The sequence below is a fragment of the Solanum dulcamara genome, chromosome 5, assembly GCF_947179165.1.
Source record: "Solanum dulcamara chromosome 5, daSolDulc1.2, whole genome shotgun sequence".
Classification (NCBI taxonomy): Eukaryota; Viridiplantae; Streptophyta; class Magnoliopsida; order Solanales; family Solanaceae; genus Solanum; species Solanum dulcamara.
The window spans coordinates 76,825,457-76,886,417 of record NC_077241.1 but is presented as its reverse complement, the minus strand read 5'-3'; the positions used below and the strand labels follow the sequence as shown (position 1 = coordinate 76,886,417).

Sequence of the window (60,961 nt, the reverse complement as noted above, 5' to 3'; positions counted from 1 at the left end):
GAAAAAAAGTTAGGAATCCTAACTTTTCATTTTTGACTCACTTTAAGAACTTTATGGCTTAAAGTCTGCATTAGGCAGACACATCCAAAAGCTAAAAAGAAGCTTTAAGTTAATTTTGACCAACTTAAAGTCAATCCAAACGGGCTCTATATATTAGATAGTATATAGTACTACTAATTCAGTTTCTAAAGACAATCACGGGACTCTTCTTCATGTCAACCAGATTCTAATTAATGTTTTAATAGGACAGTGGTGGCCCCAAATAGTAATTGTGCTAATTAATTATACCCATCTTTGCATATACTTAAATATTTCAAGTTGGAATAATACGTATCCCTTTATATTTAGCTTTTTGTTTTGAGAATTCGTATTATGGTTCGATTAAATTTAAATTCACGTATTACAGAACTTATTTTTAGGAATGACGCTTTCAATAAAAAAAAAATCATTCATAGAAATTTGAATCTGAAACCACTCATTAAGAATATAGAAATCTAAGTTATCTCATCACGACTCATATTGATTACTTCCTCCGTCCCATTTTAGTTGTCCTGATTTTCTTTTTGAGAGTCAAACTATATGAATTTTAACTAACATTTTAAGATATATTTTTTATATATTGATATGAAAAAATTATAATTTATAGTATTTTTCGTATAATTTTTGAATATCTAATTTTTACTTTATAATATTGAGTTAAAGTAATATAATTTAACTTTAAAAATTAGTCAAATTATTTTTTAAAAAGCGTAACATGACAACTAAAATGAGACGGAAGGAGTATGATGCCACAAGTTTAAATTATAAGGACTTCCATTATTAGTGTCATCCATACACAAAACCTTTTAATTTACTTTGTTGGAAGGTCGTAGTTACATAAATATAGAGACTATATAATAAACTAATTAATAACAAGACAAAGATATATTGTGTGGCTAATGTTTGTTCTTGCATCAAACCAATCTGGTTTTAGTCAATCATGTCGCCTATTATTTGAAAGAAAGAGATCTAGTTTCTCTCTCTAATATACTCATCTTTGGATAATCTAAATTAATTAAATGTAACGATCTAATCTGTCATTATTAAAAATATATGCGGTAAAGGTATGCGAATCTCTTTCGTCATAATATTAGGATCAATTTCTTGGTATGCGAGTGCATTAGTTGTGAATTAAGGTCGTAATATGCTCATATCTCAAAGTTAATTTGAAGCCGGTGTTTGTTCACACCGTTCGGACCTTTAGTACTGTACTCTACCCCCGAACCAGCAGCCTTCGCGCCAAGCAAGACCGCCCTTGTCCCTTTCCTTTCTCCATTCCGCCTCCTTCTTTGCTTTGTTCCAATAGAGTCTAAGGCAAAGTGTCTTTCCGATTTAGTTTTGGACTTGAGTTTTAACTAAAGTCAACTTCAAACAACTATATTTCTCAGCCTATAATGAATTAAGTGGTCCATTACCTAGTAAATTAAAGTTCTTTGAGTCTTCTTTCCAAAGCCACCGAATTTACTTCATTTGGAGTTCCAAGAAAAAAGTTATGTCCATTTTTACTGGATACTGTCCGGATCAGGCCGCCAGAGCAGGATTGAGGCAGCTGTAACGGGATCCGATGGGCCAGAACTTAAAAGTGACGTATTTTTATTATCTCCTTATTCTCCTAAGTGCCAAATTAGATGAGGGTTACCTTTGAAACCCCCAAAAAGCTATTCTAGGCTTAGAGAGAAGGGGAAAAGAAACTTCTAACACAAGGAAGGCTACAGCCCACAGATTCAGACCCGTCTCCATAGATTCTCCTTTCAAAAGTCAAGGATCGTGCTATAATCCTTCTACAATTACTTGGTGCACAGGTAGGCTAGGTTTCTCTAATTGATTGGTTGTAAATCTGTTCCCACGCTTTCTATATTGTAGTTGACAGAAGATTTTATGCCTAGGCCTTCGGGCACGGATTTTGGATGGTTGAATGTATTGATATTGTTGTATAGGATAAGAATGTACCATGTGGGTGTGATCATCCTGTAACTAGTGATGATAGTCTAGTTCTTGGTTGATAATTGTAATACTACTTGTTGATATGATTGATGGTTCTTGTAAAGATTAAGGTGAAGGAAATTGTCGGGTTAGAGTGAGATCTTAAGGCTTATGATAATCAAGGAGGGTCCAAAGCAATATAGGGGTTATATACATATATTTATATGCATGAGTTCATATTGATGGTTCTATGTGAATTATCTGAGTAATGTGAATCATGAAGTAGGTTATGGTTTGTTTATATAATAGAGAGATTCCTAATAGTGATTAAGTAAGGTTATGTCGTCTTCTATGTATTTAATTGTTATGGTTGAATGGTTGATATGTTGTTGTAATGGGTCTACAATCTCAGGATTATGAAATCCATAATCTTGAACTTGCTCTATAGAAAGTGATGCCTTAAATAAAGAAGGCTTGATAAAATATAATTAATGAAAGGAAAAATAGAATGTAACTAATGAAATGACTATTGTGAACAATTACATGAAATGAACCTGTTACTTGATTGTGCAAGTATGTGAACTATTCATTGTGGACTATGATTGTGGTTGTGATATTGGATCGGGTGTCACGTACCGATACATATATTGGATTGGGTGTCACGTTCTGACACATAAATATAGGATCAGGTGTCACGTTCAGACACGTATATAGGTTTGGGTGTCACATTCTCACACATATATAGGATCGAGTATCACGTTCCGACACATATATGATTTGGGTATGAGTTCTATGAGAGAACCAATTCGTGACTATCATCTGTGAATTGATCTTGATTATATGTGTAATGATAGAGAAACTAATCGAATTATAATTGAGCATGCCTATCCTGTGTAATAACTGATATGAAATGACCGAAGGTCCTAGTGTTATCATGTTGACTGTTGTAATTGAGATTTACCTTGTGAAACTGTACATTTCTCCTGAAATGGTAAATTGATAATGTGTTCATGTATATGCTTGATTAGATTATGTTATGGGTACTAGATGCATCCGCATAGTAGGTATGAGGTTGTGGATAAATCAGTGAAAAACAATCAGTGTATTGTTAAGGGAGATTAATGACTTAAAGTCAATTATTGTTGATGTCCTATGGGCACCTGGGTTAAAAAGAGGATTGAGAGGTTTTCGGAGATTCTGCCTCCGGACAGGCCGCCATGGCAGAACAGTAGCGGTTAGGAGGTGAGGTTTAGTCCCCCAAATGTTTTCGTCTTCCAAGTGAAATGTTAATTATCCTAAGGCCATGTGATGGTGTGAAACTAAATATAGTAGACGGGTTAGATAGAGTTAGTACTGGCCAGTAGTTTGAAAACTTCTCTATCTGATAGAAGGGCTAGGCCTTGATCTGTATTAGAGTTGACAGCGGACCAAGTAGAAAAAGTGAAATTTAGGCTTGAACGACTCTAATGAGGTTAATGGGAATGATATGAGTTTTGCATTAGGTTTGGTGGGGAATCTCTTAAGAGCATGTTTCCTTCTTGTCGATTCCTTGATATTATGCGGTGGGTATCAGATTGACCAATGATGCCTATCAGTACGTGTTATTTGTACTGATACTACTCTTGCTATGCCACTTGGCATAGTCTGATTGTAAGGTCAGTGATGTTTCATAGGTGAAGACGAAGATGAGTCTCCAACAACTTCTACTCTTCCTTCCTTATGGTGGGAGCTGTGTCTTGTTTTTATTTATACTTTGTATCTTTAGAAGCTCTTGTACCTGCTTAGACTAGTATCATTGGGGGTGTTAAAGTATTTTCTTGTAATCAAATTGGAGTTTTAAAAAATTCATTTGCGGTCTTTTCACTTCTATTTTCCCCTATTAATGGCTTTTTGTCAAACTTCCAAATGTATTTTTGTAAGGGTTTTCTTAATGTAGGTGTTAGAGTAGGTTCTCACGCGGCCCAATGGGTTGGATCGTGACATTAATTTAATCAGTTTCAAGATTATTTCGAACCAGCTGACGTGCACCTCAATTATTCTATCGGATATCGACTATCTAACTCTAGTCAACAAAGTACCGGACATATGAAAAAAAATCACTTGAAGTATTTTTAAATTATGCTAGAATTTGAATATGAAATTTCACAAGTTTCCTCTTATCTTATTAACTATTAGGTCACACCCTTGACTTAGCTTTTAATTTATACCTCTTCTGATTCAAATTAATTGTCACGTTTCACTTTTCAAAAGTCAATTTAACTAATTTTTTAAGTTGAATTAGATTAGATTGACTTGATAATTTACAATTAAAATTTAGACATTCAAAAACTATATAAAAAGTCTTACAAATTGTAATATTTTTCATGTCAATTTGATAAAAAATATATTTTTTAAATAATAATCAAAATTCACATAGTTTAACTTTTCAAAATCGAATCAATTAATATGGAAGGAAGTATATATTACACATTAATTAGTTGTACTACAAGAGAGATAGGTGTGTCTATGTACTCAATGCTTATGCAAAGCCATCTTTGTTTAAGGGTAGGTAGATATGTGAAAATAATTTTACCTATATAGACTATATGTTGAGTCTAATTGATTTTTTTATATATTTTGACTCACCTTAGTAAAAATATCGAAAACTCCGACAGTATTCATGTGTGCAATGACACTTCGTTATCAGTTAGTCTTCCGACACACCTTTTGTATATGTCTACAAGCTAAGTATCTCTTGCGTGAAATACTACATATAGAATGACTATGACTTGATTAATTGTATAAACGGGTAGAGATGAAGCTAAAATTTAAAGTTTATCATTTTTGAATTTTGGATTTTTAAAAAAATTATTATATTGAATTTTAAATTATTAATATCTATATATTTGATAAAAAATTTTACGATAAATAAAATTTTAGATCAAGATTATTGAATTCGGACGAATCGAGAAAAGTATATACTCTAATAAACTATAATGAACGCGTGTGGGGTACATACAAATTAATATCACCACATGAGTTTCTATACACTAATAACATGGGAAGAAAAATTACATTATCAGATCAGATAACTGCTTATAATTAAATAGTGTAAAAATTCTCAAAAAATAAGACAGACAATTTACTGTAACAGATTGAATTGTACTAATAATGTCAAAATTCTTATATTGATAGTGCGAATAAATTAATTCCATCACTACACACGTCTTATATACATATGTTTGTTGTCATAGTGTGTAATCATCTCATTTAAAAGTTTAAGCTATTAAAAAAATATGTTTTTATTTTTTAAACTATATTTTCAACACATCTCCCTCACGTGCGGTTTTAGTTCTTTTTTCATGTGGCAAGACTATTAAAATCTTTTCGATAATGAATGATGATGAAATTCGATTTTAAAACATTTTTCTACTCTGATATCATGTTAAAGAAATCTATATCAGATCTAATTCAACCACAAAAGCTAGATTAAGAGACAAGGTTTGCCCAAGCCATATAAGAGAGCATTCATCTCTATTTTTGAACACACACAAACACCTCACGTCTTGGGTGAGTGAGTAATTTAACAAGGAGCACTAACATCAAAAAATAAAAGTGTGTGATTATCTCATTTAAAAATTTAAGCTATTAAAAAAATACATACTTTTATTTTTTTAATTATATTTTCAACAGTCGTCTCTTTTATGAAAACAAGAAAGAATAAAGGTAAAGAATATATAGTAGGCTAACAAAAAAGAATTAAAAAGAAAAGTTAATTTTGAACATGAGTATTTTTAGGCCCACTACATAGAATTGGATGTTGACACGACATAAATTAACAACCCTAGTAAGTTCCCACTTCTGACATGAACATCTAACGATAGTAATTGGAGATCAAGAAGGACATTATTAGGTTAACTTCATAAATGTTTTTGTTATTATCATTATAAATATTTGTACGAAAATGTTTACATGAGGTCGATGGATGCCTTGTCCTCGTAAATAATTAAAATAAAAAGTCATCGACTCAGACTTTCTTGTTTATTAAAAAAGAAAAACAAATACATATATAGGATCTGAGTATAACATTCAAACTATCTATCTTAATTATAAATCTATATACGCAAAACACTCAATCTTCCTCTTTTTACCTCCATGAATATTTATTAAAGTTCAAGAATATATTGTAATAAGCATATTTTATAAATGCAACTAATTAAAGCAAACACGCTTATGAGTTAATAATATCCAATATATATCCCTATAAGATATCAAACTTGATACATTTAACTTCTAATAAATCTAACAATTACTGTGATTTAATTCAAGTGTATGCTCAAACGTGAAAAACACTTAAATGCATGTCATTTTGGTCTCCCTACTCTTTAAAAATCACATTTGATCGTTCATACATATCAACAATGTTAATTAAGGACCTTACAACAACAACAACAACCCAGTGAAATCCCACAACATGGGGTCTGGGGAGGGTAGAATGTACGCAGACCTTACTCCTACCAAGGTAGGACGGCTGTTTCCTGGACGGCTCTTTAAAAATCACATTTGATCGTTCATACATATCAACAATGTTAATTAAGGACCTTACAACAACAACAACAACCCAGTGAAATCCCACAACATGGGGTCTGGGGAGGGTAGAATGTACGCAGACCTTACTCCTACCAAGGTAGGACGGCTGTTTCCTGGAGACCCTCGGCTCAGTAAAAGCATAGATGCATAAAAAATGTTAGATAAGAATAGAAAATTAAAAGCTTTATGAGAAAAACAACAAACAAATAACAAATAGATGACAAATAAATACAAATAAATAAAGACTAATAACAAATAACGATTAAATAAATAATGAAAGCGTCACAGGTAAAATTGAGTAATCAAAGCATAGAAAGTAATAAATAATAACAGAAATAACAGAAATCAGAAGTCAAAGCGCAAGAGATCGTAATGCACTACTACACCTATGAATAGAGAAGAATAACGAGACTATGAACTAGCCTTCTACCCTAATGTGGGTCCTCCACACCCTCCTATCTAAGGTCATGTCCTCCGTAAGCTGTAACTGCGTCATGTCCTGTCTAATCACCTCTCCCCAATACTTCTTCGGCCTACCCCTACCTCTTCTGTAACCATCCATGGCCAGCCTCTCACACCTCCGCACTGGGGCATCTGTGTCTCTCCTCTTCACATGTCCATACCATCTTAGTCGTATTTCCCGCATCTTGTCTTCCACCGAGGCCACTCCTACCTTGTCCCGAATAGCCTCATTTCTAATCCTGTCGCTCCTGGTGTGCCCACACATCCATCTCAGCATTCTCATCTCAGCAACTTTCATCTTTTGAATGTGAGAAGTCTTAACTGGCAACACTCCGCCCCATACAGCATAGCCGGTCTAACCACCACTTTGTAGAACTTGCCCTTAAGTTTTGGTGGCACATTCTTGTCACATAGCACTCCGGAAGCGAGCCTCCATTTCATCCACCCTACCCCAATACGATGTGTGACATCATCGTCAATCTTCCCGCTGCCTTGCATGATAGACCCCAGATACTTGCAACTACTTCTCTTTTGGATGACCTCAGCACCAAGCCTAACTTCAACATCAACCTCCTGAGGTGTCTCACTGAACTTGCACTCTAAGTACTCTGTCTTTGTCCTACTCAACTTAAACCCTTTAGACTCCAAGGTATGTCTCCAATCCTCCAGCTTAGCGTTAACTCCGTGGCGAGTCTCATCGATCAGGACTATGTCATCCGCGAAAAGCATACACCATGGCACCGCACCTTGAATTTGTCGCGTCAATCCATCTATCACCAAGGCAAATAAAAAAAGACTAAGAGCTGATCCTTGATGCAACCCCATCACCACTGGGAAGTGCTCTGAGTCCCCTCCTACTGTCCTTACCCTGGTTTTGGCTCCCTCGTACATGTCCTTGATCACCCTAATGTATGCCATAGGTACACCTTTAGCCTTCAAACATGTCCATAGTATTTCTCTTGGGACTTTATCATAAGCCTTTTCTAGGTCGATGAATACCATATGCAAGTCCCTCTTCCTCTCCCTATGCTGCTCCACCAGTCTCCTCATAAGATGGATGGCTTCTGTAGTTGAGCGTCCCGGCATAAATCCAAACTGGTTCTCTGAAATAGACACGTCTCTCCTCACCCTCATCTCTACCACTCTTTCCCACAGTTTCATAGTATGGCTTAGTAGCTTAATACCTCTATAGTTGTTGCAACTCTGGATATCCCCTTTATTTTTGTATAGAGGGATCATTATGCTCGACCTCCATTCTTCGGGCATCGTTGCCGTTATAAAGATGACATTAAATAACCTAGTCAACCACTCCAAACCTACCGAACTCGTGCTCTTCCAAAATTCCCCAGGAATCTCGTCAGGTCCGGTTGCTCTTCCCCAGCGCATCCTACGAACGACATTCTTAACCTCCTCGACCTTAATACTCCTACAATACCCAAAATCGCAACGCCTCTCTGTATGTTCTAAATGTCCCAACACAAAGTCTCTGTCCCCTTCCTCATTCAAGAGTTTATGGAAATAGGACTGCCATCTCTGTTTAATGAGGGTCTTGTCTACCAATACTTTTCCATGCTCGTCCTTAATGCACTTCACTAGGTCCACATCGCGTGCCCTTCTCTCCCGCGCCCTGGCTAGCCTGAACAATTTTCTATCCCCACCTTTCTCTTCTAGTTCAGCATAAAGGCGTTCAAAAGCTGTTGTTTTTGCCGTTGAAACCGCCGACTTCGCCTCCTTTCTCGCTATTTTATAAAGTTCCCTATTCGTCCACTTCTCCACCTCATCTGTGCTTTCTATCAACTTTGCGTACGCCATCTTCTTTGCTTCCACCTTTTCTTGCACTTCTCCATTCCACCACCAGTCTCCTCGATGCCGACTACGACTACCAGTCGAGACTCCCAACACTTCCCTTGCCACAGTCTTAATACAACTAGCCGTCCTATCCCACATACTGGTCGCATCCCCATTACTATCCCAGGCCCCCATGGCCTTCAACTTCTCTCCCATCTCCAGGGCATTTGCAGTGGTCAAACTCCTCCATCTAATCCTAGATCGATCATCCCCAACCCTCTTATTCCTCATCATCTTGATCCCTAAATCCATCACCAAAAGCTTATGTCGGGTTGTAAGGTTGTCTATCGGAATGACCTTACAGTCTTTGCACAGACCTCTATCGACCTTCCTCAGGAGTAAAAAGTCTATCTGAGTCTTAGCCACCGAACTATGGAATGTTACCAAGTGGTCTTCCTTCTTTGGGAAACTCGAATTGGCTATGACCAACCCAAAAGCTCTTGCGAATTCCAAAAGTGAAAGGCCTCCTACATTTCTGACCCCGTAGCCAAAGCCTCCATGCACATCATCATACCCTCCTGAAATAGACCCGATGTGCCCATTGAAATCCCCTCCCACGAAAAGCTTCTCAGTAGGTGGTATACCTCCCACTAACTCATCCAAATCCTCCCAAAAGCGCCTCTTATCCTCCTCCCTTAAGCCCGCTTGTGGCGCATAAGCACTAATAATGTTGAATGTGCTCCCTTCAACGACCATCTTAATCGACATCATCCTATCGTTGACTCTCCTAACCTCCACTACCTGATCCCTTAGATCATTGTCTACTAAAATGCCTACCCCATTCCTATATTTTGATCTACCTGAAAACCAAAGCTTATACCCGTCTACCTCCCTAGCTTTAGAACCTACCCATTTGGTCTCTTGGACACAAGCTATATTAATCTTTCTCTTCTTTAGAATTTTAACTAGCTCTATGGATTTGCCCGTTAACGTTCCAATATTTCAAGAACCAACTCTCAGTCTAGACGCTCCTTTAACCCACTTACCCCTCTTTACCCTCGTCCCCGACCCCGTCCCTGAATGAGAACATGACCTTAATCTACCATCACTATCTAAAGCCACGAAAATATGTAGGAATTAATAAATTATTCAAAAATCTAAAGTTAGCAAAATGCAACGATAAGTGTATGAACAAAAATATAGATAAACCGGAGGTACCAACTCCAATTGAAAAGAACCTGATTCACACCGGAAACACTGTTCACACCGGAAACACTGTTCACACCGGAAACACTGTTCACGCCGGAAATGCTGTTCACGCCGGAAATACTGTTCACGCCGGAAAATGGAAAACCGCGAGACGACGCCGGAAATCAATAGATCTAGGCCAAATCTAAACAGATCTGGAGGAATTCGTTGAAAAACAAGCAAAAGGAAAGAAAAGAAGAAGAAGAAGTTGTGCCAAATACTATGCAGCAAAAAAGCACTAGCACTATCACAAATTTATATCTTGCTACTGTCAATTATGATATCAAACAACAGGAGCTCGGATCAGTAGAAGTAAAAAGGAATCTCCCTCTAGCAGATAGAGAAATCAGCTATTATCTGCGGGCTGCTGCGACGACGGAGGGGAGCTGCGACAGTCTGATGGATAGAATTTCTTCATTCTTAATTAGAGATTTTAGAATTCGAATTAATTCGAGTCTAAAAAATAGAAAACTTTTTAGGACACATTTTCTTCTTTAACAAACCTTACGTATACGCGATAGAATGAAAATAGAAATATGAATTTGTCGAGAATTCAATATGAATATCAGACATCAAATTAAAAACCAAAGAGAAAATAGTCAAACACTCCATCAACCTATTAGCCAATTCTCAACTACACACCTATACTATACTATACGGTAATCCTATTATGACCTCCCTAAAAAGCTATAACTAGTTCTCTATCAAAGCTGTGCACAACACGCGCTGGACAACTCTATATTCAATTATTTTTTCTTTTTCTTTTTTCTTGTAAATTTTAATTCTAACCTAAAATAATAATTACATATTCCACTATAAAATTACGTAAAGGTTTCATTTTTAGCAAACCTACAAACTAAAATTTACAAAAGGTATTTGTTTTCCCAAGATCCTAATGATTTCTTTAGAGAATAATAAGAGAAAATAAGGAAAAAATCTCTACACCAAAATTAAAGAAGAATAACAACTCCATAGCCATACTACATAAAGTTCCAATTTGTATCAAATCTAGAAACTAAAATCCACAAACAAATGTTGAAATTGAAAGGTGAAATTTCGGATTCACTATTGTTGGGTTATTGTAGTTTGATTTTATTTATTTTTTGCTTAAATTGGGAGGAGTTCAAGGAGTAACTTGTACTCCATTTTGGAGCTTCATATATGATTTTTCTTTGTGACTTAGCAATTATTGTTACTAAAAACAATTGGTGTATGATTAACTAAACATAAATCAGTAGCTACAAATTGATTTGGAGCCCCTAGAAACGAAATTTAGAAGACCACCACTGAAGGGCTTTGAGAAAAGCTTGAAGAAATTATGAGATGAATATGGCGATTTTGTCATATAAAAAAAAATGAATTAATTATATAATCTCCGATTGGAGATCGACACAAACTATTTTAGCCATTTTATGTGTTTTGTCCAACCTTTAGACCCCTACCAGAGGTGTATTCACCTTCTTGGACATATCAGTGTTTAAGAGTTACAAAATATCAAAAATAAATAATTCAATAAGATAATAAGATTTCATTAAAATATAGGTGTGTAATTGAATATTGACTAATAAATTGACGGCATTTAGTTATTTTCTCAAAACCAAAAGATAACAACACATAGCACTTTCCTTCTCCTTTACTTTTCTTCACTTTTTTTTTTCTTAAGAGGAATTGATTGATCAATGAAAGAAAACATCATATATTATATGTATCCATCACAAATTTTGAAAAAAGTAGACCTTTTTTTCTTCCTTTTTTTTTTGTTATTCAAAGTTTGATGTGGGGTGGGGGGGTGGAGTAGGTACAAGGTCGACCAGGTGACAAACTAAATTTGTCTAATTTCGACAACCTTTTTAGAATAGATTTGAAAAGAAATAAGTATAAGAAAAAGTAGTCTAATTGTCTCTATGATGTAACTATAAACAATCTACCTTAGAACCTCATAGCCGAAATTCTATTAGTCTTTGAACCAATCATAACTCTTTTGACTTTCTTTTATTAATCCATGGCCGACATCTCCACTCCACTCTAAAAAAATAAAATCGAAATTAGCTACGAATAGCTAACTTATTAGAATTATTTTTTTTTGATAATTAATATTTAATTAATAATTAAGGATTAATTTTGTTATTTAGCTATAATGATTATTCATCGCTAAATTATATTTCTTTTTAATATTCCTTCCATTTCAATTTGATTATTTTGTTTTGATTAGGAACAAAGTTTAATATAATTTAGAAGATTTTTGAATCTTGGGATATTAAATTAAAGATATGTCAAATGTATCAAAATATTATTAAATTTTGTGGTCTTAAATATGTCATGTGAAAAATAAGTCAAAATTAAAGAGTTTCCATTAAAAAAGACATTATTTTTAAATAAATTAGAGAAGAAAATATGACAAATAAATTAAAATTAAGGAAATAATATTTATCGACAGTTAATATTTATATCAAATTACGTCAATACTAGCTTCTTCTTTTTTATCGAACTTTGAAAGGCTAAAGTGTATTGTTTTTTTTAAAAAAAAAAATGCACTTTAGAGAATGAACATGTTTAGCTAAACATATATATAGTGAAATAAGTATTTTGTATAGTAGCATGAGCTATTTAATTAAAAAGTAGTTAATCTTTTAAAAAAACAGTTTTTTAGATTTTTTTAATTTTTTGGGACAAGATTGCGTTGTGAAAAATTCATATTTCCTAAATTAAATTTAGTTATATATTTTTTTTCATATTTAACACTTACCATTACTTTTTGAATATATTGATCGAACACAAACGACAAATAAAAGCATTTTCCAATTATTATTTTTTTAAAAACACTTTTGACAAAAAGAATTTTTCAAAATAAACTAGTTCTGACATCTCGGTCAAACAACCTATAAATTATTATAATTAGTTATAAAGTAAGATAAAAATAATATGCACTAACTATTATTAACCAATAAAATAAAAATATATAATTTCTGACTTTATGGTTTCCTTATTGTCCCCCTCTATATCCCTCTCTCTTCGTTTCCTCTTCTTACTTTTCTAAGAAGCGACGTCACTTTGTATTTTTCTACGTGAATTTAGAATTAACTAAAAATTTAATATGAATACCGAATATTAAATGAAAAATAATTTTTTTAAAAAAACTGCTGTCGTTGTGTTGATAGCTAGTCATGATAATATCCAGTACCAATCAATTATTAGATACTCACACATATTGCAAGTGTATTAATTAGAAGAAAAGAGAAGTATGAACAGATATCTTTTACTTAATTAGTATATTAATTTATTTTTTTCCTAAATTCATAGAGTGGAATAATATGTTGGAAAGTATATGCCATATAAGTTTTCCCGACTAGTTTTCTTGATAACAATTTATGCCAGAGGAAATGAGATCTCTTATTTATTTATTTTTATTTTACAATTTGAATAAAAAAAAATCTTTCAGATGCAATGTATAATCATGTGATGTATAAAAAGATTAAATTGGTGTCACGATTCAATCCACCGGCATGGGCATCTACTCTAACATCTAGGTAGGAGAATTCTTAATTTCCAATGGTTATAACATGTGGAAAATAAATGAATAGTAAGGTAACGACCTAAAAGAGTTCTTAAATTATCATATATTGATTAAATAGGTACAAGAACTTCTAAGATTGAAATTTAGACAATAAATAAAGACACAACTTCCATCGGCCACCATAAGGAAAGAAGGAGTAGAAATTATCGGAGATCGTTATCATCACCTAAGATTACTATTGATCCTACAACCAGACTATGCCGAGTGGCATAGCAAGAGTAATATCAGTAAAAACAACACGTATGGGTAGACATCGATCGATCTAAAATCCACCACATCATATAAAGTAAATATTTAGAAGAAAACATGCAATAAGAAAATGCATCACCCCAACTACATTAATCACCAACGACACACTTGAATCCAACCCTTGTTTTGTTCCGCTATGGACTTGATATTTATCATGATATCCCCTCAACCCTCTAATGCTTTTCAAGCCTAGTACTTATCAGATCATAGCCTAGTGTCACGGACATAGACTAAGTGACGGGTCATGACACTAGCAGATTAAGTGGCAGATCATGACACTAGCCCTTCTATCAGAGAAGTTTTCGAAAATAGGACCCCACTAATTCTGTCTAACCATCACTATCACATGCAAACATAGGACCATCACATAATAAACCTCTAAGTCACCAACCCCAACCTAACAACACGCCCACTATGCTTTCGTTGCATTCACACCCCACCCCCTACCTGAATATATGAATTTCAAACAAACAGCCACAACATAGTATAACAGAAGATACGTTATCTCGTCATAGATATAGACCCCTTTCAATCCTCACATTTATTTCATTATACACATATGAACACGATCATTCACAATAGAGCAGTGTCAACTAATGGTCCTCTCATGGAACCCACACACAAACTGTTAGTCTACCGACGTGGTAACTGATCCCAATTATAGTTAGTGTACCAGCGTGGTACTCGATTCAATTATGTGCCGGCGTGGCAACTCATTCCAATTGTATCAGTGAGGAACTCGATCCAAATGTGTCGGTATGACACCCGATCTATAGGAAATCACCCATCATAATCACATTTCACAATGCAACAACCACACTTGAGACCACAAGTAAATCAGACACATGCATTGCATGAGATTAACAATATGAAGTTATACACATTCAACAATTATTCTCTAAGTACACGTTACACAAGCAATTCACATGGACAGTCACAGAAACATACACGTGTATATATATATATATATATATATATGTGTGTGTGTGTGTGTGTGTAGTAGACCCCCTTATAGAAACGCTATTGTTTTCAGAAATTACCAGCCATCACATGTTGTGTGTGGGGGGGGTTATTCTGATTATCAATCAAGAACTAATCACCAACTCCTAGCCACCGAGAAGTCATACCAACGTAACTCTCTCATGTTACAGGCAATAAAAATGATACATTTAGTCATCCAGATTCCGTGCCCGAAGGCCTAGACATAAAGTCTCTAGTCAATCTACAATATATTATGCAATTAGAATAGGTCTATAACTACTTAGTCAAGAAAATCTAGCCTATCAGGACGTCAAACAGCTGGTGAAGGATTCAAGTACAATTTCTGACTTTCGAGAGGCGAAACGATGGAGGTAGGCCTGAAATACATGTGTTGTAGCCTTCCTTGCGCTAAGAACCCTCCTCCTCCTTCGTCTCAAGCCTAGAGCAGCTTTTTAAGAGTTTTTAGGGTGACCCCATCTATTTTACCACTTAAAAGGAGAAGTAGAATAAAAGAATTTGCATTAAAGAGATTTTGTCCCAATGATTCCGCTCCCATCCCGCTATGGCGGCGCCGATGTGCCGAGAATAATCCCACTGGGATGACACTAGTTCAGATCAAGCTTAATTCACAAAATTTATGTCCCTTCACAAATACTTTTGCATAAAGTCCCTTTTTAAATAACGAAATTTCGAATCGTTACAATTGATTAGTGATTTTTTAACCTTTTAAAGGAACTGCAAAAAAAAAAAATTGTTTGCATATTTATCAATAGGCCCTTAGAAAATTATTTGAGCAGAATTGCAAGCAATCAAAGAATCTATTCCTACTGCTTAATAAAAGGTTTCATAACATTTTTTTAAGATCAATGTGGATAGACGTTATTGTTGGAAGAACTTGAGACAACTGGTTCTTTTTAAAATTTAATGAAAACTTATAATTTACTAACTACCCAAATCTTCTTTTTCCTCTATTTTTGACGATTCAAAGTCCATGATGAGAAGAATATGAAGAATTATTATAACAAATTATTCCTTTTATGGGAAGTTGAGGACACCAACTACCCTTTAAATAAACAATATTTTCCTATTAAAAAAGTACATATATACTAATCCTTTGTTATAAAAATTCAATAAACGAATAATGTTCCACATTTGCACAAGTTCAATGCATCTTCTTTTTCTTCCTTTTTTAAATTTTTTTTTATTTCTTATTTTTCATTCTCTTATATAGTAACTAACAAACAAAAAATGACACTAGGGAAATAGGAGGAACAAATTACTCCCTTTCTCGTCCTATTTATGTGTCATCTTTTAAATTTTAAGATTTAAATAAGTTTTTTTTACCGTATTTTTTATATTTTTATAATATTTTAAATTATTAATTATTGTGACTTATAATATTTTATACGTACTTTTTAAATACGTAATTTTATTTCAAAAAAACTTTTTCATACCAAAATTCACATTCAAAAATAAATTATTTAACTCTAAAAATCAGAACGATTACATATAGGAGTACGATATAACATCCATAGTGGATGACATAATTATATTTTCTTTTAATAAGTTATTATTATAGTTTTTATTTGAGTAATATATAATTTTAATATGTGTCAAAATAGGAGAAGATGAGGTCCCACTAGAGAAGGCCCCCCATCCCCCCGAACTTAGACCATACCCCCCAAACTAAAATATAAAAGATGTTTTAATGATTCAATAGCTATAATTGTGATACCTTTACCTTTTCCTTTTTTAGATACTAATAATCATCCAAAATCATTCTCCAATAGATTTTTACAGAAATTGTCGGATTAAAAATTGGGTTTCTTTATCTTTTAATTGATCATGAGTGTTCCCTTGATTGTTACTATGAAAAACTTTTATCCTTTTTTTTTGTCAAAATGAAGAAGAAGAAAAAAAAGTAGTGTAAATTTTTGGGTTTGAACTTAAAAACGATTGTCAAAAAATGTGATTTGTTATTTCGAAAAAATACGGTTTAAAATTAATTTTAATTTTATAGAGAAAAAATCAATTTTAGAAAAGAAGAATCGCCACTTAATTTTTTAAACAAATTAAGAAAACTTAATTTAAAATACCCTAACAGATTTAAGTCTTAAAAATTAAGATAAAAAGGTATGAGGTTCTTATTTTCACTTTGAAAAGGTGTTAAGCATTCAAAGTAGCCGCTAACGCGCGGTTATCCGATGAATTGAAAAATTATTTGATTAACTTTTGAAAATATTAATTTAAAAGGAAACGAAGACTTCAGAATTATTTTTTGGAAAAAAATTATCAAACTTAAGCATTGAAAATAATATACATGTATATAATAAAAAAGTAAAAGTTTAACAAATAACTAAGTAAAGGTAGAAAATTATTTAAAAAGTAAATTAACATTAATTGGTTTATTTTTGGAGAAATCTAATTAAGTAAAAATAAATTAAAATTAATATCTAAGCAAACATAAACAACATAAGTAAATAAATTATTACAACCCGAATCAATATAAATAAAAAATAAATTACACATGAAAATATGGCCTGACACTTAGTTTTTGTATGTCTGGACTAAGCTGTTGGGTCATCTGCGTTTTGGGCCTTAAACATAATTTTACTGTATATCGCAGTTGTATATACACTATATATTGGACTATATATACACTGTGTACAGAGTATACAATATTATTTCTGTATATCGAACTGTATACACACTGTAAGCACCTGTTTGTTTCCTGTATCTGTTGTATATCACCATATATCAGACTATATATATACTGTATATCAGTGTATACAACATTATTTTCTTGCATATCAGACTGTATAGATACTTTATATCAGTGTATACGGCATTGTTTTCCAGTTCTATTCTGTGTATACAGCCCAATATCAATATTCAAACCATAAGTATTAGCTTTCTTTCCATGTATCAACTTTTCAGCAATTTGAGCAGGATGATGAGAAACTCAAAACTCAACGATATGCAAGATGGAGTCCAAAGATAGAATCAAATTGATATCACATGCACCAAAATAAAATTATATAAGCATCTACTCATTTTAAACTAAACCAAGGAATATATCATGATATGTTAAGGTATCAAATTGATGGACATTCTAGAGGTGACTAACAACATTAATTATATACAGACAAAGAAAAGGAAAGAAGAATTATATTCAAGTAACTAAAGGACACGGAATTAATATATACTCTATACTAACTCAAATTTTAAAGAAATAATTAAATCAATTAGGTCATGAAAGTTCTAACTAAATAATAACTTAATCATATTTTTATAATCTAAATCATATTAAAAGAAGAAATTGAAAACACGAAAATCTATATTGTCAAAGAAAACTACTTGAAAACTAATGAACAAACTAAGTGTTTTCATGAAATAATCCTAACATATGCTAGCTAATTAATCATAACACATGCTAACTATAAAAAAATTCTATCATTAATCTAACTATTCTTAATACATGCTAAAAAAACTACGAATCAAATAAATATAAAATATGAAATAATTAAATAAAATAAAGCTGATAAAAGATTTTTCCCTCTTTTCGGGCAGCGAGACTGAAGACGAAGAGCGGAAGACGACTTCACCACCCAAGAACTTGACAGAACTCTAGTCCACAAAAAAAAAAAATTTAGACTCGAACGTTCGTGGGGGACGTTATAAGAACTTCTTATCCTAAATTTCGACTTCCATCTCCTATTTTTCTCGAAGAAAAATATAGATTGAAAGCTATAAATTTTTACAACTTTTTGGCTTGGGACAGGAGTCCAAAATTCTAGCCAAGTTAAGAAAATTTCTAACTTTAGGGTGGCTAAAAAACCTCCATTCTTCCTCTTCTTAATTAAAATATGAGCTTTTATATAGGCTCTAAAAATCCCAAATTCTTCATGAATTTTCGATGTGGGAGAATGTTTTTTTTTTTGAAAAAACTAAAAATTTCAAAAATACAAACTATAATTAAACTAACCTAACTAACATTGTATTTAGTAAAATATAAATCTTTTGAAATGATTTTCGAATAATCACATAAATAGTAATCAAAGATATAGTTATATAGAAATATGTATATTATACTAAAATTTATAAAAAGATTTAAAAAATAGTTAAGAATAACATGAAAATATCTTTGTTTTTATAAAAGCTAATTATTTTAAAAATGTTCAAAATTTAAAGAAACTCGATAGCTTATTTACGTTGTGGAGGATCAAAATTGAGTGTCAACAATGATGAATAATTAAGATTATTTTATTTTAATTTAAAAAATTGAGTCATAAGATTAAAGAATCTTTCAGTAGGAAGTGTTTCGTCCTACCTAAACCACTTGTGGTTTATACTAAGTGGCCACTTTTTTGGCTTGTATTTAAGAGTTGGTCACTTTTTTCCAAAATTAGACATGTGGTTCGAATTTTTATTTTGAATTTTATTACATTTAAACTTTAGATTATTAATGTGAACTTGATATTTTATCATTTTTTTAAAACAAGGCATCAAAAGTGACTAATACATGTGTTTCCTATGTTATAGTTTCTTATCATACAAAATTATTGTATTAATTAAACCCTTAAATACAAAAGGCAATAATAGCAATTATTAGCAGCTGCAACAAGGCCACATAATGTTGTGATTGTTTAATTGACAAGTGGGATGAAATCTTTTGAAATTATGTGCAGAGATTTAGATTTTATGTTATATATATATATATATATAATCCATATAAACTATAGGCTAAGTACTAAATTCAAGAAGTAGTGGTCCATATAATTATCAAAGTTTGAACACAAGTAATCATTAAAATCTAATACATTGATTTAATTCCAACTTTAGTTAGGTCAAATAATTTAGTCATCCTATATAAGGTAAGCCACCTTCATTAGTGCAATGTGTATTAAGATATTCCAATGTGGGTTCAAGGCCAATATATATCATGTTATATGTCAAATTAGGTGGCATATCAAGTCAAAATAAAAGATCAATCAAAATTTTCAAGTAAGGTGCGATCAATTTTTCGAGGTGACAAATGAAATTTTCATTTACAAAAGAACTTGTAAAAGAAAATTCATAAAACATTATTACGTAAAGTAATTTTTTTAGCAAGAAAAAATAAAAATAAATGTATTTTCTGAGGCTCACAGGGTGGGGAGGGGTGGGGTAGCTAAAGATAAGAGCTTAATAAGTCATTCTTTATGTTTAGTTGACTAGTGTGGTAATTAGTGCTGAGTTTGGGCTCTTAATAATACAACATTTTATTGTTTTGGGCCACAGTTGAGATCCAAGTTTCAAGTCAAACCCAAAGGTAGCCCAAATAGGATGTCGCTATCGAGTCATTTAGGCCCGTTATTTTCGGTGATTCAGACATATTGGGCTGTAATACATATATGGTCAAACGCCCAATTAAGTAAATTGGGTATAGGTGAATGATCCACTTTAATCACTTTTATTTGTCAAAACTACCTAATTAGACATACATTCACATTATATCTACTATTTAATATATACTTTCAAATAATTACTTATATTTTATTTTTTATTAATTATGTAACACATTAAGGCGAGATACATCAGTTACTTAAAATAGCCAAAAATAGACTCCTCCCACTTAATTATCTTCCTAAAATTTACTCCTCCACTCCAAATCAACCATCTTTCTAATAATTCTTCCCCTCCACATTCATCACGAACACTTCTCGAAGGTTTTGTATGCTCTATGGAAAGGCAGAAGAAAATCATGGCGGCGGTCAGAGGAAGAGACCGGCTGAGTGATCTCCCGGAGCCTATTCTCCTCAACATCCTCTCTAAGTTAACAAACAGTAAATAAGTTTTTCGAACCAGCGCATTATCATCACGATGGAGATTTCTTTGGAAATACGTTCTCGAATTCAACTTTGTAGATGATGATAAAGTTCACAAAAGGAAAACTCTTCTCACTTACGTAGTTTCTGTTAATAGAGAGCTTCATAATTGGAGGTCTTACGAGAAAATTAAATCACTTTGGGTTTTTCTTTATAGATACTTAGAGTCTATTGATCTCGATTTATGGGTGCACTTTGCCACTAATATCGGTAAGGTTGAAGACTTTAAGTCGAAAATATACATATATATCTAATTAAGAGTTCACCTATCTGATAAAGTATGCATGTATCTAAGTTAAATTTATATGTAAAGATTTTTTATGCTTGAGAAAAATGAAAGATAAATGGCTTGATAGTTTCAGATACATCGTTGGTTTGGTGGAGTTTTCTCCGAAAATGGTGGTCTCTGCCAGAGAGAAAAGAGAGATGGTGGTCAAAATATGTAGTCTCGTAATCGGCAAACGCCATGGCCGACAATTACATGGCCGAGAGAATGTAATTGTTGGCAGATACATGACTAAAAAGTTTTAGATTAATTGTTGGTTATATTAGATGTATTTGTTTAGCATGTATTCGACATACGTATTTTTGAATATAACATATGAAATTGATACTTGATACATCAAATTAATACTAGATACATGAAATTAATATTAGATACATATAACAAATACATGATGTTACGTTAATACGAGATACATCAAATTAATGAGTTTATTATTTTAAGAGTAATAAAATGAAATTAATCAAATTACACATGCAAAATATACACGTTTATTATGTTGTTTTTGTTGAAAAACACTTTATCTCTCAATGTGAAACTTTTCGACACGAATTCAGATTTAGCCGACCTCCCATCATGGGCGGAGCCAGCATGAAGTCAAGGGATTTCGAATTTCCTTCAATAAAAAATTATACTATTTATACATGGTTAAAATTATTTTTATGTATATATAGTAGGGTTTTGAACCCCATTCAACTAGTTTGCGTATTTATTTTTTCAAATTTTAAATCCCTAATATGAAAATTTTGATTCCGTTACTGCATGTTCATATCAGATACCCAAGTGGAAAAAAAAAACGTGTGCATCACCTAAAGAAACTCGAAATCAAACATCATCATTACTTAAGATACACCACCTGATGATTTGAACTCCATCAATGCAAGTGTCAAGCAGAGAGAGATTGAGTGTAGCCCTCCAATATCATATTCTTCTGAACCTGATATTTTTTACGCAATATATAAAAAATTAATTAAAACTTCAAATATACTATGATGGATGTTTCTGAAATAACAGTTTCTTAGTTCGATAAATTCACAAGAAAAAGTTATATTATTTATTGGAGATTAGACTATGTCATATCATCATATGCATATTGAGAGTGTAGATTAAAAGGTCTTTACTGTTCTACCATCCTCCTACTAGGGACTTTCCAGTATCATTGATGATATCAATTTACTCCAATGTCGACAACTTTCACAAACTTATTGGTTGCCATGAAACTTCAAACCATTAGATATACACAGAAAGGTTATCTGTTAAAGTATATACAAATATAGCTAGACAGTTATGAAATTTATATATGAAGATGAAAGAAAAAAATTAATCTTATTTTTTTGTGGTGTTGATATAGGTAGCAAAATTCGAATTGTATCCTTATATTCTTATAGTAAAAAATGTGATCTAGTGATCAATGAATTGGGGCAAGAACCATAACGTCTCATTAGGTTCAAATTCCAGTATACTAAGTGAGTTTTTAAAATTCAAATATGCGAAAACTAATCCAGATATCACGATTATTAAAAATGTATATCCTTATTAGAAATTGAGACATTAAAGTCAATAATGTTTTAAGGCAAAGCTCAAGAAGATCAGTTGAATCTTTTAATTTAGATACAAAAGTCAACTAAAAGATGTTAATCCAACAAAAAGATTTCCTTCAAACATGTAGCTGTTGAACTAGCCAACTAATTTTGTCAATGGGAATGTCCATGACATTCAAAATCTAACATAAGTCGGGTCATTTAACAAAAAACATTCGGGTCAAACTTGAAAGATCTAAAGAACATTTCTCCTTTTGAATTCATCTTACAATTTGGAACACTATAAAAAAAATATTAAGTAATTATCAAGATCTTTAAGCTAACCAAGTCATACTTGCCTTCTTAACTAGTATACCCTTTAATGTTATAACCTAGTATCCAAATCTAAGTAGAGATAAAATAATTAGTAAATGATTTCTCCTTATTTGTTTAAATTTTGGTGAGCATAGTTATTTGTACATGTGCTGATTGAAGGTAATAAAATATATTTGATGGAATAATTCAAATGAGCGCAAATTGATCGTGACACAACTTCTATTATAATAATTCTATTACTATCATTATACTTATGTATCTAATTCACCTCTCATCCGTTAAAATCTTCATTTCATTTAAAATAATACATGTAGCTGATTTGTATCCACCAATCAACCTTTTATATATATATATATATATATATATATATATATATGATGATAGAAGATAATAAGTATCTGATTGAATAATTTATATACATAGAAATTGACCTAAAACTCAAACACCACCTACAAAGATCATACACGATGTGACCCACAAGAAGGAACTGAAAAAAAGTATAATATACGTCCATGTTCTCAAAACTCAACATTACAGTATTGCAAAACAATCCCAGCGATGACATTTAATGCCATGCAGAATAGTCGCTGCACGCGCATATGACAACCGAGTATCGGCGCGTGGTAGAAAGAATTCACACATTATTTTAATCTAACAAGGTCAACTAATAGTCAGTTCCAAGTCTTAACAAGCTGAGATTTGCAATCAAATCACCAGCTAATTATATTTAATTAAACTAAATTCAAACTCATTAATTTAATCAAACTTGAGATTCAAAAAATCGCTACAAGAAGCATCCGTGCTTCTTCTTCTACTTTTACTACTACCACTACTTCCATCTCCATCTCTTTCTTCTTATTATTACTAGCATTATTTTGCCAGTAATGTAATAGTGTTTTTCTTGAGATCTTCAAATTAGTAACTGAAGAAGCTGCCTATCTATTTCACCACACCAATTGCCCCCCTTCTTAAATTTTCATTCAATATTTTGCTCTGTTATCAATCAGTTAAAGCTGCAAAAAATAATAACAGCTTTTTTGTATGAGTTTTCTCTGTCTCTACTAAACTTAGCCTTTAATTAAATGCTCTTTCTGATTCTCATAATCAGATACGATTATTATTTCCTTTAGCACTTTTGTTTTGGAATTTGAAAATTTCAAACTGTTTTTGATTATGGATTCAAAATTGATGAAACCATTGCCGAAAACATTGATGCTGAAGGATTACTTGTTGGATGATTTGAGTTCCTGCTCATCAAGCGGTTTCCGATCATATCCTCGCCGGCAATGCTGCACTACTGTTCGATTTCTTCTCGAAATTGACTTGAAGAACAAGTCTCAACCAGCACTTCCGCCGCCGTCGTACAAGACGAATGTTAAACCAATACTCCGGTCAAAACTAGCGCCGCCGTCGGCGGCGATGGCAGCAAAGGTTTCTGCATTTCAGAAAGCTTCCGTGGCGGTGATCAATGCCGTGAAACACCTCCCGTTCGCCGGAGCGAGGTCTTCATCGACGTCGAAGAAGAAGAAGCCGATGATGAGAACAATTTTTCCGAGGAGTCTTTCGCGAAAGCTGAAACGAAGCTTCTGGAAGAAAAGCGATCACAAGGAGATCTACTGGTGGACGGCTTTCAACAGGTTAGATAAAGAGGAATTAAAATCACCGGTATTTTCTCCGGTTCTTATTGGCAAAATTGCCGGAGATTCAAATAGCTCAACAACGACTGCGAACAAGAGTAAGAGTAAATGTAACAGTAACAGCTGGTCAGATAGTGATTTCACTGCTTCAAGTAATAATTCACTGCAAACATCAAGCGCTAATTCGGAGGTTAACTCGACGGAAACTGTAAACCGCGCCGTAGCATCGACGAAATTAGGAACGGAAAACGTGATTTGCAGCAAAAAAGTTGGCGCAACTACCGGTGATGATTCATCAGATTCAACTATAAGCAGTCACGGTAGCTCTACAAACTCTCCTAACACAAAGGTCAGTTTCTTTTTTTTTTACCTCAACATTTTTCATTACTTTTTTAGTGACACTCAAGCTTATATAAACTTTGATACATTAATTATAAAAATTACATTTCTTTTGATGAAATTGTGCTCGTCTAGAGTATCACTCTAATCAATCATCAACTAATCCACTTGTATAATGCGTTTGGTAAAGTAGTAGTTTAGTAGTTGAGATTTTGCCTCTTCTTCAGTAAAGTCTAATGCAACTATTTGTATTAGGTAACACGCAATGTAATTTTAGAAGCTCATACTAGATGAGCGTTAAAATAGAAGTATCCCTAGTACTTTTTGTCTTAAGCAATAGAGAGCTAATATTACTAGTTTTTGTTAGGTTTTAAGTTTGTAATCACATTGTAGCGGTAAAATCGGTTTAAATTTTTGAACATAGTATGTGGATTAAAATAGTGTAAAAAGGTTTAAATGATAGATAAACCTTGGTAATTATTAGAGGTATAATTACTTGTTCAACTTAGAAATAGTGTTAAATAAAGTTCGATTCTCAAGGTATAATTAAAGCAAGGTGAATTCAAATTTTTGAAATATAATTTTTTTTTAAAGGTGTAAGAAGTTTGAAATAATATTTGTATATTTATAAAATGAGAATTTTCTAGAGAAATGAAATTTTCACAGCGATAAGGAAGGAGCAAAAAAAGGTGGTAAATGTGGAGAATACACGTGCGGGGGTATTTTTGGGGGTCTTATCACATGCTTCACGATACTGGAATCCAAGTTAGAATCGGGTGATCCAACGGCATAGATCCCGCTACGTGTTTGTCCTCAGCAGAATATACGGCCAGCAATGTTAGACTAGCATTATTATTGTGGTAGTCGAGACAGCAGATTAATACCTTATTTAATTTATTTCCTAAAATACCCTGGACCCCAGCATTGTTGTGGATAGCAATTCGTTGATTGCATTAAACCAGGTATGAAATGTTATTTTCTTATTCTAAAATTAAAATAAAATAAAATATTAATTCGTTATAATATAAAATAACTTTATTATATTATAATAATTATTTAGTATAACTACATGAGTGGAGTGTGAAAGGTAGGTAGGATATATGTAGATACTTATAAGGGCGGAACCACATTCAAAGTACCGGGTGTTCGAGCACTCACTGAATTCGACGAAAATTTGATATATGTATATATAAAAAATACAAAAATTTGATATATGTATATAAAAAATGCTGGTAAATTGATATAATCTATTCGCGATCACCCATAAACTAAATGGTTTGATGGGTGCTTTGGGTCTGAAGTTGATGTCAAAGTGTTCCAATACCCTCTAGCGAGGGTTCAAACCCAAACCCTGATGACTGTGGTCGGGCCCTTCCCCGAACCCTGCGCATAGCGAGAGTTTTAGTGCATCGGGCTGCCCTTTTATTTACTAACTAAATTATAAAAATATTAGTAAGCTTCTAGAAAGAAATATTTCTTGACTAGCAACTTTACGTTAAAGGAAGTAAGCACCCATGACTTTCAAATTCTGAATCCGCCACTGAATATTTAGTTACTTTTTATGGGATAAAAAAAGGTTATTTTTAGTGACCATTGACTAAAAATAGAGAGACTGTCTTCATGAAACTGTTACGAAAGAGCTTATAGTTTAATTGGTATGTTTAGTAACGGTTTCAATCTATAGAATCCAGCGACCCTTTTAAGACTTCACTATATTAGTATATGCCATCAAAACATTCTGAAAAATTCAGTGAATATCTTAAAACTTAATAATACAAATGAAATATCTAATACGTATTAATCAAAAGATAACGATCTTTTATTACGAGTTCGAGTGATTTCATTAGATATATATTAACTGTTTAAAAGAAAATAGATTTTTTGTGTTTATAAATATCTTCAATTATTGTGCATAATAACATTATGGATTCCTTTTTTTTTCTTTTTATTATTTGTGGCAAGCTAAAATTATGAGAAGATGTGATATCCATCACATTGTACTTGTGTCGGTCGTGCGTAGGGTATTTGTTTTAAATAACTTGCATAATCATTCAACATAAAAGGGAAGAGGAAGAAGGTGATAGTTTGATTGTTTGGACATATAACATTATAGTATTTAGTAGCATGTGGGAACATTAATATTTTCCAGTGTCTTTATGCTTGGACCTTGGTAGCTCAAAATCAGTTGTACTTGTATGTTTCCTTAGAATAAAAGTTTCTATATAAAATATGGTGAATTAGAGACAGTTTGGATACGTATTTTTTTAAGCTATTTTTTTTAAGTTGCAAATTTTAACTTTTTACTTTTAGCTTTTCTTTAAGCAATTTTATCTTAAAATGAGTGTTCAAAAGCATTTTTTTTTATTTATATTTACCCAAACACTGTAAAAAAACTTAAAAGCTTTTCTTTAAGGTATTTCTTTTTTTTTTTTTCAATTATAATTTCAATATGGGTGGACAAAAGTCACATACTTTGTCTACTAGTGAAGTTGACTAGGAGTTAGTGTCCAATTACTTACGGTAGAAACATCCATAGAGAATAGTTGACTTCCTCGTAATAAAACTTGACGATATCTTTCCTATACTTTTTATTTATTTCCTCCCATTTCAAGAAATTATTCCCACAATTGTAATCTAATTTAAGGTAATATTTACTATAATTTTTAGAACAATTTAGTGTAATCCCACGAAATGAGATTATGGAGGATAAAATATACGCATACTCTCAGCTCAAGGATATATATTTTAGAAGAAAAAAATTGATTTTCTTTTGGCTAGTTCTCCCTTTCTTCTATATATACAAGGCAGGTGCAACTATTTAGCTGTAGGTTCATTTGAATCTACTACTTTCTACGCGAAACATAAATATGTCGAAGTTCATTATAGTTACAATAAATAGTAGGTCTAAATTCATTATAGGTTCAAACTAAACTTTTTAAAGATTGAGCCCATAAAGCTTACATCATATATCCGTCTATGCTTCTATAGTTTCTTGCAATCTTTTGATTTGAAGATGGATTTTTTTTCTCACTGATGACAGACAGTCCCATTGAAGTGGAAATAACAAATAAATTCAAGTGTCTATTGTAATTTATTGACACCAACATCTATTAAGCTTTATTGACACCCTAGCTAAGGTAGGGGCCATACTGATTAGTATCTTGAGAGCAACTGAACATAATCCATAGTACATTAAGAGATATGCTGGATCTGTGTAGCCCCCTTTGTTTTGATCATTTCTTTTTCTTTTTTTTAATCTTTATCTAATTATACAAAAAAAAAAAAAAAGTCATTACTAATTGCACTCATCAATATTTGTTTTTTTTACTTGGAAATAATCCTCCAAGATTTCTTCATTTTCCATGTTGTTAATTTTACAGAAACCTTGGCCAAATGAAGAGAAAGAACAGTTTAGTCCAGTGTCTACATTGGATTGTCCATTTGATGATGAAGATGAGGTTTCTTCACCCTTTCAACATAGATTAACTCGTGTCGAAGGTAAATCACTAATCAATCGAAAGTTTGTTTGTTCATATAGGCAGTGTGATTTTTGGATCTTTTATTTGCTCCGCAAGGTGGTCAGAGCCAGCCACTTTTTCATTAAACGTTATAGGAGAATGCAACAATGATTTCCTATCTAATAAAAGATCTTAAATATACTTGTATCAGGAACTACTAAGAAACTCATGAAGAGGATCAAACGATTCGAGTGTCTCACTGAACTGGAACCATTAAACTTAGATAAACGAATCGCGTCCTCAGAATCAGAGAGTGAATCCCCTATCAACAATTCATCAGAAACTGAAGTTGATGAGGAGGAAGAAGAGGACAAACAGACAGTTGAAAGCAAAGCAATAGATTTGGTTCAAGAATTGAAAGCCTCAATGCCATCTTATAGCTTAAAATTAAAAACAGAGAAATTCCTCTTTGATTTCTTCAAGGAGAGGATTCTCAATGGTGATGATGAATTCAAGAACAAGATGTTGGAACTAGCACAAGACTTGATAAATGGAAAACCAATTGATGTACTTTTAGATTGGAAGGTGCAAGAAAACAGGATGGCTTACATTCGAGCCATTGAAAGTCGAGGCGAATGGAAGAACACAGAGGTAGAGAAACAAGAAGTGATATTGGAATTGGAAGTTGACATCTTTGCATCTTTGATGAATGAGGTCTTAGTTGATAGCATCTCTAGCTAGCAGAGTGTGTCGGTAATAACATAGCATAGTTAACAGGGAGTTTAGAGGGGAAATAGGGAAACATTATGTTCAATTCTCAAGGTTGTTTTTGTCATTCAATTGTTGGCAGATGAATAATATGGCTAGCTAGAATGATTAAGACCACCTTGTTGAAATGGCTTATGAATTTTGAATTGGAGTTGTTAGTGTTGATCTCATTCTTTTTTTTCTTCTCTTCCTTAGAGAAAGAAGAATGGTGAAATGTTGATTTAGAAGAGAACTTTGGTTGTACTCCATTTCTGGATCAAGTTATGATAAATTCTAGTTGATCACTTGTTTTAGCAAATGTTTTTCTTTTCGTCCAATCTTATGAGAAGATGATTTAGATAGTGAATTCATTAACAGTCACTGCAGACAAATTAAGAGTAAAAAGTCCGTTGTTACTTTCTTTAATTTCGTATCAAGTCAAAATTAGATAAACAAATTAAAACGGAATGAGTAGCTATCTTTAAACTCACGCGTAGTGAATACATATAGTAGAATGGTAAGATTTTGTTGAAATTATATTGTTCATAAGGAAAATTTCTGAAAAACTAATTATAGGCTTTTCTCTCTATCGAAACAATAGAATTGAACTATGAAATGCTCCAACCTACACTCTCCCCTACTCATCCATGATCCATTCCCTTTCCTGGCTAGAGATGGATCAAGAATCAAAAGTTGGTGCAAAATACTAGTATTGCACTTAATGAGTGATGGATTTTTTTACTTTTTTTTTTTTTAACTTACAACCTCTATTGATCATTACAAGTGAAGGGCCCTGTAATTATGTGCCCTCCGAGCCAAGACTAATGAGTGATGTATATGTGCATAAATCTTACAATTATATATAGTTCAAATAGAAGATAGCAATAAGTTTGGTCGCACCCTCACATACTACATTTGTCACTATTCCTAGCAATTCAGACCATGTACCCTGCTCTCTTTTTTACCTAAATCTTCGCGTTGACTAATTCTTTTATGTTGGTTCGGCATCGAAAATTGAAGATTCAATAAGAATATTTTTTAATCTATTAATGAAAATTTTACCATTGTACTATTAACTTGTATTTGAAGGGGGTCACAAGTACAATTTAAAATGTAGAAAAATTAAATCAGATACAATAATTATTACTAGTATAATTTCACTTTGGTGTTTGAGAAAAGTAGGTGTATGTAGATTTTATCAAAGTTGTTTCTAACAAACCTTCTCAAAAAAAATTAATTCAAAGCAATTTGAAAAAGAAAGATAACCGAAATGAAAAGTTCATAACAAAATATTATAGAAAATACAAGAAAGGAACAATCTTTTAAGGATACTATATAACAAAATGGAAAACTATTTTTGACTGTTTCTATATAGAGTGTGAACATATTATAGTAATTTAATATGAAAATCTAGTAACGCTTCAAATAAAGCCCATGTAAACATTGTTTCAATAACCTTTCATCCCATATTTCCTCCATCTTTCAAGGCCAATTATTTTGTTATTTAAGGGAGTTATTTACTAGGAATTAAATCCATTAAAGGCAGAGAGAGAGAAAATATAGAGGTAAAATTGAGTGACTGACAAGTCTAAAACAAAAATTCTGATACTTTTCTTGTGTTGCTAAGTGAAATTGAACCTTTTCATTCTTTTGTTTTTGTTTGTGTAGCATTTGCCCTTTTTTCTGACTGGGTTCAGTCAAAAAGAAACCATGCAACTATTGGGCTGTTGATTTTTTTTCTTAAATTCCTCAATGTTCTAATCTTTTTTAACTTGTTAGCTTGTTAGAGTTTGAGGGGTTTGATGGGCTATTAATTTTTTTTCTTTATTGAATTCTTAAAAGTTGCAATTTTTTTTTTAAAAAAACAACTTTTTAGCTTGTTAGAGTTTGAGGGGTTTGATGGGCTATTGATTTTTTTGTTCTTGAATTGCTTAAAGTTATAATTTTTTGAACTTTTTTTTTCTTTTTAGAGTTTTGATGGGCTATTGATTTTTTCTCTTGAATTCTTTAAAGTTGCAATTTTTTTATTTTTATTTTTTTAACCTTTTAGGTTGTTAGAGTTTTAGGAGTTTGATGGGCTATTGATTTTTCTTTTTCTTGAATTCCTTAAAGTTCCAATTTTTTTGAACATTTTTAGCTTGTTAGAGTTCGAGGGGTTTGATGGGCTGTTGATTTTTTTCTTATTGAATTCCTTAAAAGTTTCAATTTTTTTTGATTATTTTGTTTGTTAGAGTTAAAAGGGGTTTAAGGGAAGAGGAAGGAGATGAAGAGTGATGATCAAGCAAGGTTTTTGTTTGGGATTTCACTATCTGATAGACCCAAATGGCAACAATTCCTCATTTGCTCTTCTGGATTCTTCTTTGGTTATCTTGTTAATGGCTTGTGTGAGGTCTGTTTCATGTTTTTTTTCCCTTGTTTCAATCAATACTCTATGGTTTTGCATTTATAGTATACATATATTCTTGTGGTAAGTTTCTTGTAAGTGCTTTTTCATCATTGTATTACTGTTACATTGACCTTGAGTTTTGCACACCTTTTAAAATAGGGACAAAATTTGAATGGTGGCCTAAAGAAAGGGACAATTGCATTAATCGAATTGTCTGCTTGCCTAGTCAAGCATAAGCTAATTTATATATCTTTAGGCTTTGATTACCAAGGACTAGAGACTTTACAAATAAAGCCGGAGGATTGGCAATCTGCTGATGTCAATTTTTATGTATGTGACCATGTGGGAACGGATTACTTAACTTAGTTACAATACAGAATTTATGCAGATTTAGCAAAAAGATAGAACATAACAGAAGCTAAATATGTATATAGATGACAAAGACTAGTTAAAATTAAAGCTTAATTCTAATACTATGATGCTTTACATTACGCTGAGTGTTGCTAGAGTTTCAGCCTATCTAGTGATTTGTATGTCATTAGGAAATGTAGAGAGCTTCTAGTGTTTCAAAACCTCAAATTATTGGTTATTTGTGGTGGAATGGGTCTATATAGAGCACAATGGACAGTCCCCGACTAGTTGGGTTGAGGTGTAGTTGTTCTTTGTATAGTGGATGCATAGGTAAGGTCACGGGTTCAAACTGTGGAAACAACCTCTTGTAGAAATGCATAGTAAGGCTGCGTACAATAGATCCTTGTGGTCCGATCTTTCCCCGACCCCGTGCGTAGCGGGAGTTTAGTGCACCGGGCTTCCCTTTTAATCCTTTGATATTCGGTCCTCTTTTATGATGTTCATCTCTTCTATTAGTGTTAGGCTTAATTTTGTTCTAGTTATTAATCAAATTCCATGTTGCGAAGAAAATGCTTTAAATTTATTAATTTTTATTTGCAGGAGTATGTATACAATCGACTGGGATTCAGGTAGGCTACTGTCTCCCTTCAAATATGTAATAAATTTCTTCACCTTGATCATTGCTATAATTATCAACATAAAAGTTCCTTTGTGACACTTTTTCTCAATCGTGGTTTCATCTATGGGTGGTATTTTACCTTTATACAAGGTTTTGTATACCTATTTCTCATACGTGTACAAGGTTTCACCACAAAGCAAATGGGGAACCCATGGAAAACATATGTGAAGCTGTCTGTTGTACTCATGTGTTCTCATGGATTAACAAAGGGCTCCTTGGCTTATCTAAACTATCCGGCACAAATCATGTTCAAATCCACTAAGGTATATTATGAAGGAAACTGAAAACTTAAATCGTCACATTACAAAAATATATCAGTAAAAGCGGTGATGGTACTAGCCAACCCATCCGGACATTGGTCTAAATTTTCTATATTCATTTTTGGAGCTTAGGTACTACCGGTAATGGTAGTGGGTGCCTTTATGCCTAGCTTGAGGAGAAAATACCCTGGTCAAGAATATGTTTCAGCTGTGCTTTTTGTTGGGGGCCTGATATTTTTCATATTAGCAGATGCCAATACTTCTCCGAATTTCAGTATCATCGGTGTCATTATGATAACTGGTGCACTGTTGATGGACTCTTTTCTTGGTAATCTGCAGGAAGAGATTTTTACACTGAATCCTGATACTTCTCAGGTATCGTGATTATGATTTGTCACATGACTGATTAAAGCGCATGTTTTATGTCAAGTAATAATTTTGATAATTTGATTGTCGCGCTAAATTTTATCAGATGGAGATGCTATTCTGTTCAACAGTTGTTGGCGCACCTGTTCTACTTCTGCCCATGGTACTAACTGGAGAACTCTTCGCTGCATGGAAATCATGTTCTGAGGTTAACAAAGAAATCCCTTTCCGATTCTATTTAGATTATGCCTTGTTCACTTGTTTTTATTTGTTTGTCCTGAGATATGTAGAATAACGAATAGAGAGAATACATTTGTCTCGAATGGTTAGAATCAGTCATTACTATCCCTTGATCCAGCACACATTTCCTTTTTTCCCGGTCTTATTTGATCTTGGCAGATTTGTGCAGTAAAAGCAACGTAATGTGAAACAGAATGAGCAATCATTATCCTAGTGTGTCCTGCATTCAACTAATCTTTAGTTATTTACGTCTATTCTATTATATATCTACAGATTTAGTAAATGAAATGATGAAATGTGTAGAGTTCTGTGAATCGATTTCAGAAACAACATTGCCCTCAAACTGTTATATTGATAATAGTCTTCCTCTGAGTGAACTCGTTGAAATTCTTTTCGTCTGGCTGCTACAAAGTTAAATTAAACTCACATTTTGCTGTGTAACAACTTGCAGCATCCATATGTTTACGGGGTCTTGGTATTCGAAGCAATGGCCACATTCATCGGTCAAATTTCAGTTTTATCACTCATTGCTATTTTTGGTGCTGCTGCTACTGCTATGGTAAATCTTTTGCTTGTCTCAGTCTTTTTCTTGTTCGTTTCTCTAATTCTAGTTTCCACAACGAAAGACACATTTACATATCGATTCATATAACAGGTAACAACAGCAAGAAAGGCAGTGACATTGTTGTTGTCATACTTAATCTTTACTAAGCCACTAACCGAACAACATTGCTCTGGATTGCTGTTAATATCAATGGGAATTGTTTCGCGGCTCTTGCCTGACAGTAAACCTCCTCAACGAGATGTGAAATCGGATAACACAAATAGACGAATTCATCGAAAAGAGACGAACATTTCATCAGAAAATATAGCATATGAAGAAAAGAGATCATTAGTATGAGCTTGCAAAAGTAAATAAGTTTTAGTTAGTTGCTGCTAACCATTTGTTTTTGTTTTTCCTAAAGCCTATTTGCTTTCTTTTGAAAAAATTAAATTTTATTTTTTAGTTGTAAAAAAAAAAAAGAATAACAAAAACTCTATTAGGATAGAGGTTTTTTTTTTTTGGTTTAAAGTATAACTCCCCCAAAAAAAGATTTAAGGGAATTCTTGAATTCAATGGTGCCATCTATATTTGGTTGATGACAGATTGACGTTATTTTCTTCCTTCTATTGAGAAAAGTGGATCTGCGGAAAGGCCGCACGTAAAAAGTGTAATATAGGCAGTCTTTCCTGAGACAAATATCAATGGTGAATTTAGTGACTAAAGTCTCTGCTGCTTATGAATGATTTTAGGAAAGAAGTAATTCAATTGGACATGTAATTTATCACCTTGACAGTTAATTAATTTCTTTTCGTATTGCACTCTTTTTATTGGTTTTTTTTTTTGAAAAAAAATAAAAATTGACCTATTTTTATATTAAAATTATTGTTAATTAAAATCATAAGCTGCTTGCGCATTATGCGGTCAATTAATAAAAATAACTGTAAATAATTTATTGACAATTTTTAAATTCAACATAGTTTGAAGAATTTCTCATTTACTCTTATGTTCAATTAATATGAAACAAAGGAAAGTATAGTAAATACAAAAACAATATCTCTTATTACGTTCCAAAACATTTACAAGTGCGAGCTTACACAAACTTTGTTGAAAAAAAAACTTACATAATCTTTCACTACTTTATTTCCTTGCCCGTGAGCAGGGGTGTTCACGGATCAGTTTGAATTGATTATGATCAAAATCAAAATTAAATTAATTTAGTTAGTTTTTAAATTATTAAAATTAAATCAAAATAAAACATATTTTTAATGGTTTAATTTTTATCAGTTTCGATTTGATTTTTGGTTAGATTATTCGATTATTAATCATACACAAAATAAAAGAAACGATTTATTCAAAAAAAAAAATAATTAAAATAACTAGCATTACAAAACTTTCGATCACTGAATTTATATTTATTGTGCGTAAAACTCCAAAATTTATCACTTTTTGACCTAGACAAGAAAGGGCACTGACATTTTCTCCTATATACATGAAGCCAACAAGATAAATACTCATTTTTGGGGCCTTTTTGTTTTCACAAATAAATTTTGATGAAAGTATATACAACATATTAAAAATTATTCATAAAAATAATATTCTATATATAATTATAAAAAATAAATATAATTGATGATTCAAGTTTGGTTATTTCTTCATATTTTTGAACAAAATTAGAATCAAATCAAATATTATCAAATTTTTAAAATCTAAAATCAAATCAGACTAAATCTAAATAAAATTGATTCATTTAATCATTTTAATTTGATTCGATTTTTATCTAAATTATGAACAATCGCCGGTTAAAAAAAAATATTTTTTTTAAAAATAACATTTACAAGTGATGGGTCCACTTGGGTCATGAGGATGTGGCTGGGGTGTCTGTCAAGTTAGACTGCTAAAAAGACAATACCACATGTCCCACGTGAAAATTACACCAGTTTTTAGTGCTCTGTTATTAAGGGGCCGTTTGATAGCTCATAAGAATTATGTATTAGTAATGTAAAGATTAATTAAAAAATGTGGTTATTAATTATATGTGTATTAATTATTTTATTATTTATAATGCATAAAATGATATATATTATTTCCTCCTCCTATGTGGTTTGAAAGCTATTACAAAAAGAAGCGGGAGTTTTACCCTGTGTACACCTATGAAAATTTCTATCAATTGTTCTTATCATCGAAGCTCATGTAGCGGCTACGAATTTCTATTGTCATCAAAAAAAAATTACCTCTTAATTAGTTATCAAATATGATATTACTTAACATAATTTAATGTTTACACAATTCACCTCCAAATCAACTAGCAAAGGACCATAATAAGTGATTACGGAGAACAGCATGGGCCCCCACAATCCGTCAAGCCCTAAATTTCCATAATCCAATCCAACGATCCAAATTGAATATTGGTGCCCCAAAACCCAATTTCACGGCCCAGATATCTATTGACCCTCTTCCACTCTCTGTTCATTCATCACTGGCAACAAGAGGAAGAACAAAAAACCCTAATTTTCAAAAAAATTGAACCACAATCCCAAATTGTTCTGTATATTCAGAAATTGAATTTGTGTTATTTATTTTCTCGATGATGAGAGGAACCAAACGATTCGCTCCTTCCGATTCCAAATCGTTCACAAACGATTCAGTGAGTTTGTATTGTCTCAACTCTTGTATGCTGTGTATAGTGCTTTGAAACTTGAAGTATAGCTCTTAAATCTGCTCCCTTGTGCTGAAGTTTTAGTTTTTCAAGTGTGTAAAGACACGAATGCAGTCAAATTTGTGTAATGGAGGTTTCTTTAGTTAATATTATGTGGTTTGAATTTTTAGATATTAGAGTTGTTGATTCCATAGTTTTTTGATTGGGTAGAGCTGCCCTGTTGTTCTAATATTATGTGTAAAGCTAGCATTTTTTTGTGAGCTTTCTGAAGGTTTGAGCTTTAAGTAGATATTTGGGGCAGTTGCCTATTCGTGTGAACTTGGGATTGAGGGATATTTGATTGATTTGGTAGAAACGTTGCTATTTGTTTGGATTGGAGAACAAACAAAGTTTTGATTTTGCTTCTTGAAGAAATTGTTTAAATTCTTGCAATGCATCAAGGGACTGGTTGTGTAAGCTTAGTAGAATCCTTGTAGATAGTTGCACTAACCCTTCTCGTATCTCTTACGTGTTTGCTGATTCCAAAGCAGATTCAGGGAAAAAGAATAATGGCGGGATCAATTTTTGATTCACAAAAGGCTGAACAATCCCAGCCGCAAACAATGAAGGCTCCACAGTTAGATATGCAAAGGGCCGAATCATCTAGACAGCATGTGAGAGCTCTCAATACTCAGTTCGCAAGGTCTCTCATCTTTCTGTTTCATCTCAAGAAGTAATTTGACATGCTCTATATGGACAATTTGGCTCTTCACCTTCTTCCTGAATCTGCACCGCCCCCTCCCTCCCCTCCCCCACCCCAAAAAAAGAGTTAAACAATACCAAAAGTTTAAATAGATAAATAAAAAAAAATGAAAACGGAGAAACCTGATCTAATTGAAAGTCATGCTTTCTTTCCGTAGAGTCTTACTCTATTCCTCCAAACATGGTAGCAGCATGTCAATCTATGTTTTCATTGATCTTGCTGTAGTTAACTCACTGGTTGTTCTCCTTTATGAGAGTTTTTGTTTTCTTTCTTGTTTATCTCCATTAAATTTGCTAGTCTCATTGGAGGATAAAAAGCTTCTGAAGACGTAGTGTCTGTATTGAACTAGTGAATTCTACTGTTTTTTATGAGCAGTTGGGTCCAAACACAGTTACAGAACCACCCTGATGAGCTCTGGGAAGATGGAATTCAAGACTACTTAAACCATTCTTCAACTATCAAGGTACCTTCGGCATCTCTCAGATTTCCATTCTCCAATTTTTTTCTCAGACAGTTAATATGAATGCTTCTCCAGTAAATGCATATATACACACTCCAAAGGTTCTTTATAAATTGCTTTAGTTGAGAATGTGTTGCTTATTTAGTTGCCCCATATTGATGCGATTCGGTCTGCTAATTCATTGATGAGATAGGGAAGGGCCACATATTTCGGCTAGGTTTTGTTGGAAGAGCATATCATCTATTGAATACCAGACATTCTTTCTGTTTTTGAACTCGCCTAAAATATTGCTAGTTAAGTAAAATATTTCATGTGAAAATGAACTTGTATAGGACTTGATAGCTGTTTCTTCATATACTGGTGGTGTTTCAGTTGTGGTTGTTCAATTGCAGGAGAAGTTTAGTGACATTGTGAATTGGCTAAAAGCTAATTCTTCCAATGGGGAGAATAAATCTGCACTGGGATCCCAAGCTGCTTTGAAGACCTTGGAGTCAGAAAATAAGGAGAGTGATGGTCAATTATCATTTTCCAAACCTGCTGTTCCTGTGGCTAATTCATCTTCACTTTTTGGTGCATCACGGAGCTCAGGAGGTCTCTTTGACAAAACAAATCCCTTTTCATTTGGTAAGTCTTCTTTATCCTGGATGCTTTTCTTGCTCTTCTTTTTCTAATTTTTACCTTTTTTTTAGTATTCTGATATCTCTTTTATTCTAACAGTAGGGAAGAAAATAAATGGATCCTTTTATAGTATTTGCTTGTTCTTAGACCTATATAGTCATTGCTGCTATGTAGCAGAAGCTAATTAAAGAAAAAACATCTGAACTGTGGTGGCATTTCTTATGGAATTTTAAATTTAGGATACATCAATCCTCATTACATCTTGGAAAGTGGGCTATATTATATCATGAATTTTTCCGAAGATTGAAATAAATAACCGATCTTGCACCTTATGCATTATGGCCTAATTCAGCTGTTAATAAGGAATGGGATGAACCAATTTATTATCGACCAAATGTTGTGACCTTCCCTTTGTGAAAAAATGTTGTAATGTTTCCAGTTATGTAAAAACAAAAGCCTATTCTTTTGCTTGACCAAAAGTAATAGTATTGTGTGATGGAAGAGATAATTGGGGAAAAGAGAAGTGACTGCATCATCAACTACATCTCTGATTAATTAATTATGTTTTTGTTCCAGTCAAGTCTCTTTTCATGCTCATGTAATCTTTTGATTTTGTCAAATAGCTTTTAATTTTAACATGGTTTTATCTGAACGTATATATGACTGTATACTTCACCTTACATATTTATTTGACTGCTGAACTTGCTAATCCTTTTAGGGCTTCAATCTTCAGTACAAACCCAAAATACGGTACCTGTGAAAAATGATGCTGCTAATGATGTCCAAGATGCTGGTATGATTTGGAGTTTTCATGTTTCAGTTGATTTTACTAGTTCAAATTATTTCTTACCACTTCATCTCTCGTGCTTCTTGAAACTCCTCATGTGTTCATTATTTTATTTCGCTTATTACGTCCTCTAGGTAATTGTCTCTTTTCTTGTTTGACGACGGTATATCGAGGATACATTAGTCCTGTTTTTCCCTTTTATGATATGAGAGCTTCATTCACTTTATTTTCGCATCATACAAGATTGTTGATGATTTATTAGTCAATTCCTTTGGGTAATGACTCAGTCATATGTCTGTATGAACAGGTTAGCCTTTTCTTTTTTTTTTTGGTGTTTTTTAGTTTGAGTAGTTATATAGCTGAACTGTAAGGTCGAGGTTAAATGCCTAATGCTTTGAGAGCTTAACATTTTTTATGACGTTGGTGGCCTTGCCAGTTTGCACGCACTTCTACTATTCCACCAGGTACCTGCTACCTCCATCAGGCACAAGTACCGGATAACTTTGTTCACCAAGGCTCGGACAATAGGAAGAAATCATGTAGTTTTGTTTTCTTCTACTGGTTCTCCCCCCACTTCATTGACCACTTGGACTTGGTCACACCCGCGATTCTCCCCTTCTAACTAAGGAAGATCCATATTTTCTTGTTGGACCTATTGGAGCAGCCTTCAACAGTAGAAGGGAAATGCCATTGTCTTATTTCCTTTTTGGGATTTTAGAACATGAGCTTTTGAGTTAACAAGTGTCTCTTCTTTTATGCTCCAATTCACTTAAGTTTCAGAATTTTTTCACTTGAAGGTCACTGACACGTTTGATATAACAGAGTTTGGTAGGAACTACCGACTAATGAGTGATGACAGAATTAATGGGAGGATAATGTTGTGTAAGCAGTAGTATCTATTTCTAAAGCTGAAAACAGGTCAATCTGAGACTAAGCCGAGGCATACCTAGGGTTCATTTATTAACTATTCAAAAAAAACACTTACTGACCCTGCATACAGTTTTTGTATATACTAAAGAAGTTGAAGGACTGCATCAAAGGATAACATCTTTTAAAAATTTTTGGAGACTATTCTTTTTCTTTTTTCACTATTGGCCTCAGGAGATTGTTATTTTTTTATTTGGTTTGCTCCATAACTGTGGAGGTTATTTTTGTAATTCAGAAGATGAAGTGGAGCAGCCAAGCAGTCCATCTGTGAAGAAGACTGAAGAAAAGGGAGTTACTGTTGTCCATGAAGTCAAATGTAAACTTTATGTGAAGGTAACCTAGTACAAGTGCTTACTCCTGTTTAGAAAGAAATATATCTTGCATATTTCTTTTTGATGCTCTAATTATATTACTGGATGGCTATAACAATTGAAGAAAATCATATTACTGGATGGTTACCAACCATTTTTCAAGTCTTTGAACTTCAATTATATTTAGTCTAGATATATACTATCTTTTAACAATTCTGATTTTTATTTATACTGCTTCTCTCTCATCAATATTTCTATGATTAGCAACTCAGGCATGTTTCATGTTGACAAAGAGTGACTGATGGACTAAACTGTAGTGGTCAATTTTGTCGGAGGCATGTGATAGCTGATACTCTTTTAGTCTGCCAACATTCTTTATAATAATAATTATAAGGCTCTATGACACGTGCAAGGTTTCTTTCAGCAGGTGAAGCAACCTGTGGTCATTGAGTCATGTCCGATTTGTTGTATTCTTTTGTGTTTTGCATGTGTGACTCTGCATTTTTTTCTTATAAGAGATAGCATTAATTCTTGTTTAAAAGGACATTCTTATGCTAAACAAATTGTTTATACAGATTGCTACATTCTGTGATCTCATATAACAATTTTTTTGAGAAGGTCAAGATGAGATGTTAGTCCAAATGATACAAAAAATCTCTCATATAACAATTATCACCATTTTTTGTTGTTTCATTTAACTTTTTACTTTGTTCATTGCCGTCAGCCTTTTGTCATCAAGGCACTATAGTTTCATGCTTCTAGTGCATCATACTCTAAGTTTGACCATGGACATTCTTTTCCAGATACAAATTCAAGCTATTGACTTATTTTATATGTATCAAAATTGTGTTGAGTTTGAGCTGTCTAGCTCAAGCTTTTATCTGTTCCGTCTATGACATTTTCCCCCTTATTTCCATTTGCTCAGTCAACTGATCCAACGGATAAAGATGCATGGAAAGACAGGGGCACAGGTCAGCTTTCTATCAAGTGTAAAGAAGGTGTTAGCAAGGGTACCCGGGAATCCAAACCAACTATCTTGATACGAAACGACGTAAGTTCCATACCATTTGTTGCTTCCAGTGCACCCCTCACGCCATCCAAAAATAAATTAATTATAGTATATCCTAGTCCCAACAAGGAAATATCCTTTTATTGTGCTTTTTTTTTATTGGAACTTTTAGTAGGAAGGGACGCATATAGTTGTCAATTGAACTATAAAGCAGAATCATAAAATTGGGAATGAAACCATTGAAATTCTTATTTGGTATATCTTGCAAATTGCACAAACGATCTTCAACTTGACATTAATCTCACTTGAAGAAAATGCATTTATGCATTCCTCTTTTAAGACTTGTTCCAATGAATTAACACGTGTACTTATCAGGAAAAAAATGTGTACTTGATGTCTGCTCTTTTGCATGTTTGTTGTCAAGTTGTGGAGGATTAGGTGTTTGTAAATTTTTGCTGCTGCCCATTGTTTAGGTGGGTTAAAATAATGAATTTACCTCGTCGGGGCAGAAGGTGAACAACAGAATTTCCAGCTGGTATAATGGGAAAGCGCTTTTATCTTGTCCATTGGATGTACTTATCCTAACGTTATATTTTTTCCTTACCAAATGTATGGTTCTATTTTGAGATCTCTCAAGTTTTTTTGAAAAAGAGTAATATATCTCAATATTCAAGAATACACAAATCAAATCCAAACTGTGGTCTAATATATTTTATCAGACATCAGTCAAGCTCTTTACGGTAATATAATGAACTTAGCTTTTAGATACTGTATTTTAGTTAATGAATTTGGCAAAAGCTTGAAAAAGTTAGAGGTAGATACAAAACTGAATTTCCAACAGGTTTACCTCACAGCTCGAGCTTGGGTTGCTTTGCTATTCAAGTCGCGCTTGAGAAATGATGAGCCGAGTTGAGCTTTTAACCAATATGACCCAATGTAGTGCATGAGCTAAGCTTCTTTCATTTCCCCCTCTCTTCATGGTTATTCTAATATAATAACTAAGATAAAATGTGACACAGCCTTAGTGGGCAATTACAAGTACCTATGCCGGTAGGAGGTAGCTAAGGTACCTATACTGGTGGGAGGTAGAAGGTACCTGTGAAATAATCGAGGTGTGCGAGAGCTACCCTGGACACCATCATTATCAATAATAAAAAATGAAAAATTAATAGCAAAGATAACATTAGCAGTGGAAGTTTTGGGATGTTAATTACTCTAGGGACCGTACTGAATTGGTCCAGAAGACAACAAGAAGAAAAAAATTTCATTTCTTTGACTTGCCACTCCAAATGAAACAAGATTTTTAGTCTCCATCCTACATTTTCTCGCTTTTCTTTTCCCTAGTGTCTGTATAGGCACTGAATTTTACAAAGTGTCTTTTCCTTGTATCCAAGGGATATAAATGCTGAATATATAACTGCTTATTTCAGTCGACTTGCTCTTCAGACATGAAAACTAGATCACACCTTAACCTTTCTACAATTCTTTACTTATCAAAAAAGATTACACCTCCATTTACTTTTTGCCTATTTTATATTTGTTGCAGGTTGGGAAGATTTTGCTTAATGCATTGTTATATCAAGGCATTAAAACAAACCTGCAGAAGAATTCCATTGTTGCAATATTCCATACCTCGGTAATACATCTTAACCAAAAATATCCGTTCTTTTTGCCAGTTTGAACAACTCCTGTATGTGTAAATTTAACAAGCACGGTTCTTGAAAGCTGTGAGATGTTTTTTTTTTAAAAAATGACATTTTCAGGAGTGTGCAGTTCAGCACTCATTCTAACAACCGTGATTTCCAGTTTTTATTAAGTTACTTAGAATGTTACTTGGAATAACAAAGGTAGAACTTGAAGAAATTATTTCTATTTGATGCCATAGGTTTATTTTTTTCCCTTGGCCTCCAACTTCACTAAATGGTTGATTGTATTGCTTATATTTCTTAGGGTGATGGTGAAAATATTTCTATTTGATGCCATAGGTTTATTTTTTTCCCTTGGCCTCCAACTTCACTAAATGGTTGATTGTATTGCTTATATTTCTTAGGGTGATGGTGAAAATGATGATGTTGTTGCACGGACATTCTTGATAAGAACGAAAACAGAGGAGGATCGAAATAAATTGGCAGCAATCATCCAGGAACATGCTCCTGCTGCCTGAGAACTACTGTGGCAGCAATTTTCTGCTTGTACCATTACCCACCTCCGAGCAAGACTGATGCTTGGAATGGATCACTTTACCTCTTTGACAGTTTCCCGGAAGACTCTTGACGGTCTAGCAGTTAAGTTATAGCTTAGCTTATTTTGCCGGACAAATGAACTGATCCTGCTGTTGTAGGAAGTCCTGTCCCATCGAGAGGCTTTTACACACTGTAATGTATAGAGGAAAGATTTGAGATGTGCCCAACAGAACAATAAGAAATTGTACACCTTTCTAATTATATTGTTGGGAAAGAGTACCTTATTTCATTCATTTTTTCCATCTCCCCCCCCCCCCCCCCCCCCCCCCCCGTGTATTTTTCAGTAGCTAATATCTGTATTCTCAACGCAAAATTATGCTGCTACTACCAAAGCCTAATCTATTTGTGACATGTTGAGTGCTGATCTTAGGAACTATGAAAAGTATGGACTTCAAATAATGCAAAAAGATTAAGACCTGATTTAAGGTACATTTTGAACAGAAGTTGGTGTGCCCAAAGCAGGAAGGCAAGTAAATAAATGCTTAGGGTACTCCCTTGTTTCATTTTACTTGTCAAGAGAAACAATATGAATTTTGATCAACATTTTAAAATATATATTTTTTCATCATATTAATATGAAATAAAGTTGCAATTTATAGTACTTTTTGTATAGTTTTTGAATATTTAAATTTTTTATTTTAAAATATTGAATTAAAATAATCTCATTCAGCTTTGAAAGTTAGTCAAATTGACTTTTGAAAAGCTCAACATGACAACTAAAAAGGAATGTAATTAAAAGGATAAAATGGGGGAAAATTAATTAATTGTCTCGACTTTCCAAAATAGCAAATAATTTGACACAACTATCTTTAGAATTCACGACACATAATTTGAAACAGTTGGAGTAATTTTATAGTATACCCAATTTCCTTTTACAAGCTTGTTAACCAGGAAAAAGTGTATGCCTGCCAAAATAGAATCTTTTTGGACTATATTATGTGGACATTGATTTTCCAATATGAAATGGGTACAGAGACAAAACAAAGACTGCAGCCTCAATAGTTACTCACCCAATGAACAATATCATGAAAGCTACATTTCCAGACTTTTATACATCTTTATATAACACAAACACTCTGTACGTCTCTACGTAGAACAGTTAGTAAAGGAACCTGACGCGACCAGGCGACTCTCTTCACTTTCAGGGAGCACAATGTCTAGCCTCATCATAGGCTTATACTTCAGGAACCTCACGCAACTAGGCGACTTTCTTCACTTTCAGGGAGCACAATGTCTAGCCTCATCATAGGCTTATACTTCTGAGGTATTTGAGCACCAGCCTGCATACAGACTTCAACCACAGCTGGAGCCTTCCCATAGAACCTTTTCAGTGCACTCCTCAATGGGGTTCCTTTTGGATCTTGAACATGCCACACATAATTTGGGGGAAATACCTCATCCACTGTTGCATCTTGCCAGCCATGTTTCCCATCCCGCCATTGGTGTTTGAATTCACCGCAGAGCTTAGCATTGTGACCCCAAGGTCCCACATGGACTTCCGAACAGTAACCACAAGCTTTGACAGTGTACTTCTTCATCAACATTGTCACCCCCCGTTTCACTTTCTCATATGCATCAATTGTCTCCTGGGCAATACGTGGCACCTCTGACTCCAATGGTGGAGCAAACCGTTCAAAAGACCGATGGGTATCAAGGTCCATAATAGCCGAATTCGTGTCTACGGAGGGTCTAGGCTCCTCAATTAATCCACCTATGTCAATCACTTTCTTTCCTATCATTCTGATGGGTTTAGTCCTTCTCCGTGAAGGATATCCTGGCAGATCCACGCCAGCTTGGATGCAAAGTTCTACAACTGCCGGAATTCTGTCGTAATTGAATCGCGTCTCATGCTTTATGCGCGTGCCAAAAGGATCATACATATGGTATGACTCGATAGGAATTAGCACATCATTAATTGAACCCTTCACCCAGGAGTGGAAGCTTCTGCGACTACTGTTGGTTGGGCCAAGGCAATCCTGAATCTCATGACCATTTTGAGCAACATGGATTTGTGAGCATTCACTGCAGGCAAAAAATAGTAACTTAGTTGATAAAGAAATGACAAAATTACTCATTTCACAATATAACAAGCAAGAAAATCAACAAACAGTCCATTTTTTAACAAGTTACCTACAAGCATGGACAGGAATAAAGTGGAGCAGCTGTGCAAGTCCTTTAATCAAAAGTTTCCAATCATCTAACAATTCGTAAGCCGCAGGAATTAGGCCAGGCACAAGCAATCCATTCTTAGGGGGTTCAAGCTTCTTTTCTATTCCCAACTCAGCCAACTTCTTATCAGCCTTCGCAGCCTGCTGAATTTTCTTCAGAGGTATAGGGTACGGCTTCTTCTTTTGCTTGGGCAGGACCGGGGGAAGATCCACATTCTGCTGCGCAGCATCACGTTTCTTAGAGTTTCGACCTTGGGGATGCCTCCTATCAGTACAAAGAAAGGTTCCTTGTCTTCTTGGACCAGTTACATTAATTTTATGATCAAACTGCAGCCAGAAACAAACACTTCAGCCTTCAGATGAAACATCAGGAATAAGCCAAGGCTGAGGAGATACATAGTCAATATAAGAGATTGCAAGAACCATAGGGCCAAATTTCTCAAAGGCATTCCGTAATTAATATATGTTTGACCAAAAAGCACCAACACTAAATGCAACACCAGAGTTTAGAATAAGTAAGAAATAACTAAATAAATAAGCTTCAGATATAAAGTTTAAGTTGTAAATATGAGAAGGAAGCCAAACTATGAAGGGAAATAAAACATAAGGTGCCACCTTTCTCATGGATCACAACTGTAATGATGAAGAAAAGGAGGTCAAATGAAGTATCACTCAAGTGAAGAAGCTTGAGTTCTATTTCTGTCTTTTCTCGAGACATTATGTCTTAAATGCTTGAGAAGATTCAAGTATCATCAGAAAAAGTCATTAATTTATGGGCCTGTACTTGTAGGATACTAATGTATGTTCTTCTCTCTCTGAAATCGTAAAACTGTAGAGACCTTCAGCCTAGAACTGTAAATTTTCAAGCTGGAAACAATCATAAACTCGTATTTTCATACTCTAGTTGCATCACTTTCCTTACAAAATTCCAACAAGATCTCTTCAAATCCCCCTCTATTACTAAAACATCTCTGTAGCTAAAAGTTGGTCCAACAGATCGCAAGCTATTGTTCAATCAGTAGACTCCCCCCATGATCACACTGACCCAGAATGCAGAGAGTTAGGTGGATTTTTAGATAACAGAAAGGCAGTCCAGCAACATGATACTAATGATAGAGCCAAGAAACCAGTAACTGATTATGCCAAAATAAAGTTCTTTTCTTATTCTGCAATAACAGTAAGCATTTGCCAAATTCAAGATTTCTTGGGATAAACAGCACAAATAATTCCCAATTCCTAAATTCAAAAACTGCATCAACTTTAGACTCATCAGTAATATACGGAGACTAGGAGAGTGCCCTAAGATCCAATTTCTCCTTTGGAAATTATCATCCTACCTTAAGCAAATGAAAAGATCAAGAGACAAATGAGTTCACACAATACTCAAGGGTATCAATTATTTGAAACAGAAATCTGAATATATTATCCAAGATACTAGGACAACATTCAGTCAATAAACGAGTTAGAAGAGGCACATCACAACTAACAAGAGAGCATAGTACTGAATAGTTACACATATATGAGAGTATTACTAGCTTTATGCTTCATATAATCATAGCTTGAAAGTAAATATTGGAAAAATCTGAATGCAAAAAGAGTGACCACGTATTTGAGCAAAAGCACATAATCTAGGAAAGAGAGAAGAGGAACCTTTAGAAGAAGCGGACAAGCCCATTGCAGAGGCTTCTTATACACAACCATGCCAGGGCAAGCACCTGAAAATAGAAGCACAAAATATTTTTCATGTTAGTCCTTATACTAACATATAATAAGCTTTCATAAATCCCGATACTTTGTCGCATCAATGAGCTAATATCATTTTTTATCGACACTAGCATATTTTAAAATTAAAACTTAAACAAAGTGAAAAAGAAAGATTGAGGCCTTCAGGGCTTACAATTGTTTGCCTCATGTATACTGCACAATAAAGGCATCAATAAATACATTGGCTCAAGTCACTGCTAACTGCTAAGTGATGGTTAGTGGTAGAAAAACGTTTGAATCTGATATTCTTTCAAACTAAAACTTCAAAGAAGCTAAAGATTAAACAAAGTCTTGAAGTAGAACCTTTTTGAGATAGCCACCATGGATTATAAGACAGAGCCGAAATATGCTGTAGCATCTATGTGTACTTGCTTTCTGTCTGCCTGCAAGCTCCAATGAGAAATCAAATTTTGCAACTCAAAGGGTTGTCCCCTACAAATATAGCAGTTCAGGAATTAAATACGATAATTCAGAAAAGCACATTGGTCCTTTTCATCAACTAGATTAATTAAGCGACTTGAAAATCTAAAAAGATAAAATATTTACGAATTCCACTAATTAAATAATTAGAGTTACCATAAAAAGATCTTTATGGAGCAGAACTTAATCAAATACTTACCAGATTTACCACTTAAGTTACAGAAGAACTGAAGAGTAGTACACTATGTCTATACTCAAACACAATCAGGTTTGACAGTACTAATGAGTCCTCTCTTTTAACATACGTTCACCATATCATCAGCAATCAATACAAACCGAGAACTAAGAGTTATTGTCCAAAAAATGTACCAGATAATTCTTATCGACTCTGATAAACTCATACATTCCTAAAGGGGTGAAGTGTTCAAATCTCCATATACCACCCCCAACACTTCCATATGCCAATGGTAGATTCTTAGAAATATTCACCAAATGAAACTATGAGACCAAATTTTAGAGCTGAGACGGTATTTTACAAAATAGTCAGCTAGAGAACTGCTCATGTATTCAATTCATGTTTTATATTATCCATTATACAATAGAAAATTTGGGATCTTACAACTGTATTACTGATGCTACAATACACCGAGATTTTTCACTTCTTTTCCTCCTAGTTGAGGCAAGAGGGTTTAGATATACACCAAATCTCTTTCAATCCATGTGGTTTCTTAGTTACTAATATTACTTTCATCCAACTATTATAAGCTTCAGTTCCACTTGCTCTTTTCCAGCAATATTTTTGGATGCCACTAAACCCCAGAGAGTGGCATATTAAGTTCACATTATAGCATAACAAAATACAAACCAACCTGCCCCTCCCCTTCTTCCTGCCTCACCCCACCACCCCAAAGTCACAATCCACCCCCTTTCTCTCCTTCAAGCAGGCTTGGCTAATCGTTGCCTCCACAATTTCCACAAGTTTTTTTTAATGACTGTGGTGTCCAGGCCAGCTTTCGCCCACCTCAACTAATTCCATAGAATACCTGTTAACTCCCACCAGGAAAGGAACAAACAAGTAGCACGTAACTTTGTCCACCAAGATAGGACATATGGGAAGAACCACCTGGTATTTTTTTTTGTCTCTGCTGTTATTTGAACTTGAAACCTCAGCTCTCAACCACTTCATTGACCACTAGGCCACGCTCTCAATCACTTATTGACCACTAGGCCACACCTCGGTGCTCCATAATTTCCATAAGTTGCCACTAAAAATAAAGAATCCAACCTAAATGAACCCAAAATCCCATCTTTGGACCCCCCACCCCCCACCCCAAAGAAAAAAGAAGAATAAAAAGGGGGGGACAATCGCACCTTTGGAAATCAAAGAAAATATATACTAATAGTGAAATGTTGAGTTTACCTCAAATTCTTGATCTATGTGAGAGTTTCTGCTACAACTTGATTATGCCACTGAATTAAAAATGATTGATGGGTGTTCACCAGAAAAGCTCTGAAGTTGAAGCTCACTAGGATTTAGCAGATTAATAAGCAGTAGAAATGGTTTGAGTAGAAAGAAATGGTGAATTTTTTGTGTAAGAGTGTAATTATTACTTTGACCCATGAAGTTTGAAAAGGGTAAAATATTTAGCCCTCTAAGTTTCTAAAGATTATATACATTCCCCTTTGTTCTTTAATCATCATATATTATTAAAAATGGGAAGCTCCAAACCTCAAAATTGGATTATCATTTTATTCATATACTAAATTATTATTATTATTATTATAAAATATTTAATTAATAAAATAATAAATAGTGAAGTAAAAATGAAATAATAGAACTTTAATTCTTAAGGCACTCAATTCTAAATTCAGTGGGTATGAGGGAATTAGTTTCTCCTTTATTCATTTGTTTAGCAAACTAAGAACCTCAAAAAATATAATAATAAAAATCTTCATATATATATAATAATAACATGTAACTGAAATGATAAAAAGAGGAAAAGCATATATATATATTTATGAAATGTTATGAATTTGAAAAGTTGAATAAATCGAGGGATGAACTATATATGTGACTCAAAGTTTGTAGAGAAATTTTTTATTCTTCGAAAAGAGACTATGAAGTACTTATATATTTTAATTTGTAAACATGTATATGCTATCTTTGTTTTTTCTATTTCTTGCACTTGATACCATTATATTTATTTATTTTTGAATGTAATCTTTCTCTTTTATAAGGTGATTGACACGAGTTTTAAATAATTGCTAAAGAGTATACTAATGATTATATAGCTATAAGCCTGTAACTCAACCTTAAATATATTTGATTTTGTGAAACATAGTATAGTATGACTAAGTTTATAATTTTACTTTTGATTGTGGTTTAAGATACTTTTAATTGATCAATATAATAGTTTGGTCTTGGGCTGCTTTTTCTTTCTGAATGCATCATGCAAATACATTTTGGAATATAATTTTTTCTAATTATTACACACAAGTTTATTTATTATATCTTCTACGGTGAAGTTGTCATCAAGAAAGTACTCATACAACCTCAGAGAATTGCTGCCAACACTAAAAAATAATGGCTATTAGCGACATAAAAACGCTCCCTAAAATAATGGCTATTAGCGACATAAAAATTGATGTCAGTTCTAATAATTGATTCAGCAGATTGTGATGATTGGAAGACTGGTATTAATTATTAAAAATTACATATTATAGTTAGTTGTTTCATTTTAATCTTTTAGTTCATGTTGTTAATTTTCACCTTATAGTAACATAGAAACAAAGATCATATAGAATGGTCAAAATCATATATGCATAGCCAACGAAGTATTTAAAATTATTGAGTAGCGAAATTAATGTTTTGCCATTTATTTTTTTTTCGTTTTTTCATTTAAAAGAATAGTATATGAAAAAGAAGAATGCAATTCATATAAGCTCAAAATCTAAAAAATATTTTTATATTTGTGATTTCATCAATTACTAGAATAAAATCAAATTTGGTATACATATATATTTAAAATTTAAACAAAATCATCCTAGTTTTGAATGTTTGGAGCTAAGATAAATATATATTTATTGTGCTTTATTTGCAGATTTTACACAAATTTATTTCTTCTTCATGTATTTACTAATTTCGACAGAGGCTTTATATGCATTTATTAATTTTTCAAGTAGAAATTCTTCAACATATTCTTACCATTCAAGACTGTATTATCTTAATTATCTTTATATATTTATTGTTTGATAGAAAATATAATATCCCACTTTTATGTTTTTATTATTTAATTAATAAAAATATAAAAGGTAAAACTAATATCGTTAATTTTAGCATTTTCTATTTTATAATTAACTTCATAATATAAAAAACTTTATAAAATACTAAGAGACTAGTTTGATCTTAAATACATGAAACTCCTTGACCAAGTTAATCGACGTAGCACTCAACTTTCCTTAACCACTAGTTGTGCAGGAAGTGGTTTTTTTTGTTTTGTTTTGTTTTGTTTTTATAATCAAGAAATCTATATAGAACAAATCAACTGTAACACTTAAAAGTCGAGAATAATAATTCACTCTTTTATCCTTTTCCACTTAAATATCAAACTTAATTCAGTTGATACACGACTCAAACTTATCAATTGGGATAAGATAACCCCTTGGGCGAAAAGAACTACACTCCCTCCATACGTTTTCAGTAGACACTAGACACCATCACAATTTAGAAAATCAATCAATTCAGTCTTTTAACATACAATTTTTTCAAACATTTCTTTAAGTAGTAAGATTTAATTTTAATAAATTGATTTATGCTATGTTTTATAAAATTTCTTAATATGCAAATATTATTTTAAATGAGAAGAATCAATATTCAAATTCGCACACGATTTTCAGATGTAAAAATGAAGAACTCTTATAAAAAAAAAACCATAAAAATAAAAATAAATTTGTAAAAAACTACAAAACCAAATCTCCCGACCAACGGAATGACAATGGATTCAGCTGGACGAGCTCAACCCAAACTAGAGGAGCAAGAATTTCACTGCATAACTTGAGAGTCAATCCCAGTACAAAAAAATGACAAGTGAACATATGATATAACCAGTAAGTGAATTTTAACAGACTAGAAACTTTTTATAAGTTAAGGAGACAAATCTTTTGTCAAAATATTATCCTGGCAATGGAGGGTAATTTCATTGAACAATCATCAGTGCCACAGAGAGGCTAAATATAAAGATAACCTTAAAGAACGATCGATCCAAATTCTAATTTATGCTCTGAAAACAAGTCATGTATGAATTTCCGCTTCATGATTTATGTTGAAGACAAATTTAAGAGGAGCATCAAATTGGCAAGTGCCCTGTTTTAGGGTTCCAAATACAAACATATTGATGAAAGATGCTAACAACAAAATGCTCTTCTCCGTTTGCAAATACATCCAAGTTTTTTATTTCTTAAATGAAAAACATCATTCGTCAGCCAGTCAATAAGGACAGGCTTTCTCAAAATCCTTCTGCTCATTACGACACATCTCAAACTCATTTGTGTTGTAGTACATGCATCCAGCATAAGCATCCATCTCTTTGTTACACCTCTGATGGAGATCCTTCAACCTATAATGGAAAACAACGGAATTAGATTTCTCAAAGTTGCACAAAATATAAAGATTTATCAAGTATCACTCAAATTTCTCAAGTTGTTCAAACTATAAAGACGAATCATCACTCTTCCAACTTGATTTAAAACAAATACTTAGTCAAGTTGCGTGTACTGAAACAGGACCAAATATAGTGGAAATCCAACAAAAGAAGAGAATCAGGACCTATTTTGTATTTGCATTTTTATCCACAACTCCATCTTCCACACACACAGCCCTAACTTAAACCCACCACCTCTCCTTCCCATCTTAAATTAAGGCTGTTGACCTATGGCGAGGGCATTAGTGTCAATTCCAAATTTCTAGACAAGGTAATTCACTTTTATTCAAATCTTACCATGAACACTGGCTGGGAAACACAAGCAGCGGTTTTGCAAGAAGTACAACGCGTAAACACCAAGAATATGCACATATTTGAATAATAGCCAGTACATCTCACACAGGAAGGAAAGCCCTTTTCTAAAAAATAAAATAGTAATTGACCACGTGCTACCCAGCACATTTAGTTGATGGCACTTATAGTTGCTTCTCTACTCATAAAACTGACGGATGGAGAGATTAAACTAGTGAAAGGAGGAGAAAAAATAATTTTCCGTGAGATAACAAAAATGTAACAAGTAGCCTAGGATTCCTTTAAATAGGTCTGATTTGATTGTGCAAAGGAAGGGTTTCTTTCATGTACTTGACTAATGACATTTTTAAGAGGGTGTGCATTAGTTTGAGAGAATGTATTGAGCATTAATGAAGCAATAATGTGAATGATCAGGTCTTAGTTACAACGTCGATATGTGGGGAATGACTGAAGTTGTAGACATTTTAGATAAGTTGTAACCACTTAGCACTGGAAGGTGCCTTGAAAAAGGAACAAAACTTTTAGCATAGTCTTAGAATAAGTTGTGATGATTGTAATAGGGAAAATATCAAAGTCCACTATCTCTGTCACATACATATCAAATAGACACGAAAATATCCAACCCATGTTTCATTGAGAGTAATTCAACTAGGAAGAAGCCTAAACTACTTATGATTCATAGAGTCAATGGCTCCAGATATAATCCTACATTATATAAGCATTCAAATACTCTTGAATGACAATATTCAGCATTTGTGTAGTTAGGAAGGTAGGAGAGCCTGAAATAAGCCCCAATTACAATTTCCATCCTATAATGCATGCAATACACTCATCAGCACATGAAAGAAGAAACAAACAGCTACAAGCATTAATGATCTTACGTCAAATTGCCTGCTTCCAAGCTTAAAGCGTTTCTTCCACCTCTCAGAAAGTATAAGTTTAATCACATCGTGTTCATAATAGTTTAACCTCTCTCACGTATGAAAAAAAATATACCATTCCTCAATACCCAAACTTTCAGCTTTAACTGCCAGAGGTGGACTTATTTATTCTGGTGTAGTATTGTTTGAAACTGTGTTGCATTATGCTTCTGATTTCTCTCTGTGCAATAAATACATCTTATTACTGAAACATTGTTATTACTCTTATCAATAACTGTTAGAAAACAGTTGAACTGCAAACGATCTTCCCTTCAACTATTACGAAAGAAACATTCATAAAAAAAAAAAATTAATATCAATCAACCAACTACATCGCAATATGAATAGTCTATAACTCTATATTCATTCTGCTCTATTCAGACTCATGTCACTTTATACTAGTAAATAATTTGTCTTATAACGCAATTCAGGGGCTCTTTAAAACTAGATGTACTTTGCATTTCACACTTATCCCTATTATGGCATCTCTCTAACTAGACAAAAACAATCCCTCCAGGCAAACATCAGACAAAGATAATGAAACATTTGATATTAAGTTATATGACCACCTCATCTAAAAACCTAAAATGTCTGACAGAAAAAGCATTATCTACTATTTTTATAATCGTGATGTCCCAACCAGCTTGCGCACAAACTCGACTAATTCAACCTCCCATAACACAGGTACTAAATACTCTGTCCACCGAACTTGGATAGATGAGAAAGAAATCACCTAATGTTTCTCGCTCAGCTAAAATTGAATCTACGGCCTCATGGTTCTCGACTCACATCATTGACTACTACGCCACGCCCATGGGTGGATTATCTACTTAATTATCTCCTTAACATAGTCCAAGCATGTGATTATTATCAATTTTTTGAAGGTGATAGTAAGACTTGAATGAAATATCTCTGCCTACTCCAGTAACATGTTAATGAAATAACCTATTTACTTGATCATCTCTTCAACACTTTACACCTTAAATTAGAGAACTGTCAGCTCCTGATTACTAAAAGCCCTAAATTTTCACTCTATAATATAGAGAACAATCACACAAATCACACTATATGATAACAAAAACAATCTCAAAAATCGGCAAAAAATATCAAAATTAAGAAATATTTCGATGTGAATTCCTCACTTACAGGCTAAGGACACAGCGAGTGACTTGTTGACCCTTTTGGAGGCATTTCTCCGGGTTTGGATCGTCCTTCTTGCATTTGAGATATGCTACATTCTCGTTCCGGCATCTAATATCTATGTGCTTCGACGCCGACATCAACACCGCCGACGTTGGGATCGGATTTCCTACAGCATCCACTGCGCTAGCCATTTCTCCAATCGCCAAAACTTTACACAAACTTTCGGTTCACTCTTCAGATTGCTGCTCATACATTTCTTCCACTGAAACTTGGGCTGATTATTTGGGCCGACGGTTCTGATTGGCTTGAGGCCTGCTGCTACATTTCATTAATTAAGTGGGCTAAGAGTTTATTTTGACACCACTATTTAACATGTACTCTCCTTTTCAAATTTTGATCAAACTTGCATAATATTGTAGGTACGTATAGTTAAAGTTTAGTTATTTCTTGCCTGAAATTTATCAAATAAATGAAATTTATATATATATATAACTAAAGTATAACTAAAATTAGTTGAAGTGAGGCAAAAATAAATAAAGTAAGCTGCAATTAGGGGTGTTCACAATTTGGGTAAAAATCGATCTAAATCGAAAAATCAAATCAAATCGATCAAACAAATGGATTTCTTATTTGGTTTGGTTTGGTTTAGTTTTGATTTTGTTAAAAAAAAATGAAGAAATAACCGAACAGAACCGATAAATTATATGCATATATATATAAATATATATATATAATATATTTTTATGAACACCTTTTTATGCAAAAAAATACAGCACACTAATTTAAAATAATAAAGTATGATATGTCTTTTATTTGTACAACATATCATTAGCTTATGCATTATTCAGTAAGTTTATGTTGTTTAGTATATTGAATTAGCTAACAATATAAGCAGGAACTTAAGAATAATTAAAGTTCTGATATAAGAATTATAAGATCAAAAATGGCACGAGCATAATTCATTTTTTTGAATGAATTATTGTATTTTTTCTCTTTTGAATGAATCTTTTATTTTATTTTTGTATATGGTTAATAACCTAATAATATAACCAAATCAAATTGATGGATATATATTTTATTTGGTTTTAATAATTTTAAAACTAATTAAGTTGTTTTGATTTTGATTTTGATCAATAATTGATTCAACCCGCCCCGTGAACACTTCTAGCCGCAATATATGACTGAAGTTCAAGTAAAAATAACTGAACTCCATAAAGTAATATGTTTCTGATCTTCAACCAATGAAAAATTCCTTTGCCTTCTTTTTTTCAAAATGAAAAAATAAACTATCTTAACAAGCTGACTTTGATTGCTAACAAGCCGGGATCCAAATTAGAGATTTTCCTTGAAAAGTATCAAAACGGATTTGGAATGAAATAACAGAGAAGAACCTGGCTTGAAGGGAAATAAAAAAGTAGATATACAGCTATTTAGACATTGTCAACATTAATTTCAGATAAACATATACTCTTACTACCTCAATTTACACAATGAGTCTCACTTATTTGACAAAAGTGAGGCCATATCACATAAATTTGAAATGAAGAGATTATCTAAAATTTGTAGTTTGACTTTGTCAACTAACTTCAGACATACGTATTGAAATTTGAAAGTGGGCTAAGAGCTGCTTTCTCGCACTCGGTGGGCTCTTAGGAAGAAAAATGGCTGTCAAAGTTTTTCGTCGACTCCAAAAACCAGGTTGTCTTTATGGTTTATGCAAAGTTCCAACTTTTACGACGACGTTTTTGTCTTCTTGTTCATCTGGGTATGTTTAATTTCTGCGTTTTCCTGCCTAAAATGTGTTGGGATTTTCTATTGAAATGAAAATGTTACAAACCCAACAAGAAGCAGCTGTTCTTGTTTCCAAATTGCTGAAAACCCCACCACTCAAAGCTCTTGCACTCTTCAAATCCTCAATCGAACAAGGATTTCATCAAACCCACCAATCTTTCTCTATAATCCTAGACGGACTTCTCTCGTGCAACTCAATCTCAGATGCTCAATCTCTAATCTTACAGTTGGTTTCCGGCAGAATTACTTCACCCCATTTCACAGTTTCTTCTTTACTTCACCATTTGACTCATACCCATTTCTTGAATTCTACTCCTTTATATGAAATTGTCATCAATGCCCATCTTCAATCTCAGTTAATAGAACAAGCTTTGATCTTTTTTAATCAAATGATTGATAGAGGACTTGTACCTTCATCAAATACGTTTAATAATATTCTTTCTTCTGTTATAAAGAATGGATCTTTCGAAAAGGCTTGGTTGATTTTCGAAGAATCAATGGGGAAAGAATTCTTGGATATGTATAGTTTTGGGATAGTGATAAAGGGTTGTTGTGATTATGGTGATTTGAATGGTGCTTTTGTGGCATTAGCCAAATTGAAACAAATGGGGTGGCGCCCGAATGTTGTAATATATACAACTATGATTGATGGGTGTTTTAAGTATGGTGATGCTGGAAGAGCAAAGGAGTTGTTTAGTATGATGTCAGATGAGGGTATCGTACCTAATCAGTACACTTACTCTGTATTACTTAATGGTTTCTTTAGGCAAGGACTTAAAACGGATGGATTCAAGCTTCATGAGAAGATGAAGCTTGATGGAGTGTTTCCCGATATATACACTTATAATTCTCTTATTAATGTGTATTGCAGCGATGGAAAAGTTAACAAAGCGTTTGAATTATTTGATGAAATGCGTCATAATGGGGTAGTGTACAATGTTGTAACTTATAACACTTTGATTAGAGGGTTATGTCAAGAGAGGAGAGCATTGGAAGCTGAGAAATTAGTAGATCAAATGAAGCAGACTGGTTTACACCCTAATTTGATCACGTATAACACTCTAATAGATGGGTATTGTAGTGCTGGAAAGCTTGAGAAAGGATTAACTTTGTTTAATCAGATAAAGTCCTATGGGTTAACACCTACATCAATCACGTATAATACTTTAATTGCGGGTTTTGCTAGAGCTGGAAATCCATCAAAGATTGTTGACTTCGTTTGTGAGATGGAAGAAAGAGGCATATTTCCTTCAAAAGTCACATACACAATTCTAATTGATGCATTTGCTCGATCCAACGACATGGAAAAAGCACTTGAGGTGTTCTCGCGTATGCATAAAGCTAGTTTGCGTGTCGACCTTTGTACATACGGTGCCTTGATACATGGGTGGTGTACTCAAGGGAATATGAAGGAAGCATCAAAATTGTTCGTATCGATGTATGAATGCCATCTACAGCCTAATGATGTAATATACAATATGATGATATTTGGATACTGTAAAGAGGGCAGTTCCTACAGAGCCTTGAAACTGCTCAAAGAAATGGTTGAGAATGGAATGATTCCAAATGGAGCTAGCTATTGTTTGACGATTGAAGTTCTTTGTGATGATGGGAAATGGAAAGAAGCTGAGGTTTTAGTCAGTGGCATGATGAAATTTGGTCTAAAACCCTCGGTTTCATCCCGTGATCTGATTCAAAAGGCAAAGAACGTGACAACTTAAAGATATTATGAAAGTGATACCTGAAATGTTTGCACACAATAAGCTTGTGAAGAAACATCAACTAGAAAATGAACGAAGGCTTAGAATACCTTAGAGTGCCTTGTCCTCAGCATCATTGTAAGCTCACTTCCGCCCTGATTTACCTTATAGAATTCAGTAATGCCTTTTGGTATTGAATAGGGAGTGTTTGTAGTCTCATGTCATTTGGTTTATATATTTTACATTCCTAGTGTATCTAGTGTAATTATGTGGCCATTCTTGTCTCATGTTAATGTAGTTTATGTTATTTTGCAGCCCTTGTTCTCAAGAATAGGGAGACTACTTAATCACAAGCTTACGCTGATTCTTGTCTTGATAGAAAAGAAAAGAGGAAGCCTTCTTTACAAGCTTGTAAATGATTTAATATTATACTTCCTGCAGAAGTCTCATCAACGTTGGAGTTCGGTAACAGCTGCATGCTACTTTTTTCATCATATGATGCAGCAAAAATAACTTGTTCATATGTGTAGTTCTGTCATCACCTTGGTTTGACGATATCAACTGTAGTGGCTTTTAGGATCAACTGTTGTTAGTGTTGTTTTCTCTCCAAAGAAGGGGCTTAATGAAGTTGTTTGGATTCCTCTTTGTGGGTTGACGACTAGGATTCGAGCTCACTAAAATTTCTTGACAAGGGAAACTTCAAGTGAAGACACAAACCCTCGTGATACTTCATCATGTTCCTTTTGCTGAAGGATCAAGACCTGAAGTAGTAGGAAGGGAATTACTAATAATACTGTCAGCAGTCATTCTAGATTAACTCTTCTGTTGCTGTGGATATTTCGTAGTGGTACGAGCAAAAGTTTTTTGAAGGTTTATTGGGGTTGATATGCAGGTTGTGTCGAAATCTCCAGTAAGGAACTGATAGAATTTGGATGATTTGAGCCACCCCTGAATTCAGTCGCCATGGATACAAGCTCATGATGCAACTTTATTTTATTTTTTCTATCCAGATTTTCTGTCTTGAGATGTATGATTTTCTTTGATTTTGTGGGCTCTTCAACTGTTGTATTTTGATCTTTTTCTCGCTCCCTTAGACATGCCTTTGATTGGTCCACCTTTTCTCATATGACAGCATCTATGATTGTAATCTTTTTTTAGTAGGTAATCTAGTATCCTTATACACATACACGAAGATAATCAATTTGATTGTTGTGGCCGAACTCTATTATCGATTTTTTACCACATTCTCCATAGGATTCTCTTATCTCTTCCTTCTCTAAGGTCTGGTTATGGAAGAATGAACCACTCTCGAAATTTATTCGTGGTAGCTTCCTTACATGCTTCATTTAAGAGGGAACCTCAATTTCTAACCCTCACAAGCCTTCTGATTCCAAATTGCCTTGTATCTGTAGTCTCAATTCTTGGTGGCTCCTCATTTTGCTTCTTTTTATCTGATAAAGTGATAAACTGTCGGTGTAAACTGAAAGATCTTAGTAGCTAGAGGAAAAGAAAGCAAACTCATTCTTGTAATAGTGGGAGGCATAGTGTAAACTACCTAAATTGTGAAAACAAAGTTGTGGGAGAGTAATACTAGTGTCGTGCAACTAGTTAGGTATACATCTAAATAAATGATTCAGTATAGTCAATTTCAACTAGTTTGAATTGAGGCAGAATTAATATACATACATGTGTGAGTGTCTTAACAATTGATTGATATAGCAAAATCTTGAGAGGATGATAAAAGAATGAGAATAAATCCATCAAGTGTAGTACCAAAAAGAGAAAATTATCAAGTGTAGTCATGGATTCACTTAACATATGGTTCTTTTGGTCATAAAGTTCTATACATTATATATTTTTTTCATTTTTCTTTATTTGCTATGAAGGACCACTATATCTGATGACTGAGTAGTACTGCTTAGATGTAGTAACCATTTGGGACCAGAGAACTCATCGTATGAAAAAACACTGACCAATAAGGAAGAAATTGCAATCACTTTACAAAATTCAGTGTGCAAAAATAAATTGAAAAAAAACTAGGCAGGGGACCATATTAGGGGGGCAGACTAATTTATACTCCTGTCTCAAAATAAATGGCGTTTTTGCTTATTTTACGTTTAGGAAGAAAATAATAAATATAATATATTGTTTATTAAGGTAGATTTATTTATTAGATGTTTCATGAAAATTTAGCACTATTAAAAAATAATAATTATTTAATATAAAGGTATTAATTGAAAACAATTACTACTATTTTTTTGTCTTGAATTTTTGAAGAGTCACTTATTTTGGGACAGAAATCAACAAAAGAAAAAAGTAAGTGGATCTGCCCTTTAACTAAAAATTCTTTCCGGCATCATCCCATTCCGAGGACTCACAAAAATATTCCGGGCGTACCAAAATCCACAACTTTTTTTAAAAATTAAAGTAACATTTATTTTGAA

At 33.3% G+C, this 60,961-nt stretch overlaps 6 protein-coding genes across 9 annotated transcripts; 4 read left to right on the top strand and 2 right to left on the bottom strand.

Annotated features, from left to right (window-relative positions):
* The first annotated feature begins 23,685 nt into the window (after positions 1–23,685).
* LOC129889976 (uncharacterized) lies at positions 23,686–29,139 on the top strand. Its single transcript, XM_055965465.1, has 3 exons — positions 23,686–24,825; positions 28,196–28,313; positions 28,485–29,139. The coding sequence occupies exons 1-3, from the start codon at positions 24,013–24,015 to the stop codon at positions 29,012–29,014; spliced, it is 1,461 nt and encodes a 486-aa protein (XP_055821440.1). The 5' UTR covers positions 23,686–24,012; the 3' UTR covers positions 29,015–29,139.
* Positions 29,140–30,995: 1,856 nt separating this feature from the next.
* Positions 30,996–34,203, top strand: LOC129890784 (UDP-galactose/UDP-glucose transporter 2-like). Its single transcript, XM_055966266.1, has 7 exons — positions 30,996–31,409; positions 32,358–32,386; positions 32,498–32,699; positions 32,829–33,071; positions 33,169–33,270; positions 33,754–33,861; positions 33,958–34,203. Exons 1-7 carry the CDS (start codon positions 31,284–31,286, stop codon positions 34,201–34,203), a joined length of 1,056 nt encoding a protein of 351 aa, XP_055822241.1. The 5' UTR covers positions 30,996–31,283.
* A 2,077-nt stretch (positions 34,204–36,280) lies between these two features.
* On the top strand, positions 36,281–43,832 carry LOC129889975 (uncharacterized). 2 transcript variants are annotated; one of them, XM_055965464.1, is made up of 9 exons: positions 36,281–36,490; positions 37,033–37,184; positions 37,620–37,707; positions 38,097–38,328; positions 39,041–39,115; positions 40,272–40,369; positions 41,273–41,398; positions 42,903–42,992; positions 43,407–43,832. In XM_055965464.1, the coding sequence occupies exons 1-9, from the start codon at positions 36,431–36,433 to the stop codon at positions 43,518–43,520; spliced, it is 1,035 nt and encodes a 344-aa protein (XP_055821439.1). In that variant the 5' UTR covers positions 36,281–36,430; the 3' UTR covers positions 43,521–43,832. The 2 variants fall into 2 exon arrangements, with proteins under 2 accessions (XP_055821439.1, XP_055821438.1); XM_055965463.1 differs by having other exon boundaries at positions 36,284–36,490; positions 37,030–37,184.
* Positions 43,833–44,501: 669 nt separating this feature from the next.
* Positions 44,502–49,524, bottom strand: LOC129889974 (APO protein 1, chloroplastic). 3 transcript variants are annotated; one of them, XM_055965462.1, is made up of 5 exons: positions 49,372–49,524; positions 47,835–47,914; positions 47,418–47,482; positions 45,730–46,094; positions 44,502–45,621 (listed from the first exon to the last, which is right to left on the bottom strand). In XM_055965462.1, exons 2-5 carry the CDS (start codon positions 47,887–47,889, stop codon positions 44,790–44,792), a joined length of 1,317 nt encoding a protein of 438 aa, XP_055821437.1. In that variant the 5' UTR covers positions 47,890–47,914; positions 49,372–49,524; the 3' UTR covers positions 44,502–44,789. The 3 variants fall into 3 exon arrangements, with proteins under 3 accessions (XP_055821437.1, XP_055821434.1, XP_055821435.1); XM_055965459.1 differs by having other exon boundaries at positions 47,835–47,963; positions 49,372–49,513; XM_055965460.1 differs by lacking the exon at positions 49,372–49,524 and adding an exon at positions 48,151–48,850 and having other exon boundaries at positions 47,835–47,963.
* A 2,672-nt stretch (positions 49,525–52,196) lies between these two features.
* LOC129889973 (NADH dehydrogenase [ubiquinone] 1 alpha subcomplex subunit 8-B-like) lies at positions 52,197–55,279 on the bottom strand. The gene is made up of 2 exons (XM_055965458.1): positions 55,030–55,279; positions 52,197–52,567 (listed from the first exon to the last, which is right to left on the bottom strand). Exons 1-2 carry the CDS (start codon positions 55,215–55,217, stop codon positions 52,438–52,440), a joined length of 318 nt encoding a protein of 105 aa, XP_055821433.1. The 5' UTR covers positions 55,218–55,279; the 3' UTR covers positions 52,197–52,437.
* A 1,190-nt stretch (positions 55,280–56,469) lies between these two features.
* On the top strand, positions 56,470–59,641 carry LOC129889972 (pentatricopeptide repeat-containing protein At4g11690). Its single transcript, XM_055965457.1, has 2 exons — positions 56,470–58,655; positions 58,833–59,641. Exon 1 carries the CDS (start codon positions 56,847–56,849, stop codon positions 58,536–58,538), a length of 1,692 nt encoding a protein of 563 aa, XP_055821432.1. The 5' UTR covers positions 56,470–56,846; the 3' UTR covers positions 58,539–58,655; positions 58,833–59,641.
* Positions 59,642–60,961: the final 1,320 nt, after the last annotated feature.

Excerpts from the sequence above, each read along its gene's own strand:
- LOC129889976 (XM_055965465.1), top strand. The coding sequence starts at position 24,013 with ATGGATTCAAAATTGATGAAACCATTGCCGAAAACATTGATGCTGAAG. Across the intron at positions 24,826-28,195 it reads CAAACTCTCCTAACACAAAG|AAACCTTGGCCAAATGAAGA; the intron begins GTCAGTTTCTTT and ends TTAATTTTACAG. Across the intron at positions 28,314-28,484 it reads TAGATTAACTCGTGTCGAAG|GAACTACTAAGAAACTCATG; the intron begins GTAAATCACTAA and ends TACTTGTATCAG.
- LOC129890784 (XM_055966266.1), top strand. The coding sequence starts at position 31,284 with ATGAAGAGTGATGATCAAGCAAGGTTTTTGTTTGGGATTTCACTATCT. Across the intron at positions 32,387-32,497 it reads TACAATCGACTGGGATTCAG|CTATGGGTGGTATTTTACCT; the intron begins GTAGGCTACTGT and ends TCGTGGTTTCAT. Across the intron at positions 33,271-33,753 it reads CATGGAAATCATGTTCTGAG|CATCCATATGTTTACGGGGT; the intron begins GTTAACAAAGAA and ends AACAACTTGCAG.
- LOC129889975 (XM_055965463.1), top strand. The coding sequence starts at position 36,431 with ATGATGAGAGGAACCAAACGATTCGCTCCTTCCGATTCCAAATCGTTC. Across the intron at positions 37,185-37,619 it reads CTCAATACTCAGTTCGCAAG|TTGGGTCCAAACACAGTTAC; the intron begins GTCTCTCATCTT and ends TTTTATGAGCAG. Across the intron at positions 40,370-41,272 it reads AATGTAAACTTTATGTGAAG|TCAACTGATCCAACGGATAA; the intron begins GTAACCTAGTAC and ends CCATTTGCTCAG.
- LOC129889974 (XM_055965462.1), bottom strand. The coding sequence starts at position 47,889 with ATGCTACAGCATATTTCGGCTCTGTCTTATAATCCATGGTGGCTATCT. Across the intron at positions 47,483-47,834 it reads ATGGTGGCTATCTCAAAAAG|GTGCTTGCCCTGGCATGGTT; the intron begins GTTCTACTTCAA and ends TTCTATTTTCAG. Across the intron at positions 45,622-45,729 it reads ATTCCTGTCCATGCTTGTAG|TGAATGCTCACAAATCCATG; the intron begins GTAACTTGTTAA and ends TTTTGCCTGCAG.
- LOC129889973 (XM_055965458.1), bottom strand. The coding sequence starts at position 55,217 with ATGGCTAGCGCAGTGGATGCTGTAGGAAATCCGATCCCAACGTCGGCG. Across the intron at positions 52,568-55,029 it reads ACTCGCTGTGTCCTTAGCCT|GTTGAAGGATCTCCATCAGA; the intron begins GTAAGTGAGGAA and ends TTTCCATTATAG.
- LOC129889972 (XM_055965457.1), top strand. The coding sequence starts at position 56,847 with ATGAAAATGTTACAAACCCAACAAGAAGCAGCTGTTCTTGTTTCCAAA.